This window comes from Lithobates pipiens, unplaced genomic scaffold (assembly GCF_037356315.1).
Source record: "Lithobates pipiens isolate NorthernLeopardFrog02 unplaced genomic scaffold, aLitPip1_a1.2 Scaffold_1, whole genome shotgun sequence".
In the NCBI taxonomy this organism is placed as follows: Eukaryota; Metazoa; Chordata; class Amphibia; order Anura; family Ranidae; genus Lithobates; species Lithobates pipiens.
In genome coordinates, this window is record NW_027507685.1 from 178213534 (window position 1) to 178285622 (window position 72089).

Genomic DNA, 72089 nt, shown 5'->3' on the forward strand with positions numbered 1-72089 from the left:
AGGCTTAATTCTGCCTAAATGGGCAGTTTGCTTTAGGACCATTAACAACTATGTATTGTGGTAATGCACACTTTACCACAATGCACTATACATGCATTAGTGTGTTGCAGTTCCATTCATTTTCAATGTTACTTAACGCTGTGTGCTATAGCACACTGTAGCACACAATATTGCTCTGCAATGTGTTGTGGCAAACTGCAGTACAGAAAATTATTCATGCCTGATGTTCATGCTGTGGATGGTTAGCCACTAAAAAGTAAGGCTGGGTTCACACTGTTGCAAATTGGATGTGGATTTCACTGCATCCAATTCGCATAGCAGGAGATTGTGACTGGCTTTCTATGGAGCCGATTCACACATCTCCTCAGCGGCAAATTGCACAGGAGTCTTGTGTGCGTTTTGGTCCATTTCAGCTCAGAATTCAGCCAAAAACTCGGGCTGTAATTGGACCTGAAACAGTGAATGTGGATGAGTGTGCTGCAGTGTAAACCCAGCCTAATGGGCTGACTTATAGAAACGGTTAACAATTAACGATTAACATGTGACATAATGAAAATTTATGTTATTGCACCCTTAAGACCCCTTTCACAATGGAGCATTTGCAGGCGATATAGCGTTAAAAATAGCGTCTGCAAAATGCCCTAAAACAGCTGCTCCATGCACTCCTTTCAACCTGGAGTAGTGCACTGGCAGGGCATCAGAAAAAGTCCTGCCAGCAGCTTCTTTGGTGCGATGAAGGAGCGTTGAAGGGGCAGTGAACTCACTGCTCCTCTACCTCTGCTCCCCATTGAAATCAATTGGGCAGCGTTGCGATACCGCTGGCAAAACTCAGTTTGCAGGTGGATTTAACCCCTTTTCGGGCCACTAGCAGGGGGGGTAAAAGTGTGAAAGGGGTCTAAAGAGCTGTGTTATAATGACAGCACCATATTAATAGGGGAAACAATGTTTTCCAGAATTAGATTTCAATTTATTTTACATATGTTTTTGCAGCCCATCTTTGACAAGATGTCTTCAGCAACAACATTTCTGCTGGTATGTGGAATTTTTCTCAGCCTCCCCCATTCAGACAGAGGTCAGAACTGGGAGAAGTTTAAGGAGAAGCATATTGCTAATCGTTCTGGCTTCAGCTGCAATAGGGCCATGTATAATCCAATATATATTAAAAATGGAGCCTGCAAGTTCTGCAATACCTTCATCTTTTCAAAGACCGAAAAAATCAAGAAGATCTGCAGCCGTATCAAACCTATGAAGAATGTCACTGGTACCGGTCCATTCAGCCTCATCACATGCACAGAAAGAGATAGACATTGTCATTATGCTGAACTGGAAAAGAACAGTTCCATATGTTTAACCTGCAAGACATCTAAGCCCATTCATTTTGTGAAAGTAGGAAGATGTTAGAAGATTTCCTGAAGTAGCTCCTCGCTTTACTACTTGGTTATAAATTGCCTATATGCCACAATAAGCTTGTACTGTATGTGGTCTTTTTCCCCTATTTCCTATGGTGTCACAGTCTCTGGGACAATAAGGCCGGGGAGGGTTTATCATGGAAGTTGATTTCCTTTTAATATCACATAATCTACAGAAATAAAAACAGCATTTTCGTTTTCCTCTATAACCCTTCTCTGTTTTGTATTCTTCAATATTAGGGTTCAGTGGTTGGAAGAATTCATCAGCAGAAGAAAAAAAATATACTGTATATTCCTTAGTGCTGGTGGAAAATTGAAATGAAAAAGTCCCAAAATCAGTGGTCACTAAGAGTAAAAAAGAGAGTCAACAAGGGGTTAATTTGGAAAAGGTCTGAAGGGGACGATTAAGAAGGAAAAGTGCTAGAGGGGGGAGGAGCTGAAGGCAGAAATCAGTGCAATCTAAGGAGCCCATTTGTGGACCCGCCGGTCCCACCAGCGAAGTACACCCAAGCTGCAGCCGGAGGTGGACACCGGGTGCAATCCCCATCACCGGCGGAGCTCGGTGGCGGGGCTACGGGCCATAATGGTGCCCGCTCCTCGCCACGTGGCAGGAGACCAAGGAGGGCACGATCCCCCAAACCCCACCTGTCCCATCAAAGGGGAATATATGGTGGGGGAGGAGCAGCGGTGCGGCTGACAGGCCGTCCTCAGATGTGGCTGGCAGCTGGGGGGCTTTGGAGGAGACCAAGGGTAGCTAGGTATGGAGGAGGACAGCAAGCGCAGCCTACCAGAGGATATGCGAGTGCAGGCGGGCGCAACAGGGTGGCCAGTGGCAGGGTCAAGCATTAGACGGTCCGCAGAGTGACAGGTATCCACGGCCTCCAGGCCTGCTTCACCTGGGGGGCTGCTGACACTGAGGCTGCCGGCTCCGGAGCTGTGGTCGGCAGGAGAAGTCTCAGTCCTGAGGAGGAAGAACGCCAGGATCGCACACCAGCGGCAGGGCCACTTGTTGTTCTGGTCCTATATCACAGGCAGCTGCAGCAGTTACAATTGATGTATTTTGCCACCTGCACAGTGTGCACCTGAAGCTACCCCAATTGCTGGTGTTATTACCACAGGCAGCTGCAGCAGCTACAGTCGGTGTATTGTGCCCCCTGCACAGTGTTTACGTGAAGCTACCCCAATTACTGGTGTTGTTCTGGTGCTATACCACAGGCAGCTGCAGCAGTTACAGTCTGTGTATTGTGCCCCCTGCACAGTGTACACCTGCAGCTACCCCAATTGCTCGTGTTCTTCAGACCCTATACCACAGGCAGGCAGCTGCAGTAATTACAGTTGGTGTCCTGTGTCATCTGCTCAGTGTGCACCTAAAGCTACCCCAATTGCTGGTGTTCTCATCTCCCTGGAAGGCCAGCAAGGATTAAATAGTCAATTTATAAGGCCAATGATAAAAAGTTTACACACCCCAGTTATTAATACCGTGTATTGCCCCCTTTAACATCAATGACAGCTTGAAGTCTTTTGTGGCATTTGTGGATGCGGCTTTTTATCTTCTCAGATATTAAAGCTGCTCATTCCTCTTAGCAAAAAGCCTCCAGTTCCTGTAAATTCTTGGGCTGTCTTGCAAGAACTGCCCGTTTGAGATCTCCCCAGAGTGACTCAATGATATTGAGGTCAGGAGACCAAGATGGTCACTCCAGAACCTTCAATTTATTCTGCTGTAGCCAATGACAGGTGAACTTAGCCTTGTGTTTTTGGATCATTGTCATGTTAGAATGTCCAAGTACGTCCCATGCGCATGCAAAAGAAATATGAAAGGCACGTGATCTGATGCATGAGTCCTTTTAAAGCGTTTATTTCAAACAGATAAATGTGTACAGAAAATATGACGTATTCCTAGGTGGTTAGGTTACAAGAAAATGAACCCTAAAACAAATAATATTGTATGTAAAACAATGCCCATATAAGGGATAAAAGGTGAATAATCGGCTTATTCGGGTAACGCGTTTTGGAGGATAATCATCTTCCTCAGAGCCTTAGAGAACCAGGTCTGGTCTGTATGTTATAGTAGTGGGGGCCGGATGGATGACGTATCACAATGTGAATATTTACCAACCGGGAAGTTGATTTTTCTTTGATGTGTTATTCTTTGTGCATCACCACTAGGGATGAGCTTGGTGTTCGACTTGAACACCGGCTGTTCGCCTGTCCGGCGAAACCAGAACTCGGTGGGCCATTCACTCCAAATTTGTGTGGCGCTCACGGCCCACAATCCACTACGCCATCGCAGTGCATTGCTGGCTCATAATTGACCAAGTATGCACTGTGACTCCAAATGCTTGGCCAATCACAGCACCGGCAGCGAGGAGAGCCGTGATTGGCCACAGGCAGGATACCTGTGGCCAATTATAGCTCAGGCTGTTTAGTACACGCCCCACACTATATAAGGTCGGCGGCCTTGTGTAGTGTTCCAACGTCTGCAGGAGTTAGTGGGTGTTGTGTGCCTCCAGCGCAGTATATACCTGTATCTACCTATATTGCTGTTCTCTAATTGAGCCATCTGCAGGAGTTAGTGGGTGTTGTGTGCTTCCAGCGCAGTAAACACCTGTATCTATCTATATTGCTGTTCTCTAATTGAGCCATATGCAGGAGGTAGTGGGTGTTGTGTGCCTCCAGCGCAGTATACACCTGTATCTACCTATATTGCTGTTCTCTAATTGAGCCATCTGCAGGAGTTAGTGGGTGTTGTGTGCCTCCAGCGCAGTATACACCTGTATCTACCTATATTGCTGTTCTCTAATTGAGCCATCTGCAGGAGTTAGTGGGTGTTGTGTGCCTCCAGCGCAGTAAACACCTGTATCTATCTATATTGCTGTTCTCTAATTGAGCCATATGCAGGAGGCAGTGGGTGTTGTGTGCCTCCAGCGCAGTATACACCTGTATCTACCTATATTGCTGTTCTCTAATTGAGCCATCTGCAGTAGTTAGTGGGTAGGGATGAGCTTCGTGTTTGAGTCGAACATACGTTCGACTCGAACATCGGCTGTTCGTCCGTTCGCGCCAAATTCGTGTGGCGCTCACGGCCCACAATGCACTGCGGTGGCGCAGTGCATTGCTGGCTCATGATTGGCCAAGCATGCACTGTGACCCCGCATGCTTGGCCAATCGCAGCGCCAGCAGCGAGGAGAGCCATGATTGGCCACAGGCAGGATGCCTGTGGCCAATCATAGCTCAGGCTGTGTAGTGCACGCCCCACACTATATAAGGCCACCAGCGCGGCGGCCTTGTGTAGTGTGTTGGCGTCTGAAGCAGTGGGTGTTCTGTGTACCTTCAACACAGTACACACCGATCGTTTTCGGCCGATTTTGCTGTTGTGTAGTGGTTGTTGTCTGCGTGCCCTGACCGCAGTATACACCGCTATATTCACCTCACCTATATAGCTAGTGATCTATCTTTTATAATAGAGCTTGCAGTCAGTAGTGTTAGGAGCTTGTGCGTGCTGTCTGCGTGCTCTGTACCCAGTACATACCGCTATATCCACCTACATAGCTCTTCTCTATTTGAGACCACTTGCCATCTGCAGGAGTTATTGGAAGTTGTGTGTGCCTCTAGCACAGCACAGTATACATCTGTATATACCCCTTTATCTCTGGTGTTCTATAATAAAGGCATCTGCAGGAGTTAGTGGGTGTTCTGTGTACCTTCAACACAGTACACACCGATCGTTTTCGGACGATTTTCAATCTTGCTGTTGTGTAGTGGTTGTTGTCTGCATGCCCTGACCGCAGTATACACCCAGTGGCGGAATTATCAGGGTCGCACCAGTCGCATCTGCGACTGGGCCCTTGAGTTCCGCCACTGTAGGGGGGCCCGCCGCCGCCGCCCGGGAGATAGACATGCCCGGGAGATAGATGGGCTGCTTCGCCTATCTTCTCCACCCATCCTCTGCTCTCGAACTCACGGGGACAGTCCCCGCCTACTCTGCCCATCCTCTCCGCCTGCACATCACTCACAGTCTTCTCTGTCACCGCCTGCACTCACGGCATCAGTCCCCGCCCGCTCCGCCCATCTTCTCCGGCTCCGCCTTCACTCAAGGCGTCGCCCATCCTCTGTCACCGCCTGCACTCACGGGATCAGTCCCCGCCTGCTCCGCCCATCTTCTCCGCCTTCATTCAAGGCCCCGCCCATCTTCTCTGTCACCGCCTGCACTTATGGGCACAGTCCCTGCCATCTTCTCTGGCTCCGCCTTCACTCACAAGCCCCGCCCATCCTCTCTGCTCGCCCAAGCAAGACAGCAAGGAAAAGGAACCACAAGTGATCTGCAAGTGAGTGGCACCCATCCCTCAATATCAACACTGCCACTGATCCCCCCACACCACCATTACTGCCACAGGTACCCCCCACACCACCACTACTGTCACTGATCCCCCCCACACCACCACTACTGTCACTGATCCCCCCCACACCACCACTACTGTCACTGGTACCCCCCACACCACCAATACCACCACTGATCCGCCCCACACCACCACTACTGTCACTGATCCCCCCCACACCACCACTACTGTCACTGATCCCCCCCACACCACCACTACTGTCACTGATCCCCCCCACACCACCACTACTGTCACTGATCCCCCCCACACCACCACTACTGTCACTGATCCCCCACACCACCACTACTGTCACTGATTCCCCCCCCAAACCAACACTATTGTCACTGATCCCCCCCACACCACCACTACTGTCACTGGTACCCCCCACACCACCACTACCGTCACTGATCCCCCCACACCACCACTACCACCACTGATCCGCCCCACACCACCACTACCGTCACTGATCCACCCACACCACCACTACTGTCACTGATCCCCCCCACACCACCACTATCGTCACTGATCCCCCCCACACCACCACTACTGTCACTGGTACCCCCCACACCACCACTACCGTCACTGATCCCCCCACACCACCACTACCACCACTGATCTGCCCCACACCACCACTACCGTCACAGGTACCCCCCACACCACCACTACTGCCACTGATCCCCCCACACCACCACTACCACCACTTATCCGCCCCACACCACCACTATTGTCACTGATCCCCCCCACACCACCACTAACTGCCACTGATCCGCCCCACACCACCACTACTGCCACAGGTACCCCACACACCACCACTACTGCCACTGATCCCCCCCCACACCACCACTACTGTCACAGGTACCCCCACACCACCACTACTGCCACTGATCCCCCCCACACCACCACTACTGCCACAGGTACCCCCCATGCCACCACTACTGCCACTGATCCCCCCCCCCACACCACCACTACTGTCACAGGTACCCCCCACACCACCACTACTGTCACTGATCCCCCCCACACCACTACTACCGTCACTGATCCCCCCCACACCACCACTACTGTCACTGATCCACCCACACCACCACTATTGTCACTGATCCCCCCCACACCACCACTATCGTCACTGATCCACCCACACCACCACTACTGTCACTGATCCCCCCCCACACCACCACTATTGTCACTGATCCCCCCACACCACCACTACTGTCACTGATCCCCCCCCCACACCACCACTATCGTCACTGATCCTCCCCACACCACCACTACTGTCACTGGTACCCCCACACCACCACTACCGTCACTGATCCCCCCACACCACCACTACCACCATCACTGATCCGCCCCACACCACCACTATTGTCACTGATCCCCCCCACACCACCACTACTGCCACTGATCCGCCCCACACCACCACTACTGTCACAGGTACCCCCCACACCGCCACTACCGTCACTGTTCCCCCCCACATCACCACTACTGCCACAGGTACCCCCCACACCACCACTACTGCCACTGATCCCCCCACACCACCACTACTGTCACAGGTACCCCCCACACCACCACTACTGCCACTGATTCCCCCCCACACCACCACTGATCCCCCCACACCACCACTACTGCCACAGGTACCCCATACACCACCACTACTGCCACTGAACCCCCCCCACACCACCACTACTGTCACAGGTACCCCCCACACCACCACTACTGTCTCAGGTACCCCCCCACACCACCACTACTGTCACAGGTACCCCCCCACACCATCACTACTGCCACAGGTACCCCCCACACCACCACAGGTACCCCCCACACCAGCACTACTGCCACAGGTACCCCCCTACACCACCACTACTGCCACCGATACCCCCCACACCACCACAACCACTGCTGCCACTGATCCACCCCACAATGAACACTACTGCCACTGATCCCATCCCGCAACCACCATCCTTGCCACTGATACCATTCCCCTCCCCACCTCTCATCCCATCCCACCCTCCCAACCACCACCCTCACCACGGATCCCATCCTCCCACCACAACTGCCACACATTTCATACAATGCCCCCCACTGATGCCACTTATCCCCAACCATCACCCTTGCCACTCATCCCATTCAACCCCTCTACCACTGAGCCTACCTCCCTAACCACAACCCTTGCCACTCATCCCATCCCCCCCACCGCTGCCACCCATCCCATCCCCCCCACCCAACCACCACTGCTGCCACTGATCCCACACTACCCACCGCTGCCACTCATCCCATCTCTCCCTCACCGCTGCCACTCATCCCATCTCTCCCTCACCACTGCCACTCATCCCATCCCCCACCACCGATGCCACTGATCCTATCCCTCCCCCACCACCACCACTGCCACTCATCCCAGGGGCGTAACTACAGGGATCACAATTGCATTAGCGCACATGTTGCCCCTGAACACCCGGATGGGGTGGGGGCATTTAGAGGAACAAATCCTCTCAATTTTTCTCCTGCAGCCACTAAAAGTCTGCATCTCCTCCTCTCGCTCTGATAGGCATTAAGTGGCTGCAGGAGGAAAATGGAGGGGATTTGTTTCCCCTTCTATCCAGGTCCTGTTGCCCCTGGGATCAGTGGGAAGGGCCCTGGCTGGAGGTCAGAGGGGCCCTCCATGGTTTCTTGCACCGGGGCCCTGAAGGTTCTAGTTACGCCACTGTATACACCGCTATATTCACCTCACCTATATAGCTAGTGATCTATTGGAAGTTGTGTGTGCCTCTAGCACAGCACAGTATACATCTGTATATACCCCTTTATCTCTGGTGTTCTAAAATAAAGGCATCTGCAGGAGTTAGTGGGTGTTGTGTGCCTCTAGCACAATATACACTACCCAACTGCTTTTTTACCCAACTCCCTTCAGGCCATTACCATGTCTGGAAGGCCAGCAAGGAGAGGCAGACAGGCGCGAGCCGATAAAAGCAGGCTCTGTGTCTAGAGACAACAGTGCTGGTCGTGGACGCGGTGCATTGTCATCAGCATGTGGCCATGGGACACGCTTGTCCTTCTTTTCGGCAGCTAGACATGTTGAACCGCAACATACCAACGACTTGGTAGAGTGGATGACCAAGCCCTCTTCATCCTCCTCATCTTCTCTCACCCAGTCTCAGGGTACTAGCAAAGCAGCTGCCAACGCATCGTCTTCTCTCCTCTCAATGTCATCATCAGTGACTCCTTCCCTAGACCCACCACGTCCTCCTGAGGAGTCTCCTGAACTCTTTGAGCACAGTGTTGGGTACATGCTCCAGGAGGATGCCCAGTGTTTTGTAGCCTCTGATGATGACACTCAGCTAGAGGAAGGCAGTAGCGTGAATGCAGAGAGAGGGGATGCTCAAGAAGGACAGCAATCTGGCAGTCATGTTCCACAAGCTGCAGCATACTGCCAGGTTTGCTACAGCGATGAAGAGAGAGGGGATGATGAGGGCACTGACTCCATGTGGGTGCCTGGTAGGAGAGAGGAGGAGGAGGAGGAGGCACAAGTCCAACGAGGCAAGATGCCCTCGGGGGGCCAGCTTAGGGGCAGCACACCGACTCAATCACACCGCAGAGCTCCGCCTGTGCAGGGCGCTGCCTCTGCACGTTATTCTAAAAGTTCTTTGGTGTGGGCCTTTTTTGAGACGAGTGCATCAGATCGCACCGCTGCTATTTGCAACATATGTCTCAAGCGTATCTCGCGTGGCCAAAACATCAGCAGCTTGGGCACCACATGCTTGACCAGACATATGTTGACCTGCCATGCAGCTCGTTGACAAGCGTACCTCAAAGACCCACACCAAAGAACAAAGCGGCCCTCTCCTTGCTCCTCATCAGCTGGCATCTCCAACCCCACTAGACCTTCAGTCCTCTGAAACCTTCTCTGAGAGGAATGAAGGTGTAGAATTAGGTGTGTCACAGCCAAGTGTTTCCGGGCACTCTGCTAGCAGTACACCCACGTCCGATTATAGCAGGCAAATGTCCCTGCCCCAGCTGCTGGACCGGCGAAAGAAGTTCACTCCCAGCCATCCACATGCCCAGCGGTTGAATGCTAGCTTGGCTAAATTGCTAGCACTTCAACTGCTGCCTTTTCAGTTGGTAGACTCGGCCCCCTTCCGTGAGTTTGTACAATGTGCGGTTCCTCAGTGGCAGGTCCCCAAACGCCACTTTTTCTCACAGAAGGCAATTCCGGCTCTCTACCAGCATGTGGAAGGCAATGTCCTTGCCTCGCTGGACAGGGTGGTCAGCGGTAAGGTGCATATTACCGCTGACTCATGGTCCAGCAGGCATGGACAGGGACGTTACCTGTCTTTCACGGCCCATTGGGTCACTCTTCTGGCAGCTAGGAAGGATGCAGGACAAGGTGCAGTAGTGTTGGAGGTTGTTCCGCCACCACGCCTCCAAAATGCTGCTATTGGTTGTGACACACCTCTCTCCTCCACCCCCTCCTGTTCTTCTTCCTCCATGGCCTCTTCCAGTGCTCTGTCCTCAGAACCAGCGGTGCTCCGTAGGCGTTCCAGGGGCTACGCAAGTACGCAGGCAAAACGATGCCATGCCGTGCTTGCGCTGGTTTGTTTGGGGGACAGGAGCCACACTGGGGCGGATGTTTTGTCAGCTCTGCAGGGGCAGGCCGAGAGGTGGTTGACGCCACGCCAGCTTAAGCCAGGAATGGTGGTTTGCGACAATGGCACCAACCTCCTCTCCGCCCTCCGACGGGGACAACTGACCCATGTGCCCTGTGTAGCTCACGTCCTTAACCTGGTGGTGCAGCGGTTCTTGGGCAGGTACCCCGGCTTACAGGATGTCCTGAAGCAGGCCAGGAAAGTCTGTGTGCATTTCCGCCGATCATTTAATGCCTGTGCTCGGCTGGCTGAGCTCCAAAAGGAGTTGAACCTGCCCAAGAACCGCCGTATATGTGACATGCCCACCAGGTGGAACTCAACGTTGGCCATGCTGCAGCGGCTGCACACGCAGCAGAGGGCCATCAATGAGTACCTGTGCGACTATGGCACCAGGACAGGGTCAGGGGAGCTCAGATTTTTCTCACCACGCCAGTGGGGCATGATCAGGGATGCATGCACTGTCCTGTCACCGTTTGAGGAGGCCACAAGGATGGTGAGCAGTGACAGTGCATGCATCAGTGACACTGTACCTCTTGTCCACCTCTTGGAGCATACACTGTGTGGAATAATGGACAGGGCACTTGAGGCAGAACAGAGGCAGGAAGAGGAGAACTTCCTTGCCTCTCAAGGCCCCCTTTATCCAGACAGTGTTCCTGCTGTGCCACCCATCACACAGGAAGAGGATGAGGAGGAGGAAGAGGAGGAGGAGGATGATTGTGTCAGCATGGAGGTGGAGGCTGGCACTCAGCATCAGCAGCAGCAGCAGCAGTCTTGTAGGGATGATTTACAGTCCCAAGAAACACGTGGACTTGACGTGGCTGGGAGGAGGTAGCTGCGGATCATGTTGTCCTTAGTGACCCAGAGGACTCCGGACTGAATGCCTCAGCTAACCTACGCTGCATGGCCTCCCTGATCCTGCAAAGCCTGCGGAAGGATCCTCGTATTCTTCGGATCAAGGAGAGGGACCATTACTGGCTGGCCACTCTCCTTGATCCACGGTACAAGGGTAAGGTTGCCGACCTTATCTTGCCATCGCAGAGGGAGCAGAGGATGAGACATCTCCGGGAGGCCTTGCAGAAAGGTCTGTGCAACGCGTTCCCAGAGACTGGGAGGTTACAAACTCCTGGTCCTGGACAACGTGTTGCTGAGGCATCGGTCAGAAGGAGCGGTGGAGAAGGTGGCCGTCTGACTGATGCTTTCAGACAATTTTTTAGTCCACAGCCCCAAGGTATGATCGGTTCCAGCAACCATCGCCAGCGTCTGATTTACATGGTGCAGGAATACCTAGGGGCAAGGTCAGACTTGGACACCTTTCCCACCGAAAATCCTCTGGCTTACTGGGTCTTGAGGATGGATCACTGGCCAGAGCTTGCACAGTATGCAATTGAGCTACTGGCCTGTCCTGCATCCAGCGTTCTTTCGGAACGCACCTTCAGTGCTGCTGGTGGCTTTGTTACCGATCACAGGGTGCGGCTGTCTACCGAATCAGTTGATCGACTGACCTTCATCAAGATGAATCAGTCTTGGATCACCCACAGCTACCAAGCACCTGAAGCTGATGTAACCGAATAATTTTTTTTTTTAAATATCACATCCCTTCAAGACTGCCTATGCTGATGCTGAGTGACTTTCCTGTTATGTTGATTGTCTATCCTCTTCCTCCTCCGATGATATGTTGGAAGAACATTTCTGTTTCTGGGTGATGCCATCAGCCCAATTTTTCTGCCCCTGTTTAACAGGGGCGTTTAAGTACAATTTTTGATGCAATGCTTTGCAGCAGGGCTAATTCCTGCAATAAAACAAGAGTATATGGGAGAGGTTGCAGTGTCGTGGGACCAGCACCAGTGCCTAAGGCCCAATTTTTCTGCCCCTGTTTAACAGGGGCGTTTAAGTACAATTTTTGATGCAATGCTTTGCAGCAGGGCTAATTCCTGCAATAAAACAAGAGTATATGGGAGAGGTTGCAGTGTTGTGGGACCAGCACCAGTGCCTAAGGCCCAATTTTTCTGCCCCTGTTTAACAGGGGCGTTTAAGTACAATTTTTGATGCAATGCTTTGCAGCAGGGCTAATTCCTGCAATAAAACTAGAGTATATGGGAGAGGTTGCAGTGTCGTGGCACCAGCACCAGTGCCATCAGCCCAATTTTTCTGCCCCTGTTTAACAGGGGTGTTTAATTACAATTTTTGATGCAATGCTTTGCAGCAGGGCTAATTCCTCCAATAAAACTAGAGTATATGGGAGAGGTTGCAGCGTGGTGGCACCAGCACCAGTGCCATCAGCCCAATTTTTCTGCCCCTGTTTAACAGGGGCGTTTAAGTACAATTTTTGATGCAATGCTTTGCAGCAGGGCTAATTCCTGCAATAAAACTAGATATAAACTATATGGGAGAGGTTGCAGTGTGGTGGCACCAGTGCCATCAGCCCAAATGTTCTGCCCCTGTTTAACAGGGGCGTTTAATTACAATTTTTGATGCAATGCTTTGCAGCAGGGCTAATTCCTGCAATAAAACTAGAGTATATGGGAGAGGTTGCAGTGTGGTGGCACCAGCACCAGTGCCTAAGGCCCAATTTTTCTGCCCCTGTTTAACAGGGACATGTAATTACAATTCTTGATATAATATTTCACAGGAGGGCCCGTTCCTGTGCCCACCCAGAGTAACTGTGAGGACTTATAGTGTTGTGGCACCAGCACCACAACCACCAAAGGTCAATTTTTCTACCACTGTTCAACAATGGCATGTAATTACAATTCTTCATATAATCGTTCACAGCAGGGCGCTCCAGCGCCCACCAAGAGTCACTTTGAGGGCTTACAATGTTGTGGCAAAACCAACACCTTGTTCCGCCATTTCTGCAGAGCATATAGGGCAGGCCCCTACTTTCAAACATCCAACTTACAAACATCTCCTACTTGCAAACGGAAGGAGACAACAGCAAGTGAGATGAAAAAAGATGGACGACAAAACAAATTATACAGGGGTGATAACCCTTCCCTATGTTTTCCAAAAAGCTTAAAAAATTTTTTTTTTAACTGGAGCTACACTTTAAAAATGTACCAGTTGAAAATTACAAACAGATTCAACTTAACACAACAAACCTACACAGTCCCTGTCTTGTTTGCACCGCCTGTATACTGCTGTTCTGAGTATATAGGGTACGGGGTTTCCCTTAATATGCGTACAAGACCCAAAGGGGCTGGTAATGGGCAGGGAGGGCTACCCATGCCATTTTTCTCAATGATTTTCAACCATATTGTAGGAACCAGATATAACATTAAAACCGCAAGCAGCTTTAAATGACGTTATTTACGTTAAATGTCATTTTGTGCAGGGACTGTTCTAAACACGGGAAACACGTGGCACTTCACAGGCATACTACAGACACCCCCACAGTATACACCTGTATCTACCTTTATTGCTGTTCTCTAATTGAGCCATCTGCAGGAGTTAGTGGGTGTTGTGTGACTCCAGCGCAGTATACACCTGTATCTACCTATATTTCTGTTCTCTAATTGAGCCTTCTGCAGGCATTAGTGGGTGTTGTGTGCCTCCAGTGCAGTATACACCTGTATCTACCTATATTGCTGTTCTCCAATTGAGCCATCTGCAGGAGTTAGTGGGTGTTGTGTGCCTCCAGCGCAGTATACACCTGTATCTACCTATGTTGCTGTTCTCTAATAGAGCCATCTGCAGGAGTTAGTGGGTGTTGTGTGCCTCCAGCACAGCACAATATACACCTGTATCTACCCTTTATTGATGGTGTTCTCTAATACAGCCATCTGCAGGAGTTAGTGGGTGTTGTGTGCCTCCAGCGCAGTATACACCTGTATCTACCCTTTATTGCTGGTGTTCTATCATACAGGCTTCTGCAGGAGTTAGTGGGTGTTGTGTGCCTCCAGCACAATATACACTACCCAATTGCTGGTTTTCCCATCTCCCTGCAGGCCATTACCATGTCTGGAAGGCCAACAAGGAGAGGCAGACAGGCACAAGCCAATAAAATAGGGCAAGCTGGCTCTGTGTCTAGAGACAACAGTGCTGGTCATGGACGCGGTGCATTGTCATCAGCACGTGGCCATGGGACACGCTTGTCCTTGTTTTTGTCAGCTGGACATGTTGAGCCGGATCATGCCGAAGACTTGGTAGAGTGGATGACCAAGCCCTCTTCATCCTCCTCATCCTCTCTCACCCAGGCTCAGGGTATTAGCAAAGCAGCTGCCACCACATCCTCTTCCCTCGCCTCAATGTCATCATCAGTCACTTCTTCCCTAGACCCACCATGTCCTCCTGAGGAGTCCCTCGAACTGTTTGAGCACAGTGTTGGGTACATGCTCCAGGAGGATGCCCAGTGTTTTGTAGGCTCCGATTATGATACTCAGCTAGAGGAAGGCAGTAGCGTGAGCACAGAGAGAGGGGATGCTCAAGAAGGACAGCAATCTGGCAGTCATGTTCCACAATCTGCAGCATACTGGCAGGTTTACTCCAGTGATGAAGAGGGAGGGGATGATGAGGTCACTGACTCCACGTGGGTGCCTGGTAGGAGAGAGGAGGAGGAGGAGGCACATCTCCAATGAAGCAGGATGCCCTCCGGGGGCCAGCTTAGGGGCAGCACACTGACTGCATCACAACGCAGAGCTCCGCCTGTGCAGGACGTTACCTCTGCGTGTTATTCTAAAAGTTCTTCTTGCTCCTCATCAGCTGGGATCTCCAACCCCACTAGACCTTCAGTCCTCTCTGAAACCTGCACTGAGAGGAATAAAGGCGTAGAATTAGGTGTGTCACAGCCAAGTGCTTGCGGGCACTCTGCTAGCAGTACACCTAAGTCCGATTGTAGCAGGCAAATTTCCCTGCCCCAGCTGCTGGACCATAGAAAGAAGTTCACTCCCAGCCATTCACATGCCCAGCGGTTACATGCTAGTTTGGCTAAATTGCTAGCACTTCAGCTGCTGCCTTTTCAGTTGGTAGACTTGGCCCCCTTCTGGGAGTTTGTGCAATGTCCGGTTCCTCAGTGGCAGGTCCCCAAATGCCACTTTTTCTCACGGAAGGTGATTCCGGCTCTATACCGGCATGTGGAAGGCAATGTCCTTGCCTCGCTGGACAGGGCGGTCAGCGGTAAGGTGCATATTACAGCTGACTCATGGTCCAGCAGGCATGGACAGGGACGGCCCATTGGGTCACTCTTCTGGCAGCTAGGAAGGATGCAGGACAAGATGCAGTAGTGTTGGAGGTAGGGATGAGCCGAACACCCCCCTGTTCGGTTCGCACCAGAACTTTTGAACGGACCACAAATTCGTGTGAACTTTAGAACCCCATTGAAATCTATGGGACTCGAACGTTCAAAATAAAAAGTGCTAATTTTAATGGCTAATATGCAAGATGTTGTCCTAAAAAGGGTTTTGGGACCTGGCTCCTGCCCCAGGGGACATGGGTCAATGCCTAAAATGTTTTTAAAAATTGCATTTTTTTCGGGAGCACTGATTTTAATGACGATTAAAGTGAAAAAAAGTGAAATATTCCTTTAAATATCGTGCCTGGGGGGTGTCTATAGTATGCCTGTGAAGTGCCGCATGTTTCCCGTGTTTGGAACAGTCCCTGCACAAAATGACATCTAACGGAAAAAAAGTCATTTAAAACTGCTTGTGGATTTAATGTAATATCTGGTTCCGGCAATATGGATGAAAATCATTGAGAAAAATGGCATGGGTAGCCCCCCCTGCCCATTACCAGCCCCTTTTGGGTCTTGTACGGATATTAAGGGAAACCCCTTACCCATATTAAAAAAAGGAAAGACGTGGTGCCCCCAGGCCCTATATACTCAGAACAGCAGTATACAGGCGGTGCAAACAAGACAGGGACTGTGTAGGTTTGTTGTGTTAAGTAGAATCTGTTTGTAATTTTGAACTGGTAAATTTTTAAAGTGTAGCTCCAGTCCAAAAATCTATTTTTAATCCTTTTGGAAAACATAGGGAAGGGTTATCACCCCTGTATAATTTGTTTTGTCGTCCGTCTTTTTTCATCTCACTTCCTGTTGTCTCCTTCCATTTGCAAGTAGGAGACGTTTGTAAGTTGGGTGTTTGAAAGCAGGGGCCTGCCCTATATGCTCTGCAGAAATGGAAGAACATTGTAAGCCCTCAAAGTGACTCTTGGTGGGTGCTGGAGCGCCCTGCTGTGAACGATTATATTAAGAATTGTAATTACTGTAGATGCCATTGTTGAACAGTGGTAGAAAAATTGGGCCTTTGGTGGTTGTGGTGCTGGTGCTGGTGCCACAAGAATATAAGTCCTCACAGTTACTCTCGGTGGGCACAGGAACAGGCCCTGCTGTGAAATATTATATCAAGAATTGTAATTACATGCCCCTGTTAAACAGGGGCTGAAAAATTTGGCCTTAGGCACTGGTGCCACGACACTGCAACCTCTCCCATATACTCTAGTTGTAGTGCAGGAATGAGCCCTGCTGCAAAGCATTGCAACAAAAATTGTAATTACATGCCCCTGTTAAACAGGGGCTGAAAAATTGGGCCTTAGGCACTGGTGCTGGTGCCACGACACTGCAACCTCTCCCATATACTCTAGTTGTAGTGCAGGAATGAGCCCTGCTGCAAAGCATTGCACCAAAAATTGTAATTACATGCCCCTGTTAAACAGGGGCTGAAAAATTGGGCCTTAGGCACTACAACCTCTCCCATATACTCTAGTTGTAGTGCAGGAATGAGCCCTGCTGCAAAGCATTGCATCAAAAATTGTAATTAAACGCCCCTGTTAAACGGGGGCTGAAAAATTGGGTCTTAGGCACTGGTGCTGGTGCCACGACACTGCAACCTCTCCCATATAATCTAGTTGTAGTGCAGGAATGAGCCCTGCTACAAAGCATTGCATCAAAAATTGTAATTAAACACCCTTGTTAAACAGGGGCAGAAAAATTGGGCTGTGGCATCGCCCAGAACCAAAAATGTTCTTCCAAGATATCAGCGGAGGAGGAAGAGGATAGACAGTCAACATAACAGGACAGTCACTCAGCATCAGCATAGGCAGTCTTGAAGGGATGTGATATTTCAAAAAAAATATTTAGTTACATCAGCTTCAGGTGCTTGGTAGCTGGTGGTGATCCAAGACTGATTCATCTTTATGAAGGTCGGTGGACAGGTGCAGAGATCTGTAACAAAGCCAACAGCAGCACTGAAGGTGCATTCCGAAAAAGAACGCTGGATGCAGGGCTGGCCAGTAGCTCAATTGCATACTGTGCAAGCTCTGGGCAGTGATCCATCCTCAAGACCCAGTAAGCCAGAGGATTTTCGGTGGGAAAGGTGTCCAAGTCTGACCTTGCCCCTAGGTATTCCTGCACCATGTAAATCAGACACTGGCGATGGTTGCTGGAACCGATCATACCTTGGGGCTGTGGACTAAAAAATTGTCTGAACGCATCGGTCAGAAGGCCACCTTCTCCACCGCTCCTTTCAACCGCTGCCTCAGCAACACGTTGTCCAGGACCAGGAATTTGTAACCTCCCAGTCTCTGGGAACGCATTGCACAGACCTTTCTGCAAGGCCTCCCGGAGATGTCTCATTCTCTGCTCCCTCTGCGATGGCAAGATAAGGTCGGCAACCTTACCCTTGTACCGTGGATCAAGGAGAGTGGCCAGCCAGTAATGGTCCCTCTCCTTGATCCGAAGAATATGGGGATCCTTCTGCAGGCTTTGCAGGATCAGGGAGGCCATGCAGCGTAGGTTAGCTGAGGCATTCAGTCCGGAGTCCTCTGGGTCACTAAGGACAACATGATCCGCAGCTACCTCCTCCCAGCCACGTACAAGTCCACGCGTTTCTTGGGACTGTAAATCATCCCTACAAGACTTCTGCTGCTGCTGTTGCTCAGTGCCAGGCTCTACCTCCATGCTGACACAATCATCTTCCTCCTCCTCCTCCTCCTCCTCTTCCTGTGTGATGGGTGGGACAGCAGGAACACTGTCTGGATAAAGGGGGCCTTGAGAGGCAAGGAAGTCCTCCTCTTCCTGCCTCAAGTGCCCTGTCCATTTTTCCACGCAGCGTATGCTCCAACAGGTGGACAAGAGGTACAGTGTCACTGATGCATGCACCGTCACTGCTCACCATCCTTGTGGCCTCCTCAAATGGTTACAGGACAGTGCATGCATCCATGATCATGCCCCACTGGCGGGGTGAGAAGAGGAGGACTTCCTTGCCTCTCAAGGCCCCCTTTATCCAGTGTTCCTGCTGCCCCACCCAGGATGATTGTGTCAGCATGGAAGTGGAGCCTGGCACTCAGCATCAGCAGCAGCAGTCTTGTAGGGATGATTTACAGTCCCAAGAAACCCGTGGAATTGTACGTGGCTGAGAGGAGGTGGCTGCGGATCATGTTGTCCTTAGTGACCCAGAGGACTCCGGACTGAATGCCTCAGCTAACCTACGCTGCATGGCCTCCCTGATCCTGCAAAGCCTGCGGAAGGATTCTCGTATTCTTCGGATCAAGGAGAGGGACCATTACTGGCTGGCCACTCTCCTTGATCCATGGTACAAGGGTAAGGTTGCCGACCTTATCTTGCCGACGCAGAGGGAGCAGGGGATGACATGTCCAGGAGGCCTTGCAGAAAGGTCTGTGCAACGCGTTTCCAGAGACTGGGAGGTTACAAACTCCTGGTGCTGAACAATGTGTTGCTGAGGCTTCGGTCAGAAGGAGCGGTGGAGAAGGTGGCCGTCTGACCGATGCGTTCAGACAATTTTTTAGTCCGCATCCCCAAGGTATGATCAGTTCCAGCAACCATTGCCAGCGTCTGATTTATATGGTGCAGGAATACCTAGGGACAAGGTCAGACTTGGACACCTTTCCCACCAAAAATCCTCTGGCTTACTGGGTCTTGAGGATGGATCACTGGCCAGAGCTTGCACAGTATGTAATTGAGCTACTGGCCTGTCCTGCATCCAGCGTTCTTTTGGAATGCACCTTTAGTGCTGCTGGTGGCTTTGTAACCGATCACAGGGTGTGCCTGTCCACTGACTCGGTTGATCGACTGACCTTCATAAAGATGAATCAGTCTTGGATCACCACCAGCTACCAAGCACCTGAAGCTGATGTAACCAAAATGTATTTTGCCTATTTTGCCTATGCTGATGCTGAGTGACTGTCCTGTTATGTTGACTGTCTATCCTCTTCCTCCTTCACTGATATCTTGGAAGAACATTTTTGCTTCTGGGTGATGCCACCAGCCTAATTTTTCAGCCCCTGTTTAACAGGGACATGTAATTACAATTTTTGATGCAATGCTTTGCAGCAGGGCTCATTCCTGCACTACAAATAGAGTATATGGGAAAGTTTGAAGTGTTGTTGCACCAGCACCAGTGCCTAAGGCACAATTTTTCAGCTCCTGTTTAACAGGGGCATGTAATTACAATTTTTGATGCAATGCTTTGCAGCAGGGCTCATTCCTGCACTCCAACTAGAGTATATGATAGCAGTTGCAGTGTATAGGCCCAATTTTTCTGCCCCTGTTTAACAGGGGCATGTAATACAATCTTTGATGCAATGCTTTGCAGCAGGGCTCATTCCTGCACTCCAACTAGAGTGTCTGGGAGAGGTTGCAGTGTTGCGCCACCAGCAAGCAGTGCCTAAGGCCCAATTTTTCAGCCCCTGTTTAACAGGGGCATGTAATTACAATTCTTGATATAATATTTCACAGCAGGGCCTGTTCCTGTGCCCACCAAGAGTAACTGTGAGGACTTATAGTGTTGTGGCACCAGCACCACAACCACCAAAGGCCCAATTTTTCTACCACTGTTCAACAATGACGTGTAATTACAATTCTTGATATAATCGTTCACAGCAGGGCGCTCCAACGCCCACCAAGAGTCACTTTGAGGGCTTCCACCATTTCTGCAGAGCATATAGGGCAGGCCCCTACTTTCAAACATCCAACTTACAAACGTCTCCTACTTGCAAACAGAAGGAGACAACAGGAAATGAGATGAAAAAAGACGGACGGCAAAACAAATTTTACAGGGGTGATAACCCTTCCCTATGTTTTCGAAAAAGCTTAAAAATTTATTTTTTGACTGGAGCTACATGTTAAAAATGTACCGGTTCAAAATTACAAACAGATTATACTTAACACAACAAACCTACACAGTCCCTGTCTTGTTTGCACCGACTGTATACTCCTGTTCTGAGTATATAGGGCCTGGGGGCCCCACGCCTTTCCATTTTTTAATATGGGTAAGGGGTTCCCCTTAATATCCGCACAAGACCCAAAGGTGCTGGTAATGGGCAGTGGGGGCTACCTATGCCATTTTTCTCAATGATTTTCATCCATATTGCCAGAACCAGATATTAAATTAAAACCGCAAGCAGTTTTAAATTACTTTTTTTCCTTTAGAAATGTCATTTTGCTGTCAGACTGTTCTAAACAAAGGAAACATGTGCCATTTTACAGGCATACTATAGACACCCCCAGGTACGAAATTTAAAGGAATATTTAACTTTTATTGTTTCACTGCAACAGCTGTTTTTAAAACTTTTTTTTTGCATTGATGCATGTCTCCTGGGGCAGGACCCGGGTCTCCAACCACTTTTTATGGCAAAGAACTTGCATATAAGCCTTCAGTGAGAACTTTGGATTTTGCAGGTTCGAGCCCCATTGACTTCCCCTATTCCAGCATATGTGATTGGACAGGCATTATTGCCGGCAATAGCGATGCGCCCATTTGCATTAGCGCTCAGTTTCTGAGAGTTGAAGTCTTTTTGGCCTTTTTTGAGTGCTATTTTTTGGCACTGGAGGATAACTTTTTGGCGCTATAGTAAATGACCCCCAGAGCGTTTCAGTGCAGTGCACTCTGCAGCCACCCTTGAGATATGTGTACAGGCTCCATAGAGAACCATTCACATTTTCCTGGATATTTCCTGGAAACCCCCGCATCCAACTCGCATAGGTGGGAACCCAGCCTCATTGAGCAGGAAGGGAGCACAGCAGAGCTCTGTCCTGAGCCTCGGAAGGGAATCTGAGAGAGGAGCTCTGTTTCGATTTAAAAAGGTTTGCTTTACCATATGTTTTGTGGGTGACGGGGACCAACCCACACAGTATAGAGAGGAGTCTACTGTTTAGTTTATTTTTGAAAATTTGATTCCAGCTTCCATCAACACCTAAAAAATATGGCACCTCATCCCAGTTATAAATATTCAAGAATTTTTGGGAAAACCCAAATGGAGAGGGGACAGGATTTTAGCAGTGCAATATTTTGAGTTTTCAAAAAAGAAATTCCAAAAGAATAAAATAAAAAGAGTAAATTTATTTTATTAACAATTTGATAAAACAGCAACGTTGCTAAAAATGTTACATATAATAACCGGTCTGAGTAACAGTTGGGTTAAGGTGCTTGTGATCGATTATCCTGGCATGTTTCGCAATAGCTTCCTCAGGGGATATACAAGCTAACAATGAAATGACATCAAAACAAAGTAGTTAATGATCAATAATACAAAACATATTGAGGTGAGTGAGAACAAAATTAAATAACAGTTACATATCAATATAACCAACAAGCCCAGAGTTTTAAAAGGGGTGCTTACCCTTGCTCCACAACCATTATTCCAAGCAGAAAAAACCGTCTCGCTGTCAAAAAAACTTGCAAAAAACACTGTATCTGATAGCTGGACATGCAGCAAAAAAGGACATAGACGAAGGCCAGTCTGGACAGTAATAAAAAGACAAAAAATAGATAAAAAAAATACACAAATTTTTAAGATCTGATAAACCAGCTCATTCTACAGTTTAGCATAGTAATTATAGAGTATAAAAGAGGGGCAGAAAGCCTCCAAAACAGACTAGACAATTTGAACCCTAATGATTGCCAGTTAGATCATAGATACCAAACTACAGCCAACTTGTAGAGAAAAAAAGAAATTAGAACATGGTTTAAGAATGAATTGGTCATTTTAGAAATACTTACTATTACAAAAAGTAACAATGCATCATGTCATCCACACGAGCCGATAAAAGGATACGGTGGAGAATGCAGGCAATTTCTAAAAATGGAGGAAATGTTAAAGGCCCTGCTACAGGCCAATGCAGATCAGCGGGAAACCAACCACCAAGTCACAGAGGCCACTGCAGCACAACAGTAGCCCCAGCAGGAGATGAACCTCCAGGTAGCAGAGGCCACTGCAGCACAACAGGCGGCCCAGTAGGAGATGAATCAGCAGTTTGCAGAGGCTCTGGTGAAATTGAAAAAGGGGTTCGCACCTACTGTGCCAGTGGAAACAAAATTGGTACGTGCCTTGTACCACCTACAGAAGATGACACCTGCCGATGTCGAGGCATACCTTGCGACTTTTTTAAAAGTTGCTGTCCGCGAAGGACAAAAGAACAGTGGGTGGGTCTGTTGGCCCCATTTCTGACAGGAGAACCTCAAAAGGCCTATTTTGATCTAGGATCGGATAAGGCCCAGGACTATGAGACTCTGAAGACAGAGATACTCGCACGCTTGTGTGTCACCATGGCAGTCCGGGCCCAGCGCGTACATCAGTGGACCTACTCCAGCAACAAGCCACACCGTTCTCAAATGTTCGACCTGGTCCACCTCACCAGGAAGTGGTTGCAGCCAGAGACCTTAACAGGCCCTCAGATTGTGCAGTGTGTGGTAATGGACCAGTACAAGTGTGCGCTCCCTGTGGCTCTGAGGAAGTGGGTCGGATAGGGGACCCCAAAACTGCAACCCAATTGGTGGACCTACCGGAGAGGTACATTGCTACTGAGAATTTGGTCTTTGCCCCACTTCAGTGTGTCTATGGGTGCAAGATCACCCATCGGTTCTGGTAAGACAGTTCTGGGGTTCTAGAGCATGAGGAAGTTAGATAAGAGGATGTTATTACAGCTAATGAGACTGTGGGTCCTAGACTTGGAGACCTGCCAAAGAAGCCAGTAAGGTCTTTGTAAGAAGCCTTATACAGCGTGGGGCGTGGACTTGGACCCCCGAGCCATGAATGGCCAAAAGCATCCTGCCTTTGGTCAATTATGGCTCTTTCAGCAGAGTGTGTTGTGATTGGCCAAAGCATGCAGGTTAGGTGCATGCTTTGGCTATTCATCATACAACAATGCACTACAATCACAGTCCATTATGGGGCATTCCGCAGCACTTGAATTTCTCGCGAATGCCCCATAATATTCGCTGTTTGGCGAACTGCGAATACCCGATGTTTGAGTCAAACTTACGTTTGATTTGAACATCAAGCTCATCCCTAGTGCTGACGTTTGTACATGTACACTATTCATACAATAATGAGTAAAAATTCTCCATTACGTTAGTTAAATCAGCCTGACTGTCTCATACTGTTTTACACATTATACAGAGATGTAAATGACCATATTCTGGTTCTGCTGCTAAATGAACTTTACTCAAAAGAGGGTTAGGACGCACTGACCTACCTCAAAAGGCTGACCCAAGTTAATAAACAATTTTGAAGCTCATTTTTATTTGATCAATACAGGTGAAAATATTGTGTAACACTAAAATCAAGTATAAATATCTCATCAAAACACACACTACACACCTCATTCTTAGGACAGCCAAAGCATTTAATCAGGTAAGTTTTTAAAGTTATATTTTTGGGGTAGAGAGATATTGAAGTAGAATTTCTAGGTACTGCACAAGGATCTGCTGTGTTCATTGAATGCTGCCACCTAGCATTGGGTTAGAGTGTATGTATAGGCAAAGCATTTTTTTTTATTTTGGATAGAGGAGGGAAGGATTAGAACTCCTGTCAAATTTGTATCACTGTCTGTGCAGATTCACCTTCATTGTTTGTCCTAATGACCAAATGATTGGAAATCTGAAATACAGTTGTCACCAAAACAAGAGCTGAAAAGTTTTAAAGGTAAATTCTGTGATGGTGATGACTGTTTCATAGAAGATTTCTCCTTACTTTATAAAGATTTCCTCTCACATCCTCCTGCATCAATGGGACAGGAAGTAAAGGGACATTTCCTCAAGCAGACAAAGTTAGCAAAAAAATAATATTGACAGGGGTGACAACTCACAGCCAATGAAAAAAGCACTTCCTTTCATGCAAAAGGGAGACTTTTTGAATTTTTAAACCAGCTTCCATGTCCCCAAATGGCCTCAAACATAATATAGTGTGATGTTGGTTTGTATAGTTTCTCATTTCTATGTTTTCTTTTTTTATCTTACCGTATTATTTATATTTTTGAAACATATTTCCTGTTCTGGTTTTCCAGACCGCTCATGATGTTTTTGATTATTATTTTTCAGTTGCTCATCGTTTGACCAAGTTGTTTTCCATCTGAAGCAATATTTATATATAATTTCTCTTATATATAAAGGCCTGGTGAGTGTGTTTTTTATTTTTATTTTTTTGTTTTTTTTTTTTCACTTGTTTTCATTTTGTAATCCTTTATGCATTCAAATGTGTTACATGTACTGATAATGGTTCTAGTATATCATTATTTGTTATTATCTTGTGTACATATATTCTCTCCAGCCATAAGTCATTTTGCAAGTTTCAATGGTGAATAGAATGTTATTTTTGGCTCAAAGTTTTTTTTATATTTTATGTAAGACAAAGGTGGAAAACCAACAGTAATTCTCATATTTTTTTCTCTTTCTTGTTTTTTTTTCTGTTTGTAGTTTACATTTTTTTGATGTAACTTTTTATTTTTTATATATATTTTTTTTAATTCCTTTTTCAGTTTTCATATAATATATAACTAAATGATTTTTAGAATATCCCCCCTGGATCTGAACATGAATGGGTTTTGGTTATCCAGTCCCGTTTTTAGTACCCAGTTCCAATAATCCATTTTTTTTTTTTATATTTTGGTTTTTACCTTTAGTTTACTATAAATAACCTGATTGTCTATGTCTTGACTTGATAAAGTGCATGCTCGTAAAAGGCGTTGTCACGGCAACCAGCACAAGCTTGCACTCTATCTCTGCTTCCCATGTCTCCATCCAGCCTGAAGCTGATGTCCTTTCCAACCCATGGCTGAGATTGTTACTGGGACCATCTATGACTATTATATGATGCCTCTGTATTAGATCTATATTGCCCTATAAACAAGGTCACACACCTGGCAGTTTTCTGTGACTACTTTATACTCCCTATAATATGCATTTTATATAGTTGTCTAATAAAAGGCTAAGTTTTAGGCCATGGTATGTATGGTGCATGGTTTCAGCAGATCCCTACTGTTGGTGTTTTTTTTTTTTGTTTCTCCCCTGGAAGGTTCTTTGTTTTTTCCCCCCTTGCTTTCTTTTCCCTTTTGCTCCATTTTAATAAAATTTTATAAGAAACAGGGAAAAAAAGTACAGAACCAAAAGAAGTAAAAGATATAAAATATAAAAGGGGGAAATACAAATATCCATATTTCCTCTTCTTTAAACATGTATAAAGTCTAGTCATATGCATTTCTATACATGCCTATATATCCGTCTTGTAGAAATATTAATATCATCATTATTTTTCATAAAACTCTAATGGACACCCATAAAGCAAAACAAAACAAGAAAAAAAAGCATAAGGACAATAAGAGAGGCATATCCAAATAGTGGGCATAATTTACTTTAGCCACCTTAACTCCCTCACGCCACAAATATGCAGCCCCACTGGATTGGGCTTTTTTCATTAAAAATAACAAACATGTTATACTTAAAGTGGTTGTAAACCCTTACAAGCCACTTTGGCCTACAGGTAAGCCTAGATTAAGCCCTTGTACACACGGTCGGAGAATCCGTCGGAATGTGTCCTATCGGACCGTGTTGTCGGATAATCCGACTGTGTGTGGTATGCGGAATATCCGTCGGACCCAATTTTCCAACATGTTGGAAATATTTTCCGACCAACTGGTTCGTTCGGACATACTCCGATCATGTGTAGAGAATTTTGATCGGACCAAGTGCCACGCATGCTCAGATCAAATTCCTACATCAAAGCTATTGGCTACTAGTCCCATCGTAACGAAATTACGTCATCACGTTCTGAATGATCGGATTTTTCGACAACTTAGTCCGACCGTGTGTCATGAAATGGTACACCCGTTGGTGGCGCTGTTGATCTCTTGGATTGCAGTACCAGTGTCCACCAGCGGGTGTCTTCTAACACCCAGGGCCTGTAATAAGAGGACATACCTCCTGGTGGCACTATTGGATCCCTGGACTGTAGTACCAGCGCTCACCAACGGGTGTACTCCGGCAGTGTGGAGCAGACAGCACCTGCAGCGATCAGCTGTTACGTGAGGGTAATCAGTAGTCTTATAAAGACCCAGCAAGCCCTAACATGCTTGTCTCAGTATCACACTCTCTCCATGTAACCTGAACCTTTGGACCTGAACCTTTGGACCTGAACCTTTGGACCTGAACCTTTGGACCTGAACCTTTGGACCTGAACCTTTGGACCTGAACCTTTGGACCTGAACCTTTGGACCTGAACCTTTGGACCTGAACCTTTGGACTTTGTATTTACCTGACCTGTCCCTTCCTGATTCTTAGCCCATCCTGGACCCGTCCCTCTTGTCTCCTGCTACCTTGATCCCTGCTCTGCAGCCCATCCATCCGTCCTTACACTTCTACTGTTTCCCTGGTGTTTGCCCTCGGCCTGGCTTCCGTTGACGTCACTGGTAGTTCCCATTTATTATATATATATATATATATATATATATATATATATATATATATATATATATATATTACTTGTTCTGGTTGGTAGTGCACTGTTTGTTTTCATTTTCCTTTTTATTTATAATAAACACGTTGTTACTTCATTCACATGCGTTTGGGTTCCCTCTGTGCAGTCCACACAGTCTGGTCTAATCACTCCCTGACACCGTGTGTATGCAACAGTTTCGGACAAGATCCGACGGACAAAATCCGACGGATTTGGTTGGCAGAATGTCCGACCGTGTGTACAGGGGCTAAGGCTTACCTGTAGGTCCAAGAAATATCTCCTAAACCTACACGGTTTAGGAGATATTTGCCAAAAGACAGGCACACTGAGTATTATTGCAATATTGCTTTAAAGTGGTTGTAAACCCTTATGCTGCGTACCCACGATCAAACTATCCGGCGGACCAGAGTCCACTGGACAATTTGATAGTGTGTGGGCTCCAGCAGACTTTTTCTTCCCAAAAGTGCAGCGGACTTATGCCGCGTACACACACGACTGGATTTTTCGAGGGACTAGGTCCAACGGTCTTTCCGACGGACTTTCCGTGGAGTTCCGACGGACTTTCCGAATGAACGGGCTTGGCCACACACAATCACACCAAAGTCTGACAGATTCAACCGTGATGACGTACGACCGGACTAGAATAAGGAAGTACATAGCCAGTAGCCAATAGCTGTCCTAGTGTTGGTTTTTGTCTGTCGGACTAGCATACACACAAACGGATTTCTCGGTCCGACGGAGTTCCAGTGGGAAAATTTAAAACATGTTCTATTTCTAAAGTCCACCAGATTTTTGGCAAGAAAACATCCGATGGAGCCCACACATGATTGAATTGTCCGACGGACTCGTTCTGTCGGACCTTTGCTGTCAAAAAGTGCGGTCGTGTGTACTTGGCATTAGAAATAAGACTTGTTTCAAAATTTTCCGCCGGACTGGGCTTTTAGCGGACCGTCTGTTCATCTGTGTGCTAGTCTGGCAGACTAAAACTGACGCTAGGGCAGCTATTGACTACTGGCTATGAACTTCCTTATTCTACGTCATCGCGTTTGAACCCGCCAGACTTTTGGAGTGATCGTGTGTGGCCAAGTCCGTTCGCTTGAAAGTCCAACGGACTATGTCCGCCAGATAGTCTGATCGTGTGTAGGCGGCATTACAGACTATTTTGACCTACAGGTAAGCCTAGATTAAGGTTTACCTGTAGATCCAAGAAATATCTCCTAAACCTACATGGTTTAGGAGATATTTGCCAAAAGACAGGCACACTGAGCGCGCCGCTGTTAACGGCGAGTGGCGGCTCCCATGCGCATGCGCGGGAGTGACGTCATTGCAGCTCTGTCGAATGACAGCGCCGGAGCAGTGAGACCCACCAAGAAGATGGAGGCTCCGTACACAAGGGGACAGGGATGACTTAGCTGGCTCCTGTGTCAGGTAAGTGACACATAATGGACTACTATGTGATGCATAGTAGTCCATTATGCCTTACCTTTGCAGGGAATCAAAGAGGAAGTAAACCCATCAGGGTTTACTTCTTCTTTAAGGGCTCTGTGCAGTGGTGTTGTACAGAGCAGCCCCAATCCTCTTCTCGGGTCCCTCGCCGGTGCTCCTGGCCTATCCCTCCTGTGGAGTGCCCGCACAGCAAGCAGTTTGCTATGGGGATACCCGAGGTTAGCCGCAGCTCCCTGTGTTAATTCAGACATGGAGCCATGGTTCAGCCCCACCCCCTCTCTCTCCAAATTGGCTAACTGACTTTGACAGCAGTAGGCGCCAATGGCGATGCAGCTGTGTCTCAACCAATCAGGAAGGAGAGTCCCGGAGGGTTGAGGCACTCGTGCACATCGCTGGTTAGAGATGGGGCTCAGGTAAGTGTTAGGGTTACTTTAAATAGTAATAAAAAAAATACAAAAAATACCTAGATCAAGGTTTGATCCAGGACAGTGCCAGGGTTAGTGTTTGGATCAAGGTCTGAGTTTTTTTAAGTACTATTATTGTCAGTTAATGCCAGTGTGTTTTACAGTAGGTGGGATAAAAAAAGCAAAACGTGCACCATTGATTTTGGGCTGTACTACCGGTACGTACAACAACTAACATACACACATGTGGTATCACTGCGATCGCCAGGAGCAGGAAAATTTAGGGGTTGTTCTTTTGTGGTAGGTTATGGTAGCACCAAGAAATATACAGCTAAATTTAAAAAAATGTATATTTGTTTACTATTTTGGGCGAGAGTTCCTTTTATAACAAAAATAAATAAATCAGGAGATATGCTTTAGCATTTATCACCAGTTGAAAGCCCAATTAGTCCTGAAAAAAAACAAGGTATAATCCACCTGGATGCACAAAGTAAAAGCTGTAAAATTGTGGCATTTAGATTTGTTTTACCCTTAGGAGCAAAGGGGTTCATCAATTTCATAGATACAAAGCTTCACCATAAGGTCCTAAAATCATCTATTTCCATATAGATAATCCAGGGTGGCCACTTTAAATAAAAAAACCTTGCATCTATCATGTTGTTGTGCAACTTCTTCCCCATCTTTATTACACAGCACTATCTCTATTGCCCATTCCCCAATCATTGGGGATTTGACAGACTAGCGCAAATCTATAATTCCACAATCTGGTGATAGTGAATTTACTGCTATTAACCTAATCCCTTACTGTACACGTGTGAAATACATTCAATCCATTGCATAACATAATTCATCTATCATAAAAAAAATATTTGTTTCTATGAAAGCAATTAAAGTGCAAATGCTGTTAAAAAAAGTGCAAAAGAAAAAATGTTGACATTTAAAAAATGAAAATATTCTTTAGTACAGTGCATGCATCAAAAATTCATATGTGTTAAATATATTTGCAGTCCATTTTGCAATCCCAGGAAAAATCCAAGATTATTATCACTTTCTTCTTTTTTTTTTTTTAACAGCATTTGCACTTGGTTTGTTTCATAGAAACAATTTTTGTATGAGTGAATTATTTTATGAAATGACACAAAGTTTATCATTATACATGATTGTTGGATTAAATGCATTTCACATCTGGGATTTTGTAAAGGATTAGGTAATGGCAGTGGGTTCACCGTTATAGATTTGCGCTGCTTGCTTCTTTTTTTTTTTTTTTGCCAACCAACTGGTTATAATAATAGGCATGTGCAGACCCTGGGCACACCCTAAGTGCATTAGCGCTCTTTATGCAGGCAGGGAGATGACATATCTCCCTCTGACCAGTTCTGCCATTCATGAAGTGCTACCGTTCTTTCACTGTACTTCTTTGACTTGTTTGTCTGTATGTATATGTAATGTATATCACACATACACACGTGTGTATATATATATATATATATATATATATATATATATATATATATATATATATATCTATCACGCATGTGTGTTTGATCTTTGAGGTGCACACCCTAATGCAATAGGCTACACACACCTATGCTGGTGATTCACTGGTACTTAGGGGGCAGCAATCTTATTTAATCCCTCAATCTTCCATTAACCACTTAACAACCGCCCATAGCCGAGTAACGGCTTCAGGGCGGTTGTTTAACTCTGAGAGGCCGTTAATTAATGGCCTCCCAGAATTCTGCTCTTGTGCGCCCCCTGGGGCGCACACACAAGAGCATCCAGTGGACCCGGCGCATCACGGATCATGGTAAACGCTCACGGATCACGGTAAACGCTCATCGTGGCCGTTTACCACATGATCACTCTGTCAAATGACGGAGTGATCACTTGTAAATAAACCAGCGTCATGTTATGACGCCAGTTCCTCCCTCCCCTCTCTGTACCAATCAGTACAGTCGAGGGGGAAGAGATCGGGGTCAGCAGTGCTGTGGGCTGCATCTGCAGTGCCCACATTGCTGCTCACCGAATTTAACCCCTCAATACCCTGGCAACACTCTGCAATACCAGCCAATACTCTGCAATACCCTGCCAATACTCTGCAATACCCTGCCAATACTCTGCAATACCCTGCCAATACTCTGCAATACCCCGCCAATACTCTGCAATACCCGTGTCAGAGAACTCACCATGCGAAGATCCGTCCCCGTGTAGCAGCAGCTCACTTCCGACCCAAGGATCATGCGCGGTGTCCCCCTCGGAGGCGTGCGAGTTCCGGTATGAACGGACGCACGCCAATACGAACACGTGGACGCACTCGCGCCAACCGAACGTGTGTACGTAATTACGCACGCACGGCCACGTCCACCAATCCGGGCACATCTCACCCTATATAAACAGGATCCTGACGTGATACCAGTGCTGGATCGTCTTCAGCTACTCCTGAGACACCCTGACCATTGTTCCTGTGCTCTTGTTCCTGTGACCTTGTTCCTGATACCCATTCCTTTGGATACTCCTTGTTTTGATCTCCTGGACTACCTCTGACCTCGGCTTGGACTTTTGACTTTGGCTTGCTTCCTGATTTTGTACCTCATTGCTATCACGTTACCAGACCCTTGCTCGTCCTTGACTACGCACCTGCCTCTTGTTCCTGTACCGCATTGCCTGCCAGTTGCCGACCTTGCTTGTTCCAGACGCGCAGTGTTTCCTGTATACCTGCTGAACCTCCGCTGTCTACCTCCGTGATCAACCAACACCTCTTCCTCCGTGAGGTCCCAGCGTCTCCAGGTCTTCAACTTCCACCTTCAGGCACCTGCACCCTTTCGCTGTCTTCACGCTCCCTGTTACCACCTCCAGGGGTGTGGAGACCGGAACCGTGCAAGAGGCCACCCTCAACAGTCTGACTCCGCTGTAAGGTACGTGACAGTACGATCCAGCCAGAATGGAGTCCGACAGGGGGGCCTCACCCTTGGAAGCCTTGTGCCAACAAATTTCCACCCTCACCCAAGCAGTCCAGGGCCTGCAAGATGGTTATCACCAACTCGAGCAGAGGGTGGAGTCATTTACACCAAGCACCGCTGCTCTCCAAGGGGCCACAGCATCCCGATCCTCCGTTCCGACAACATCCGCATCTGCACATACAGTAGTGATGCCACCCCCAGAACCTCGAGTTCCTACCCCAGAGAGGTTTTCCGGAGATCGCAGCAAATTTCGCGCCTTCAAGAACGCCTGCCAGTTATATTTTTTGCTGCAGCCTCGTACTTTTTCCCTGGAAAGCACAAAGGTGGGATTCATGGTTTCCTTACTTCAGGGCGAACCCCAAACCTGGGCCCACCGCTTATTGGAACAGGCCAGCCCTCTGCTTGATACCATGGACTCTTTTTTAAATGAGATGGCTAAGTTATATGATGACCCTCAGCGTGCCACAACTGCAGAGGCCAGTCTCCATGCCCTTCAGCAGGGTCGCAGACCTGTAGAGGACTACGTAACGGACTTCAGGAGGTGGAGTTCTGATACTCAATGGAACGACGCCGCCCTCCGTTATCAGTTCCGCATTGGACTATCCGAGGCTCTAAAAGACGAGTTGGCCCGTATCAGAGTTCCCAGTTCTTTAGAGGACCTAATACAAGTGTCAATTCAAATTGATCGTCGTCTCAGGGAAAGGAGATCTGAGAGAATCAGCCAAATTCCTCCCACATGGATGTTGCCTAAAATCCCGAATCATCCTCCCATTCCTTCATCTCATACACCTGCTACCACTTCTAAAACTCCAGAACCAATGCAAATAGGCTTGCTTCGTTCGCCGTTATCTGGGGAAGAAAAACAGCGCCGTCGTCAGAACAATCTCTGTCTCTATTGTGGAGAAGCTGGTCATTATGCAAATACGTGTCCAAACAAGACTCGTAAGTTCCACCCTTCATTTCTTGAACCCAATGCTTTGCCTTTAACAAAATCCATTCACATCGCTGTTCCCATTTCCCTACAGCTTCCAGAAGGAACACTCCAGGTTCAAGCTATAGTTGACTCTGGCGCCTGCAGCTGCTTCATTGATCACGCTCTGGTCCTTCAACATAATATACCTCTGATATCCAAGCAACGTCAACTCTCCATACGGTTGGCGGATGGGTCAAACATTAAATCTGGCCCCATCACCCATGAGACTCAACCACTATCCGCCAACATACTACCCAACCATCAGGAACTACTCTGCCTGGACGTTATTTCTTCACCTCTATTTCCGATCATTCTGGGGATGCCCTGGCTACAAGCCCATAATCCTCAAATAAACTGGGTGACTGGTGAAGTGGTTTTTCAATCCGCCTACTGCCTTCAGAACTGCCTCAAGATCTCCCATCACTTGGTCCCAGTTCTTGCCTGCTCAGAGCCCGCATCCGAGGCTCAAAGACTGGTCCCGGTTACTTATCACAGTTTTCTAGATGTTTTTGACAAACAAAAAGCTGACACTCTTCCCCCACATCGGGTTTACGATTGCCCAATTGAATTATTACCAGGAGCTGAAATTCCCTTCGGAAGGATATTTCCCTTATCGGAACCTGAACTTCTGGTCCTCAAAGAATATATTGATGAGAACCTCAAGAAGGGGTTCATCCGGCATTCCTCCTCTCCAGCTGGTGCTGGAATATTCTTTGTGGAGAAAAAAGATCATTCCCTCCGCCCATGCGTGGACTACAGGGACTTGAACAAAGTAACTATTAAAAATCGATATCCCCTTCCATTGATCCCGGAATTATTCCAGAGACTTCGGTCGGCAAGAATATTTACAAAACTAGATTTGCGAGGGGCCTATAATTTGATCAGAATCCGTGAAGGGGATGAGTGGAAAACGGCTTTCCGGACACGCTTTGGCCACTTCGAGTATTTGGTCATGCCATTCGGACTCTGCAACGCACCAGCTACGTTCCAGCATTTTGTTAACGACATTTTTAGAGACTTTTTGGATTTGTTTGTGATCGTTTATTTGGACAATATTTTGATATTTTCAGACTCCTTAGAAACACATCGTAACCACGTAAAACAGGTTCTTCTCAGACTGAGGCAAAACGGACTCTATGCCAAAGCCGAGAAATGTGAGTTTGAGCGCCAGACCATTCACTTTCTCGGCTTGGTGATATCGATTGAGGGTGTGGAAATGGATCCTCAGAAGGTTTCAGCCATCTTATCCTGGCCACCTCCAACCGATAAGAAAGGGGTACAACGTTTTATTGGGTTTTCTAATTTCTATAGAAAATTTATCAAGAACTTCTCCAGCATTATTGCACCTATCACACAACTCACAAGAAAACAAAGTCGGTTTCAATGGACTGCTGCAGCTCAAGCTGCGTTTGATAAATTAAAAGGACTGTTCACATCTGCCCCAATATTAAAACATCCTGACCCTGCTCTGCCTTATACCCTGGAAGTGGATGCATCAGAAAATGCTGTAGGAGCCATTTTGTCTCAACGCCAAGGGCCTCAGTCCTTAATGCATCCTGTAGCTTTCTTTTCCAAAAAACTAGGTGCATCGGAAAAGAACTATGATGTGGGGGATCGGGAACTTTTGGCAATAAAATCAGCTTTAGAGGAATGGCGGTACCTCCTGGAAGGGGCAACACACCCAATATTGATCTTCACAGATCATAAAAATTTGGAGTACCTCAGAACGGCCAAACGTCTCAGGCCTCGGCAGGCAAGATGGGCTCTTTTCTTTTCTCATTTTAATTTTCACATCACTTACAGACCAGGATCCAAGAACAGTAAACCTGATGCGTTATCCCGTATGTTCACAGAAACTGAAGTCTCATCTCCTCCAGACACTATCCTGCAAGCTGGAAATTTCTTATTAACACAACCTAGTTTCTTATCACAGGTTCGTCAGTCCTCCCAAGGAACATTAATCCCTCCAGATACAAACCTCCAAGAGAAGGATGGTCTCTTCTGGCTGAAAGACAAACTTTTCATCCCTCAGGATCTTCGCACTTCTGTTCTACAGGTTTGCCATGACTATCCTCTGGCTGGTCACTTTGGGGGTCACAAGACTACGAATCTAGTTCAAAGACACTTCTGGTGGCCAAATCTTGCAAAAGACTGTAGGGACTATGTCAACTCTTGCCCAACTTGTCTCAGGAATAAAAATAGCAAGAATAAAGCATGGGGACTGTTGAGACCACTACCCATTCCCGAAAGACCATGGGATAAGATCGCAATGGATTTCATTGTTGAACTTCCTCCATCTGAAGGGTTTTCTTCCATTTTTGTGGTAGTGGATCGTTTTTCTAAAATGTCACACTTCATTCCCATGAGAGGAACTCCATCTGCGACTGAAACAGCCAAAATATTCATTAAAGAAATTGTTAGGCTCCACAGAATTCCCAGTGATATTGTCTCTGACCGTGGAGTTCAGTTCACGTCAAAATTCTGGAAATCCTTGTGTGAGGCACTAGGCATCAAATTGAATTTTTCTTCAGCCTATCATCCCCAAACCAACGGACAAACGGAACGTACTAATCAGACGTTGGAGCAGTATTTACGTTGTTTCACTTCCTTTTCCCAAGAGGATTGGGCTTCATGATTACCCTTGGCAGAATTTGCATTCAATAATTCTACTCACTCTGCCACAAACCAGTCACCATTCTTTTCTAACTATGGTTTTCATCCTTCTTTTCTGCCAACATTTGTAGTGGATTCTCCTGTACCAGCTGTCCAGGACAGGCTAAATTTCTTTGTTGCCAACAATCAGGTACTTAAGGAAACCATTGCCAAAGCACAAGAAGACAATAAAAGATTCTTCGATAGAAAGAAAAGGGGAGAATTGGATTTAAAGGTTGGTGATTGTGCATGGCTTTCAACCGCAAACCTAAAACTGGCATGTCCCTCTAGAAAATTGGGACCCAGATATTTGGGACCTTTTCCAATTAAAAAGAAAATCAATCCAGTGGCATATGAACTTGAACTTCCTGACTCATTTAGGATCCATCCTGTGTTCCATGCTTCTTTACTTAAACCTGATGTACCCAATTCCTTTCCAGGTCGTGAAATAGGCCCTCCAGAAGCTGTGTTGGTAGAGGGCAGGAGGAGTTCGAAATCGAAGCCATTTTGGATTACAGGAAACGCCAAGGACAAAACCAATATTTAATTAAATGGAAAGGCTTTGGTCCTGAGGAGAATTCCTGGGAACCCGAAACAAACCTCCATGCCCAGAGGCTCATACGGGCCTTTCATCATTCTCAAAGTGTGGTTCGAAGAGGCATCCGGAGGCTGCCCTTAAGGGGGGGGGCACTGTCAGAGAACTCACCATGCGAAGATCCGTCCCCGTGTAGCAGCAGCTCACTTCCGACCCAAGGATCATGCGCGGTGTCCCCGTCGGAGGCGTGCGAGTTCCGGTACGAACGGACGCACGCCAATACGAACACGTGGACGCACTCGCGCCAACCGAATGTGTGTACGTAATTACGCACGCACGGCCACGTCCACCAATCTGGGCACATCTCACCCTATATAAACAGGATCCTGACGTGATACCAGTGCTGGATCGTCCTCAGCTACTCCTGAGACACCCTGACCATTGTTCCTGTGCTCTTGTTCCTGTGACCTTGTTCCTGATACCCATTCCTTTGGATACTCCTTGTTTTGATCTCCTGGACTACCTCTGACCTCGGCTTGGACTTTTGACTTTGGCTTGCTTCCTGATTTTGTACCTCATTGCTATCACGTTACCAGACCCTTGCTCGTCCTTGACTACGCACCTGCCTCTTGTTCCTGTACCGCATTGCCTGCCAGTTGCCGACCTTGCTTGTTCCAGACGCGCAGTGTTTCCTGTATACCTGCTGAACCTCCGCTGTCTACCTCCGTGATCAACCAACACCTCTTCCTCCGTGAGGTCCCAGCGTCTCCAGGTCTTCAACTTCCACCTTCAGGCACCTGCACCCTTTCGCTGTCTTCACGCTCCCTGTTACCACCTCCAGGGGTGTGGAGACCGGAACCGTGCAAGAGGCCACCCTCAACAGTCTGACTCCGCTGTAAGGTACGTGACAACCCGCCAATAGTCTGCAATACACGCCAATACTCTGCAATACCCTGCTAATACCCGCCAATACTCTGCAATACCCTGCCAATACCCGCCAATACTCTGCAATACCCTGCCAATACCCGCCAATACTCTGCAATACCCTGCCAATACCCTGCCAATACTCTGCAATACCCTGCCAATACTCTGCAATACCCTGCTAATACCCGCCAATACTCTGCAATACCCTGCCAATACTCTGCAATACCCTGCCAATACTCTGCAATACCCTGCCAATACTCTGCAATACCCTGCTAATACCCGCCAATACTCTGCAATACCCTGCCAATACCCGCCAATACTCTGCAATACCCTGCCAATACTCTGCAATACCCTGCTAATACCCGCCAATACTCTGCAATACCCTGCCAATACTCTGCAATACCCTGCCAATACTCTGCAATACCCTGCCAATACTCTGCAATACCCTGCCAATACTCTGCAATACCCTGCCAATACTCTGCAATACCCTGCTAATACCCGCCAATACCCTGCCAATACCCTGCCAATACTCTGCCAATACTCTGCAATACCCTGCCAATACTCTGCAATACCCCGCCAATACCCTGCCATAAATTGCCATACTCAGCCATACTTGGAGGTACCCTGCAATACCCAGCCATACTCTGAGATACCCATCTATACTCCGTAATACCCTGCAATACCCAGCCATAGACACCCCCCCCCCCCCCCCCCCCCCGGCCGTCCTCTGGTGCTTCTACCAACTCGCCAATATGATCAAAGCCAGAGTCTTTATTTTTTAATTTTTTTTATTTCAGGCTTCCCAGCCTAGAGGTGAGATGCGGGGTCTTATTGACCCCATATCTCACTGTAAAGAGGACCTGTCATCTCATATTCCTATTACAAGGGATGTTTACATTCCTTGTAATAGGAATAAAAGTGATCAAAAATTTATTTTTGGGGAAAAAAATGGCAAACTAAATAAAAGTAAAATAAACAATGTCCCCATGTGCTCGCATGCAGAAGAAAACGCATACGTAAGTCCCCCCCACATATGAAAGCGGTGTTCAAACCACACATATGAGGTATCACCGTGAACGTTAGAGCAAGAGCAATAATTCTAGCCCTAGACCTCCTCTGTAACTCAAAACATCTAACCAGTAAAAAAATGTAAAGCATCATCTATGGGGATTTTTAAGTAGCGACGTTTGGCGCCATTCCACGGGCATGTGCAATTTTGAAGAATGACATGTTAGGTATCTATTTACTCAGCATAACTTCATCTTTCACATTATGCAAAAATTTGGCTAACTATACTGTTTTTTTGTTTTTTTTTTAGCACAAAACTATTTTTTTCCCAAAAAAAGCATTTGAAAAATTGCTGCGCATATACCGTGCGAGATAAAAATTTTGCAATGACCACCATTATATTCTCTAGGGTCTTTTCCAAAAATAATATATAATGTTTTGGGGTTCTATGTAATTTTCTAGCAAATAAATGATGATTTTTACATGTAGGAGAGAAATGTCAGAATTGTCCTGGGTGCTCCAGAACGCCTGGTGGTGCTCCCTGCATGTTGGGCCTCTGTATGTGGCCATGCTGTGTAAAAGTCTCACACATGTGGTATCGCCATACTCGGGAGTAATAGCAGAATGTGTTTTGGGGTGTAATTTGTGGTATGCATATGCTGTGTGTGAGAAATAAACTGATAATATGACAATTTTGTGAAAAAAAAATCTTGATTTTGCAAAGAATTGTGGGAAAAAATGACAACTTCAAAAAACTCATCATGCCTCTTCCTAAATACCTTGGAATGTCTTCTTTCCAAAAAGGGGTCATTTGGGGGGTATTTGTACTTTTTCGGCATGTTAGGGTCTCAAGAATTGAAATAAGCCGTCAGTAGACATGTGCAGAGTAAAATATTTTGTTTCGGAATTTCGTTTTCGTCCGAAAACTTAATTTATTTAGTTACTCCCGAAATTCGTTTTTATTTATGTAGTTTTTCGTTCAAAAATTACATTCGTCCGAAAATCCACATGAATTACGGTCGAATCTGTCTTTGAAGGCTTATGGTGTCTGTCGAATGTATAAAGAAGATTCGACAGAGCTAGTATATAGCATACTTTAGAACCCTATTAAAGTCTATGGGACTCCAACGTTCAAAATCTAAAGTGCTAATTTTAAAGGCTAATTTGCAAGTTACTGTCCTAAAAAGTGTTTGGGGACCCGGGTCCTGCCCCAGGGGACATGTATCAATGCAAAAATTTTTTTTAAAAACGGACGTTTTTTCGGGAGCAGTTATTTTAATAATGATTAAAGTGAAACAATAAAAGTGTAATATTCCTTTAAATTTCGTAGGGGGGGGGGGGGGTGTCTATAGTATGCCTGTGAAGGGGCGCATGTTTCCTGTGCTTAGAACTGTCCCTGCACAAAGTGTCATTTATGCAGGAAAAAAAGTCCTTTAAAATCACTCGCAGCTATTATGAATTGTCGGCTCCCGTAATACAGAGAACACTCATTGAAAGTCATTGATAAAAAAATAAAAAAAAATAAAAAAAAAGCGTGGGGGTCCCCCAAATTCAATTACCAGGCCCTTCAGGTCTGGTATGGATATTAAGGGGAACCCTGCCTCAAATTTAAAAAAAAATTGACGTGGGGTTCCCCCTAAAAATCCATACCAGACCCTTTATCCGAGCACGCAACCTGGCAGGCCGCAGGAAAAGAGGGGGGGACGAGAGAGTGGCCCCCCCTCCCTCCTGAACCGTACCAGGCCACATGCCCTCAACATTGGGAGGATGCTTTGGGGGTCTGTGACCCCTCAAAGCACCTTGTCCCCATGTTGATGAGGACAAGGGCCTCATCCCCACAACCGTGGCCGGTGGTTGTGGAGGTCTGCGGGCAGGGGGCTTATCAGAATCTGGAAGCCCCCTTTAACAGGTGGGGGGCCGGGATCTGGGGGTCCCCTTGTTAAAGGGGGCTTCCAGATTCTGATAATCCCCCCACCCGCAGACCTCCACAACCACCGGCCACGGTTGTGGGGATGAGGCCCTTGTCCTCATCAACATGGGGACAAGGTGCTTTGAGGGGTCACAGACCCCCAAAGCATCCTCCCAATGTTGAGGGCATGTGGCCTGGTACGGTTCAGGAGGGAGGGGGGGCCGCTCTCGTCCCCCCCTCTTTTCCTGCGGCCTGCCAGGTTGCCAGGTTCTTAAATTTGAGGCAGGGTTCCCCTTAATATCCATACCAGACCTGAAGGGCCTGGTAATTGAATTTGGGGGACCCCCACGCTTTTTTTTTTATTTTTTTTTATTTTTTTATCAATGACTTTCAATGAGTGTTCTCTGTATTACGGAGCCGACAATTCATAATAGCTGCGAGTGATTTTAAAGGACTTTTTTTCCTGCACAAATGACACTTTGTGCAGGGACAGTTCTAACACCAGAAACATGAGCCCCTTCACAGGCATACTATAGACAACCCCCCCCCCCTACGAAATTTAAAGGAATATTACACTTTTATAGTTTCACTTTAATCATTATTAAAATCACTGCTCCCGAAAAAACGGCCGTTTTTAAAACTTTTTTTTGCATTGATACATGTCCCCTGGGGCAGGACCCGGGTCCCCAAACACTTTTTAGGACAGTAACTTGCAGAATCTTTTCTCTCTGTCAAATCTTTTTTCTCTGTCGAATATTTTCTCTATATAATCTTGAACTAATAGAGGTAAGGTTAGGCACATTCGACCACAGGTTCTATAGACAGATTGTTATTGTCAGAGTCATGTCGAATCTCCTATTCTATATCGAACTGTTGTAACAATGAAAACGAAAATAAAGCATTTATTTATGTCGGATCTTTCGTTTTTCGTGTTTTGTGCTTTCGTCATCGTTTGTCAAAACGAAAACGAAAATAGCTGAAATTCGGACGAAAATGCATTCGGACGAAAACTAATGCACATGTCTAGCCGTCAGTACATCAGGTGTGATCAATTTTCAGATATTGGCACCATAGATTGTGGACTCTATAACTTTCACAAAGACTTAATAATATACACCAATTTGTACTTATTTTTATCAAAGATATGTATTGTATAAATTTTGGCCAAAATTTATGAAGAAAAATTACTAATCTGCTAAATTTTATAACAGACACAAAAAAAATTATTATTTTTTACAGAATTTTTCGGTCTTTTTTATTTTATAGCACAAAAAATAAAAAACGAGAGGTGATTAAATACCACCAAAAGAAAGCTCCATTTGTGTGAAAAAAAGGATAAACATTTCATATGAGTACAGTGTTGCATGACTGAGTAATTGTCATTCAAAATGTGAGAGCACCAAAAGCTGAAAATTGGTCTGGCTATTAAGGGTGTTTAAGTGCCCAGTGGTCAAGTGGTTAATATCTTTGGTTTCCATTTTTATTGGGTCTAGTCACTAATACATGAAGAGGGGTGAATTGTCAGAAAAATTGCAAAATCTAAGCCAAAGTGGCTGAAGTACAGAAAAAAATAACTCTCATTGAAAAAAATGTTTGCCCTATATTTTACCATTTCCCTAAAAAATTTTACCTCCATTCACTGACTAGTGTATTAAGACATAATGGATCTTTATAAAAACATTTATTGAAATATTAGAATAAAATCAATACATAACATTGGATTGCATCTTATTTTTTCTCTTTTTCTTAAGAGCATTGGGCGGAAGTGATGCCCTGCCCTGTGGTGATATGGAGACGGGTGGGGACCATCTTCCCCTCGCTTGTCTCCATGTCAGGCTAAGAAGAGGATCTGATCTCCTCCGCCGCTACCGACATAGCGACGTAAAACAATGGCGGGCAATCCGGATGTGGTTAAAAACAAAATAAAATACAATAATATGTGAAACAGTGATAAAAGTGCTTGAATCAAAAGCAGGTATTCATCTGATTTTACATAAAATACCAAAGTAAGTCCCAAATAATAAAGTGCATGTGCATCAAAACGTGATGAGATGTGAAGATCACATGCTCAAAAAAAAACAGTTCTTGAAAGTTGTGAACAGAATTGTTCCCACATCCAGGCATCCACCATCAGTGTGCCCTAGCAGCTCACTTAAACCAGTTCCCAACCTGCGCACGCCGATGTACGTCGGCAGAATGGCACGGGCAGGCATATTGGCATACAGGTAAGTCCATTTTTTAAATGCCGCCCTGCCATCACGCTCGCGTGCCGGTCAGGACCCCCGCGAGTCCGGTCGCGGGTCCCGCGGACTCGATCGCCACGGGGATACCAGCGAACGTCTCAAGGGGCTCTGAACGGGGAGATGCCGTTGTAAACAGCATCTCCCCGTTCTGCCTAGCAACAAGTGACGCTGATCTCTGCTCCATGTGATTGGAGCAGAGATCAGTGTTCACTAACACAAAGCCCAGTCTCCCACAGTTAGTAACACGCCCCTAGGAACACTTAACCCCTACACTGCCACCCCCTGGTTAACCCCTTCACTGCCAGTGTCATTTACACAGGAATCAATGCATTTGTATAGCATTGATTGCTGTATAAAATGACAATGGTCCCAAAAATGGGTCAAAAATGTCCGATGTGTCTGCCACAATGTCGCAGTCACAATAAAAATCGCTGATCGCAGCCATTACTGGTAAAAAAAAAATTATTAATAAAAATGCCATAAAACTATCCCCTATTTTGTAAACGCTATAACTTTTGCGCAAACCAATCAATAATCGCTTATTGAGATTTTTTTTTTTACCAAAAATATGTAGAAGAAAACGTATCGGCCTAAACTGAGGGAAATTTTTTTATTTTATATATTTTTGTGGGATATTTATTATAACAAAAAGTAAAAAAATTATGTGTTTTTTTTTCAAAATTGTCGCACTATTTTTGTTTATAGCGCAAAAAATAAAAACCGCAGGTGTGATCAAATACCACCAAAATAAAGATTTGTGGGAAAAAAAGGACATCTATTTTGTTTGGGAGACACGTCGCATGACCGCGCAATTGTCAGTTAAAGCGACGCAGTGCCGAATTGCAAAAAGTGGTCTGGTCTTAAGCCAGCAAAATGGTCCGGTCTGAAAGCAGTTAACCGGTTCCTGACCAGCGCACGACGATGTACGTCGACAGAATGGCACGGGCAGGCATATTGGCGTACATGTACGTCCAATATTCAATGCCGTCCTGCCATCGGGAGCGCGCCGGCGGCGGCGCGCTCCCGCTTGTCGGGACCCCCGTGAGTCCGGTCGTGGGACCCGCGGACTCGATCGCCGCGGGCATCCCCGCGATCGTCTCACGGGACGGCTGAATGGAGGAAATGCCGTGTAAACAGCATTTCTCCATTCTGCCTAGCAACTAGTGATGCTGATCTCTGCTCCATGTTATTGGAGCAGAGATCAGTGTTCACTAAATGAAAGTCCAACCCCCCCACAGTTAGTAACACACCCCTAGGAACACTTAACCCCTACACTGCCACCCACTGGTTAACCCCTTCACTGGCAGTGTCATTTACACAGGAATCACTGCATTTATATAGCAGTGATTACTGTATAAATGACAATGGTCCCAAAAATGTGTCAAAAATGTCCGATGGGTCCCCCACAATTTCGCAGTCACAATAAAAATCGCTGATCGCCGCCATTACTAGTAAAAAAAAAAAATTATTAATAAAAATGCTATAAAACTATCCCTATTTTGTAAACGCTATAACTTTTGCACAAACCAATCAATAATCGCATATTGCAATTTTTTTTACCAAAAATATGTAGAAGAATACGTATCGGATTAAACTGAGGGAAAAAAAAATTTTTATATATATTTTTGGGAGATATTTATTATAACAAAAAGTAAAAAATAATGCGTTTTTTTTCAAAAATGTCACTCTATTTTTGTTTATAGCGCAAAAAATAAAAAACGCAGGGGTGATCAAATACCACCAAAAGAAAGCTCTATTTGTGGGAAAAAAAAAAGACGTCAATTTTGTTTGGGGGCCACGTCGCACGACCGCGCAATTGTCAGTTAAAGCGACGCAGTGCCGAATCGCAAAAAGTGGTCTGGTCTTTGACCAGCAAAATGGTCCGGTCTGAAAGTGGTTTAACAAAGACCACAACAGGTCTAGTGGCACTTTGGTATACAAATCCTTAATGGCAGTTCATGTTCCACTCTTCTCTCCTGTATCGAAATCCACAGTTGGTCCAACAAGGCTTTAATATATGGATCCTTTATGGAAAATAACATTCCACCCCACTCCTAAAAGTACAACTAGACCTGGTGTGGTCTTTAGGTGAACGACTAGCATATAAACAAGGAAAAATAAAACATTTCAAATTGTGCTCCACCAATGGGATATTAGGATTAGTCACTCCTTGATTTCTAAGGCCGCGTACACACGCGGGGACTGTTCGCTCAACTTTGTCCGTCAAACAGTTTCAGCGAACAGTCCGCTCAAAATTAGCATGGACGGACTTGCCCACACACGACGAACGAACAGTTTGCTGAAACCGTGCGCGATGACGTGAACGGCACGTACGACGGGACGGAAAATACGACGTCCTATACACTGCATTACAACTTTCGGCGTGTAAATCCTTTCTGAGCATGCGCGGAACTTAGTTTGACGAACAAGCCTACACACGAGGGGACTGTTCGCTGAAACCAAGTTTCAGCGGACAGTTTTTCGGAATTTCCGAAAAACTTTGTTCAGCAGACTGTTCGCTGAAACTGTCCGCTGAAAGCCCACACACGGGCGGACTGTCCGCCGAAACACTGTTCAGCGGACAAAGTTGGGCGAACAGTCCCCGCGTGTGTACGCGGCCTTACTCTCTGAACTCCATATCAGAGCGGATACCACTCCCCTCTCTGCACACCATGCCCCAGCACCAGTTCAAGAAAAACCTGAAGCCTTGTAAACACGGCAGGGGTGGATCCAGAGTCTAGTCTCGGGAGGGGCACTGCTAGAAAATCTCTTTTTTTGGGGGCAATTTATTGGGGAAATGGCTGGTATTGGCGCTTCATCATCATGGCACCATGGTTGTTATGGTGTCAGGATGATTGAAGTGCATAATTTCTATTATTACATTACAATATAAAATTAAATGGTTCAACTCAGCATAATGCAGAATCAGCGGGAGCCCTGAGGGTGTCACTTGCCATGTCACCTGCCACACACTGCGGATTGTCACTTGCCACGTCACCTGCCACACACTGCGGCTTGTCACTTGCCACGTCACTTGTCACCAAATGCGGATTGTCACCTGCCACACATTGCGGATGGTCACTTGCCACGTAGCTTGCCACACATTACGGATTGTCACTTGCCACACATTACGGATTGTCACTTGCCACGTCACCTGCCACACATTACGGATTGTCACTTGCCATGTCGCCTGCCACCAAATGCGGATTGTCACTTGCCACGTCGCCTGCCACCAAATGCGGATTGTCACTTGCCACGTCGCCTGCCACCAAATGCGGATTGTCACTTGCCACATCACTTGTCACCAAATGCGGATGGTCACTTGCCACGTCACCTGCCACGCATTGCAGATTGTCACTTACCACGTCTCCTGCCACGCATTGCAGATTGTCACTTACCACGTCTCCTGCCACGCATGCGGATTGTCACTTGCCACACGTTGCAGATTGTCACCTACTTGTCACTTTCCTGCTAAGGAGGTCTTTTTGACCCCAGATCTCATATTTAAGAGGTCCTGACATGCTTTTTTTCTATTACAAGGGATGTTTACTTTTCTTGCAAGAGGAATAAAAGTGACACAATTTATTTTTATTTTTTTAAAGAACAGTGTAAAAATAAAAAATAAAATGGTAAAAAAAAATAAGAAAAGGGAATTAGCACCCGTATATGAAAACGGTGTTCAAACCACGCATGTGAGGTATCGCCGCGATTGGTAGAGTGAGAACAATAATTCTAACCCTAGACCTCCTCTGTAAGGATGTATAATGTTTGGGGGTTCTAAGTAATTTTCTAGCAAAAAAACTGAAAATTTATATCAAATACTTACCGTAATTTTCCTTTCCTGATGGGCTCCATGGCAGCCTACATATGGGTTAATCCCGCCCCCTCATACCTCATAGGACCCCACTCCCATAAATCTTTGCTCTGGCCCAGAGGCCGTGTTCCATAATTTAGCCTACTCCAGCCACTGGGAGGGAACTCCTGCTGCCATGGAGCCCATCAGGAAAGGAAAATTACGGTAAGTATTCGATATAAATTTTCCGTTTTCCTGACAGACTCCATGGCAGCCTACGTATGGGAAATAACTAGCCATACACACCCGGGTGGGCAGAGTGCTGGACAAAAGAAAAAGGTTTAATAGGCACCATCAGACAAGATGCGTAAACCAAACTTAAGAGAAGATAACAAGGCTGGCTCTATGCAATAGTGTGCTATGAACGTGTTAATTGAAGACCACAAGGCCGCCTTGCAAATAACTTCTGGAGCCACGTGATGTGATGCCGCCCACGAAGAAGACACACTTCTAGTTGAGTGAGCAGTCACCGCTTCTGGAGGCGCTAAGCCCTTGGCTTTGTAAGCCCACTGAATGGCCTGAACAATCCATGCTGCGATAGATCTGGAAGAGGCACACATTCCCTTATTCTTCCCATAAAAAGAACAAACAGGTGGTCAGTCTGACAGAAAGAAGCTGTAGGCTCAAGATACTGACTCAGAGCTCTTCCAACAACTAAGGGATGAACACTGGAATCCTTGGTAGATCTGAATGATGGAAGAGCAATCTCTTAATTGTCATGAAACACAGATGCCACTTTAGGGTTTGAACCCAACATAGGAATTAAAACTACCCGATCAGGAAAAAAGAAAATAAATCCCAGAGAGCTGATTTCAGAGATCCTCTTGGCCGATGTTATAGCCACCAAGAAAGCAACTGTTAGAGAGATTCATTTGATAGAGGATTGATCTACATGTTCCAACTCTCTATCTGAGAAAAGAAAACCAGGACAAGACCCCAATTAGAGAATCTTGGCTTTTTCTGAGGTCTGAGCCTTATTGCTCCCCTTAAAAACTACTGAGTAAGAGGGTGTCTAACCCAGGAAACACCTATAAAAAAAGGCAGAAATTGCAGACACTTGGACTTGCAGCGAGCTGACTGACAATGAGAGATCCAAGCCCGATTGTAGAAAGCCCAGGATATCATGTATCTTTGGGTTATTGCAAGAACCTGCAGTAGAAGAGGTGTAATGTACATACTTTTTCCAAATCCTCTGGTAGACCCTGTTGGTGCCTGCTCTTCTGGCATTTAATAATGTGGAGATGGCCCTACTTGGACAGCCTAGGGCCTCCAACCTTCCCCTCTCAAGAACTAGATCAGATGTAGATGGTCCGGGCATAGATGTAGAATTGCCTCTTGTGATAGGAGATATGTTTTGGAGGGTAGAGGACCTTGGTTGGAGTTGCATCAGCAGTGGAAACCATGGCCTGTCTGCAAAGTACAGGACTATCTCCACTTCTTCCATCCTGAGCCTCGACAGAAACCAGAGAATGACAGGAACCGGGGGAAAGGCATAGGCCCTGTGGAACCGCCAATGGTCTGTCAGAGCATCTATCTGAAAGCCTGGGGACACCAAGACCTCATGTAGTATCTCTTTAATCTGAAGTTGCACGGGGAGACAAACAAGTCTACTACCAGAATGACTCCCAACGAGAGAAGTCCCGGACCCACCTGAAGACTTCGGAGGGGATAGTCCACTCGTTGTCCAGAGAAAAAAACTCTTGACAGAAAATCTGCCTAAACGTTCTGGACTCCAGGGAGATAGATAGCTGTCAGGTCAGCCAGGTTTTTCTGGGCCCAAATCATGATGGGCTCTGCTCCCTTTGACAGGCAAAGACTTTGACTACCCCCGTCTCTTGATGTATGCGACTGCCGTCGTGTTGTCTAGTCTTAGGAGGACTGAGGCTCTGGCTGTTAAGTGGTAAAAGGACTTCAGAGTGCAGAACGCTGCCCGGAGATCCAGAACATTGGAGACTATGCTGTGAGAGGGAAAATTCCATAAGTCTTGGGCTACTTCTGTCAGGCAGAACGCTGCCCGGAGTTCCAGAACATTGGAGACTATGCTGTGAGAGGGAAAGTTCCATATGTCTTGGGCTACTTCTGTCAGGCAGAGAGTGCCCAGCCCCTGTTGCTGGCATCTATAGTGATGGTGACCCAAGACAAAGGTGCGATGGAGTGACAATTGAGGAAGGTTCCTCTGTTGTAGCCACCAAGGAAGGCTCTCCCGCATGGATGAGGTTATTCGGATAGCGTGATCCCGAAGCCCTGGGTCCCACTGCTGGAGAAAGCCCTTCTTAAAAGGGCCACATTTTCCACCGAGCCCACTTTACCATGGGTGTTGTTGCCACCATGGTGCCGACGATCTATAGGCATTGAGAGGCTTGGAGATGAGAGGATGACATTGCAAGCCAAACTCTGTCCTAGGTTACTGGAATTTTTCCAGGGGTAACGAGATGGTGCTCTTGATAGTGTTTAAGGGTTCCCCCGAGGAACACCAGGGACTGCGTAGGATCCAGATGGCTCTTTTCCAAATTCAGAAGCCAACTGAACTCGAGTAGAGTGGAGATGACCTGGGATCAGCAACTGCTCCCTGTCCCGAGATAACAGGTCGTCTAGATAGTGATACTGACAGATACCTCTGGAGCTGATCAGAGCCACGACAGCCAACAATAGTTTTGAAAACACACAAGGCGATGTCATAGGCCCGAAGGGGACACAGGTGAACTGCAGATGGATTTTATTGATAGTAAAGCAAAGGTATTTCTGGAATTCTGATGCTATCAGAACATGGAAGTAGGCATCCTTCAGGTCTATAGACACAAGCCAATTGCTTGGCTGGATTGCTTGACTGATCGTGAGTAGTGTCTCCATCTTGAACTTCTCCTTCTTGATAAAAGAATTCAAGTGGATTCCGTCTATAACTGGCCTCCAGGAGCTGTTTTTTTTTTAAATTTATTTTTTATTCTACAGCATGAAGAGGGGCGAGTAGACCCCTTAAAACCTTTACTCGGCTGGAACTGGAATTGCAGTGCCTTGAGCCACAAGGGAGTCTGCATGGGACAGGAGAATGAGCTTTAGAGGCAAGCATGCCGACTCGCTCTGTCTGGGCAGGCACAATATCATAAAGACTTAGGGGCTACTTGTCCACCGGAAGATGCACCTTTAAAAACGTTTGGCCTGAAGGCTGTGGTTTTGTTTTTTTTCAGGTCTTCCTGAACTCCTGGCCAGGCCTATAGCGGCGAGCGTCCCTTGCTCCAACTGAACCTTGCCTGAGCTGTGTTTTCTTCTGGCCACAAGGCACGTATAGCCGTGACAGATGGCAGCATGATCCAAGCCACCAGACAAATTATGTCTAGGGAAGCCTCACCCAGAAAAGCCGCCGCCAACCTTAGCTCATGAATAGGTGAGCTCCTGGCCACTTCTTCCGAGATGCTCTTCAGAGAAGCATCTACATTGTCCGTCCAGACTTCCAACGCTTTAGAAAGAGCTGCACGAGCTAGAGCTGGTTTGCAGGTCATACCTGCTGTAATGTAGATCCGTATCAATTTTTCTCTCCAGGCCAACCCTAAAGGAAATAGTATCCTCCAATGGAAGTGTGACGTGCCTCACCAAGCTCAATAGGGCTGCATCAATGAGAGGAGCCGACTCCAGGTGTTTTAAATCCTTGCTTTTAAATGGATACATTTTTGATACCTTCGTTAATAGGCAATTCTTCCTTTCAACACCACCCCATTCATCAGTAATTATTGTGCCATGTACACCCAAATAGGGGAAATTGGGGCGTCTTTTTTTGAGGTGTTTAAAATATTTCCTCTGTTTGGAGGGTGCCTCCACTGGCTCTTCCCATCTCAAAGTTTCTTTGGCAGCTTTGACCAGCTGTTGTACTAGGGCAAATTCAAAACCTGCACCAGGGTCATCTACCTCCACCTCACGGTCTGAGGCTTCAATTGAGGGATGGCTCGGCTATGAGGGGCCTGAAGCCTCTAAATCATCCCTAATAGGGATTGACATAGTGTCACCAGCAGGGTTATGGGTATGACCAGAATCCGCTTTACTCAGTGTCTCACGGACCACCTTTCTGACCAGTGTTTCCACTTGATGGTCTCCACCCACTCTCTTTCTCTTGCGGCTTTAGAAAAGCATCGCTCGCAGAGGAATTTGCATTCAGGAACCTGGGCCCCGCATACCCAGCAGGCTTTCCTCACAGGAGCGGCTGGAGTGATGGTGAGAGTGTCACCCAGAGGTGGTTTTAGATTCCTCTCTGTGGTACCTAGATCTAAAAGGAGATCTATGACATCTGGAGCTTGAAGAGGAGTAACGACTGAGACCTAGAATGGTCTTTGCCATGGTTTGGTGTTCAGACCTAGAAGGGCTGAGTGAAAAAGAAAGGGTTAAGAGCTCCTGAATGAGTGAACCCAAGCCTCACAGGCAGAAAATAACTAAATTCTACCTGCAGTGCTGAGTTGGCCACAGGAGGGCAGCGACAGAGCCATGGCAAGGCAGTTTGAAACTAAAATGAACCATTAAAGCCTTATGAGAAACAGGAGTAACAACAGACATGAGAGAGCACATAACAAATGTAGCCAGTACCTAGGGAGCATGCAGCAAACAATTTACCTTATAAACCAGAGACCAGTGTCTGGGGAAACCGCCATATAAGCCTGCAAGTCATCCCAAGGAATAGCTGCTTTGACAACTATTTAAATCTGCCGCCATTAACGATGTCACCGCCCCACAGCGCGCCTGCGCCGGAAAAACTTTGCCACCTGCTGCCGACCAATTGCTTACACGACCGCCGCTGCCATTTTGGTGAAACCATGCCTGCATAAACCAAGCACAGAATCTTTGTTTGCGGCTTGCGGATGCGCAGACAGGTCCTGTGACTTCCTGAAACGGCGAGCTGGAACGCAGCTGCGCTCCAGTTGCCACGGCCACTCACTGGAGCTTGATAGAAAAATAAGGAGACACACAAAACACAGAGATACGGCTGCCATAAAACAAATATCTTTGTACATTACCACCACCACGGCATGATCCGGACCAGAACCTGGGACTGGGGAGCTGTTTGCTCGACCCACTGCACGATCGGGCGTTTACAAGGCTAGTAGCTGGGACGTTTGGCCATATTACCGCTTGCCTGCCAATGGCCAGGTAAGTAAGCTCTTCATGGTATTGCATCATATCGCCCATGTCCACCTGCTAATAGCTAGGATTGCTGGACTCCAGAGAGGATCACCGCTAACCACCAACGTATCGCCGTGCACACCGCCAGGCCTGGATTACAGAAAACTTCATGAAAAGGTAAGACTTCATCTTGGTCCTAGGAGGAGGACAAAAAAGGAACACGGCCTCTGGGCCAGAGCAAAGATTTATGGGAGTGCGGTCCTATGAGGTATGAGGGGGCGGGATTAACCCATACGTAGGCTGCCATGGAGTCTGTCAGGAAAAATGTTTTTAACTTGTAAACAACTAATCTCAGAAAGAGGCTCAGTCCATTAAACTGGGATCGTTGGCAAGTATGAGGCAGCTGCCCCTTTTTGCCCTGCCTTAAAAACGGTCCTGTGCATATCATTTGCCTCTCTGTATGGTTATATGTCGCACTTCCAACAGGTCATCCTATACTCGTATAGAACCACACAGATAATCAAACCTATAAGTATAAACAAACTTCTTTCTTTTTAGTTTATTTCTACTTTATAGGTTTTTATATTCCATAATTTATTTAAGTTTTTTCTGTCTAATTACATTCAACTTCAAATTCTACTTATTAATTCATGTAAAATGTAACTTTTATAATTTTTCTAAATTGTCTATGTATCTTGTGGAGTTTAACACTTTATGACAATACCATGCATATAAGCCTTTAAAATTAGCACTTTTGATTTCTCCTATAGACATTTAAAGGGTGTTCCACTGCTTTCAAATTTGCCACGGACTCCCCAAATAGTTCGCCATTCAGTGAACAACCTATGTTCGAGTCAAACTTACATTCGACTCAAACATTGGGCTCATCCCTAGTGCCCATAAGTGCGGCATATTAATTCCTCCTCATCAGTGCCGGTGTTTCGTCACATTGGGCAACCCATAACATTTTGCTACGGAAGTGGCCGTTTCGCTGAGAAATTTCGCACTGCGAATGCGTAACTTGCCCATATGATTCATCAGATTAAGCGACCCGTCAGAATGTGTAATGGAAGTGACCTTTAGTCGCCACCATCTTGCTACACCACGCAATGATCTACAGTAAGGATACACTGAGAAGGGGGAAAGAGGACATCTTCTTACACCCACTGGAGTTTTCCATTTTACACTTGTTTTTACGAGTAAAGTGAGTTTATAAAGTGAAATACAATACTTAGAACTCCGTCTGACTGGTTAGATGTTCAATTTTAAAAGCAGCGAACTTGTGTCAGATCAGCAAACCGATGAGGTGAGCAGGCTTGCCGCTGCTTTTAGAATTCAACATCTAACCAGTCAGACGGAGTTCTAAGTACTGTATTTCACTATATAAACTCACTTTACTGTTAAAAAAGTATAAAATGCACAACTCCGGTGGGTGTATCCCGGACCGTTTTTAAGGCAGGGCAAAAGGGGAAGCTGCCCTGGGCACCATAATTGTTGTGGGGCCCAAAGCAGCTGCCTCTATACTTGCCAACTATCCCAGTTTAAATTCCTTTATCCCTTGAAGTTTTAGTCCTGTGTCCCAATATCTCAGTGTAAAGTTCTGTTGCTCCTGCCCAACTCTGCCGTTTTTCCGTGTACATGTGGCTCACCTGCAGACCCTATCTTTACATGTAAATAGCCTGCATTAATATGTAAATAGTTGTGGACCACGCATTGATATGTAAATAGAGGCAACATTCATGTGTATACAATGTCCCCCTGAGGTCATATCTGCCATCACTTCTGCTGAATGCTGCCCACTCGGGAAGTAAAGGAGCATGCTTGAAAGCCCTTCCCACAACTATAGTCATTAAGCCAAACATCAGCCTGTTCTGCAAAGCTAACTAAATCGGAGGTGGAACCCTTCTTCAAAATAACATGGTGCCACAGCACCCTAAATTTGGATGCATGTGCCAACAGTCATTGCGCAGTAAGGATATGCAGTAACCTCTAGGAACTGATCAGTGAGCAGTAATAATGTGCAATAACCTCTAGCAACCAATTAGTGAGTAGTATAGATGTCCAGTAACCTCTAGCAACCAATTATTGAGCAGTATTGATGTACAGTAATCTCTAGCAACCAATCAACAAGCAGAAGTCATGTGCTGCAACCTCTTTAAAATAGACAGTGAGCCATAATGTTGCTGTAACCTCTAGCAGCCAGTCGGTGAGCGGTAATGATGCACTGTAACCTCTGGCAACCAATCACAATCGCTGCCTGATCTGATTCAGTAAACTGATTTTGAGTCTAGCTGCTATTTCTTGTATGTCTCAGAGCAGGTGGAGAGCAAAATTGCATGGAAGAGGGGGCCCAAGAAAATGTTTGCCCAGGGTCCAATCAATAATAAAGACGGCCCTGGGTGTAACAAGATGTTCGCTTTCCCCTTCTCAGTTCAGTGTATGCTTATGGCAGAGAAGTGCAAGTGTAGCAAGATGATGGCGGCGATGGAACGTCACCTCCGTTACACATTCTGACGGGTTGTGGAATCCGGCATCGCGCATGCGCACTCCAGCAGGTAGCCAAATGTGATGGGTCGCCATATGTGACAAAACGCCACCTAATCAGTGACCATAAGTGCCACCTCATCAATTCCCACCAGTTCAGCCTATCAGTAGCCATCAGTGCCGCCTCATCAGCGCACATCAGTGAAGGAGAAAAATTACTTAATTACAAGTAAAATAATTTTTTTCACATTTTTGGGTCTTAATTTTATTCTTTTAGTAAAAAAATAAAAAAATGAGCAGTGATTAAATACCACCAAAAGAAAGCTCTATTTGTGTGAAGAAAATGATAAAAATTTCATCTGGGTGCAGTGTAGCATGGCCGCGCAATTGTCATTCAAAGTGCAACAGTTCTGAAAGCTGAAAAATGGCCTGGGCAGGAAGGGGATGCAAGTGCCCTGTATGCAAGTGGTTAAATAGTTTATTAGTTTGGTCATTGCTTGTACCTTCAGGCCATTTGGATTTCCTGATCAATGCCATCCCCTATATTCTATAGACCATTGAAAAGTTATAATCAGGGAATTAAAGAAAATGGTAAAAAAAAGATATGTATAGAAATCAATTGCAATAGGGAAAATGCCACTTTGGTTGGAGGTGGTGGAATATATCCAGTATGGTTCAAATATTATATTGATCAGAGTATAAGAACAAGAAGAGTGCCAAAGAGGCCCTGTAAAAAAAAAATTGCTACAACTCACTATCATATAAGAGCTTTGATTCAGGTTTCAAAGTAAATCAGAGTGATCCTCTAGTTGCGGACTCACCGATCAGGGTGTAATTCAGGTAATTTGATCAGACAAGGAACAAAAAGAAACCTCAGCTAAAAGTAATTACCACGGACTAAGCAGCTAGAAAGGGGATCTTTATGACAAAGTAGATAATGATACAAAAAAAAAAAACTGGATATATAAATTTCACCACCGATCCCTAAGCAGAAAAGATTAAAACAGACAACTGTGTTCACAGGATCGATGCCTTCCATACTGACAGAACAGCGATCTGCTTTATTTACATAGGCAGACCGCCCTTCTGCCTGTGTACAGAACGATCGGTGTGCACCGGCAGACAAAGTCTGCCCGAACCGCTGATTGGCTCCGATACCCAGAAATGAGCCAGAGCCATGCTAGAGTGCCTGCTGCCTGTGAGTTATGATACCATCCATTATACCAGAGAGGAAAACACAGTGCAATGTAGTCTATCCACAGACAGCCCCAAAGCACACCTGTGTTGAAGACTTGAAGGCACTGGCAGCCCCACAATCGGATCCACTTTCCCTCTGTTCCTGCTGCTGGACATTGTCATCAGAGATCCTAATCTAGTAGGAGTGGCGGAGCAGGGGTTTGTAATTCGGAATTTTTTTTTTTTTTTTATTCTGCACCAACTGTCTTTTGAAATTGCTTGGGCCCCTGTTTAAATCCAATCCTGGGACAAAACTGGGGACAGACTTGATCCGGGAACATTGTCTTCTGACCAGGGACTGTCCCCGGAAACCGGGGAAGTCTGCTCACCCTACTGTAGTGACAGTGTGTATTACAGACATTTAAATAAAGTCATAATTGCTCATTAATATTGTGATATTTGATATTTTACAATAAAAATAAACTGGTGGCAATGATTGATTTTGCATTAAGTCATAATTATTAATGTGAACATTTGATATTTATGAAAAAATATCTAGTGACTGTTTTGGGGCTTATAGGGTTAATTGCTTTGTTAACCAAACCCAGTGACAATCACTCTGTCAGGTGGCACAAGTTGGTCCCCCCAAGCTGGAAAATCTCTGTACAGGCTGAGCATGTCATTGTCATGTTATCGCTATCAGTGACAGACAGTGTAAGTATGACTAGTCATTTGTCATAGTCAGTGAAGGGGCCCAGGGTCTGACACCAGGTGTATCACACCCTGCAACTGCTTTTGCTGGATTATTTTGCCTGTTACAGAAAGTGAAAAAATAATATATCTACTGGCAGGATCAACATCTAATAAAACGATGTAACACATAGATAAAAATTGCTATGTTAATGTTACTGACAGACTGCATTGGCACAATGACACAGCTGTGCAAACGGGCGTACAGGTACGTCCCCTTTAAATTGCAGCATTGTGGGCGCGCACCTACCCACTGTGCGCTCCGTGACCACGCCCGGGGACCCGTGACCGTGTCAACTGCCTAGTGACAGGACAGATCTACTGCTGTCTGTCATCAGGAGCAGCAATCGCTGTCATGTCAGGGATAGCCCATCCCCCCACAGTTAGAATCACTACCTAGGACACACTTAACCCCTTGATCGCCCCCTAGTGTTTAACCCCTTCCCTGCCAGTGTCATTTACACAGTAATCGCATTTTTATAGACCTGATCGCTGCATAAATGACAATGGTCCCAAAATAGTGTCAAAAGTGTCCGATGTGTCCGCTATAATGTCGCAGTCATGATCAAAATCGCAGATCCCGCCATTAAAAATATAATAATAAAAATATCATAAATCTATCCCCTATTTTGTAGACGCTATAAATTTTGTGAAAACCATTCATTATATGATTTTTTTTCCCCTAAAGATATGTAGAAGAATACATATCAGCCTAAGCTGAGAAAGAAATGTGTTTTTAATATTTTTTTGGGGAATATTTATTATAGCAAAAAGTAAATATTGCTTTTTTTTTACGCTCTTTTTTTGTTTATAGCGCAAAAAATAAAAACCGCAGAGGGCCAATAAAAGAAAGCACTATTTGTGGAAAAAAAAAGGACGTCAATTTTTGTTTGGGTGTAATATCGCACGACCGTGCAATTGCCAGTTAACCCCCCTAGCGGTAATCCCGAGTCTGGCTCGGGTTAGGAATTTACTAGTAGGATCGGTAACCCCGAGCCAGACTCGGGATCGCTTCGCTGGATGCAGGGGAGGACACAGGAAGACTTACTTACCTTGTCCCCTGGATCCAGCGATGTCCCCCGCGCTGTGTGATCGAGCTGTCCTCCGCTCGATTCACAGTGCCGAATGCCGCCGAGCTCCGTTCCCTGCGACGTTACGGCGCGCGGGAGCGGAGAACGGCGGCAAATTCAAAAAAGTAAAAATACACAAAACACACACAGCACTGTAATCTTACAGATTACAGTGCTGTATTAAAAAATACACACCCCCTTTGTCCCTAGTGGTCTGGGCAGTGCCCTGCATGCACTTTTATATTATAAATACTGTTTTTTCTGCCTGGAATTTGGAGATTGCCCATAGCAACCAAAAAGTGTCCCTTTTTCAGTGTTTTTGGATTTGATTACATTATTGAATAATTTTTAGTATTCTTTATTATATTATAAACTTTATCATATCCGGGATGTCTGCTAGACTCTGGTTTGAACAGATTTAAGAGAGTTATTCCTAAGAATTACAGGACTACAAAATAAAACGCCAAATTCCCATGCAAAATAATTGTACCGCTTTCAGCACCTAAAACCGGACGGAATCATACCGCCAGGGAGGTTAAAGTGATTCAGTGCCGTATCGCAAAAGTGCTCTGGTCACGAAGGGGGTAAATCCTTCCGGGGCTGAAGTGGTTAAAATGCTTGTGATGCATGCTACAATATGATTCACTATTTTGTGAGCTCTTGTGTTCTGCTCCAGAACAGTGCTAACATGTGAGGTGTGTTAACATCCATTGCAATAACACAATTAAAACACATAACTGCAATGCACTGGAACAGAGAAGTGTAAATAGGCTCTCGGGGCCCACTTAGGTAACTCTGTTTGCATGTTAGTACTATGTATATTAAGACAGGTTGCACATGACCCTGACACAAGTGTGTTGCAGCGCACAACAATTTACACAATGTTACAGGTCTATCTGTTATGTGAATTTTTGGTGTTACATGTCAAGGTAAAAAGGATATAATCATTTTCTTTGCTCTTCTTTTTCAGATCACGACTTCCAGAATGTTTCCAAAATTCTCATTTCTCCTGATATTTGCAGTTGTTTTGAGTCTCACTCATAAGTCCTTATGTCAAGACTGGCTTACGTTTCAGAAGAAGCACATAACAAACACCCGGGATGTTGACTGTGATAATATCATGTCAACAAACTTGTTCCACTGCAAGGACAAGAACACTTTTATCTATTCACGTCCTGAGCCAGTGAAGGCCATCTGTAAAGGAATTATAGCCTCCAAAAATGTGTTAACTACCTCTGAGTTTTATCTCTCTGATTGCAATGTAACAAGCAGGCCTTGCAAGTATAAATTAAAGAAATCAACTAATAAATTTTGTGTAACTTGTGAGAATCAAGCTCCAGTACATTTCGTGGGTGTCGGAAGTTGCTAGAAATATGTTTGACAACAGGGATGTGATAAGCAGCTGCAAGAAATTATTTTGAGGTGAATTTACTAAAGACACTAATTTTGCATACATTTTCCCCAGAGCTTACCGGTAGTAAGAAAATTCCAACAGGGAGCCAAGCACTGAAAGTAAACTAAGGAGCCAAAGTAATTATAAAAGTCACACTGGACCGCTGCTACTGCACTCAGATGACCAAATGAGAAACAGACAAAAACAGCAGAATTGGGAAGCGCAGATCCAGGAGGTGGCAAGGAATCAATTGAAGATGGAATCCATGTGAAATTTAAAACCGTTTATTGCTGATAAAACATATAACCAATACACATGGGGAAAAATAGTCAGATTGGCCAAACTCGCTGTGATAGTGCCAGCAGTTGAGCCAAAGGTGGTGGAGAAATGGCTGTCCCCCCTTCTGTGAGGGCTGTGGACAGAGGGAGCTGCAGACCAAAAATGGGAAGCCTGAAATTTTTTTTCAAACAGCTGACCATAACCAAAGCTGGGCAACATCAGGGAGGGGAAAGGCTGGGCTCAGATCCAGGAAGCATGGTCACTGTATGACCAGAGTGGAAGATGGCAGAGCCGCTGCAGTGGCCGGGGAGACCAGAGGGATCTGTGCCCAGCCTTTCCCCTCCCTGATGTAGCCCGTTTTTGGTTATGGTAACTGCTCCCAGCTGTTTGAAAGTGTTTTCAGGCTTCGCATTTTTGGTCTGCAGCTCCCTCTGTCCACAGCCCTCATGGAAGGGGGGCAGGCATTTCTCCACCACCTTTGGCTCTATTGCTGGCACTATCACAGCAAGTTTGGCCAATCTGACTCATTTTCCCATTTGTCATGTGTATTGGTTACATGTTTTATCAGCAATAAACTGTTTTAAATTTCACATGGATTCCATCTTCAATTGATTCCTTACCACCTCCTGGATCTGTGCTTTCCAATTCTGTTTTTTCCCCAGCGCTTAGTGGATGCAGTGAAACTCTGGTGATTACCATCATCCAATCATGTGCAAGAAAAAATATTTTCATATTTCTTCCACCCAATTGGGTATTCATTAGGAAGTTTGAGCACATTCACGTTCTAGGGAAAATGAGTGCAACTGCACTTCCAAAGTTCACAGTCTATTTGCCTTTAGTAAATCCACCCCATTATTTCTGAGCAGAGGACAAATCTATGGCAACAAAAAAAACTTTACCTACTGAATTATTTTATATTAATTGAAGATAATCCTTTCTTTCATTTCCTGAAATATTGTAATCAAAATTAATACATAACAGCTATGTATTATACACAGCAGCAAATGTTAAAATAGTTTTAAACGTAAAATATGTTTTACCTTAAAGTGGAAGTAAACTTCTATCACTAAATTTTACCTATAGGTAAGACCCATGCACTCTTCAGGAATGGCCACTAATGCTGTTCCTTCAGAGCCCTATGCTGCGAACAGCGGCTCCCGTGTGCATGTACAGGAGTGACGTCATCACAGCTCCGGCCAGTCACAGAGTTAGAGTTCAAGTGTGAGTGGCTTGAGCCACGATGATGTCACTCCCAAACATGTGTGCGGGAGTCTCCATTTACGGCACAGGACACTGAAGGAATAGCATGGAGTATGCCGTTCCTTCAGAGCATATGCGTGGGTGACGTCACTAGCTGCATCTAAAGTAATATCTCCTAAACAATGCACATTTAGGAGATAGTTAAAGTACCTATAGGTAAGCCTTACCTATAGGTAAAAATCATGCATGGGAGTTTACTTCCACTTTAACACCGGCATAGCTACGTGTTTATAAACCAACCAGCAGTAGCAAATGTAGGGATGAGGAGAGCAGGCTGACATATTAAAGTAAAAATCTTACCTATAGTGGTTGAAAGTACTTGAAAATAAGATGGCCTGCAGGGTCTTAAAAAGGCTAGGATAGCACAGTATCCACATGAGGCACCAGATCTCGCTCCCCCACACATGAGTAGCAAGGAGCAATGGTAATGTGAGTTTCTTAGGCTCGACCGTTAAATAGCGTTGGCCCTCCAAGTGACACATGGGAGATAAGCAGATGTCCGCGTATGCACGCAGACATATGTGGGCGGATGTTGGGATAGGACGATCAGAGAGATGCTCAGATCTGCCCGAAGGAGAAAGGTGGAAACATCCATTCAATGTCATATGCCTAAAGAAGCCACCCACCATAAAAAGTTAATAGATCATCAGGTGGCAGCCAACCACACCAGGCCCAAATGAGGGTGGCCCCAGTGGACCGTATAGGAACAGCACTCAGCTATCACATAATTACACAAGAGTATAGAGACCTATTGTGGGTATTAACAACCAAATGGCTAAAAAAAAAAAAAAAGGGTACATAAACTGGACAACTCAAAATAGCAAGACATACATAGAAAATGAACATTAAATATGCAAATGTCATATTACACAAGGAGAGGTCAGGGTTGCACGTCTTCATGCTCAGTACATTCTTCTTCAAAATTCCTGTTTCATTTTTACAACATAAAAACACCCGCATTCACATGTCAATATGTATACAATGCCTATGGTTTTATAACTGGCACAGTGATGTTGAAGAAATGTACTGCCATTGGGTAATCTGATGTTTTTGTTGGTATTTATGAATTGGCAGTAGGAGCAACCTCCACAGTTGAAAGTACCCAAATGTTTGCATGGGTCTTTTCTTTCTGTTCCTTTGAATTCACTTTGGAATTATTTGTTGCCGAAAGATCTAGTATGTTGATACGCAAGTCTAGGTCTGTTAGAGATAAATTAACTCACTAAGGCCGCGTACACACGGGCGGACTGTTCGCCCAACTTTGTCCGCTGAACAGTGTTTGGGCGGACAGTCCGCTCGTGTGTGGGCTTTCAGCGGACAGTTTGACGGACAAGGTTTTTTGGAATTTCCGAAAAACTGTCCGCTGAAACCTTGTTTCAGCGAACAGTCCGCTCGTGTGTAGGCTTGTTCGTCAAACAAAGTTGCGCGCATGCTCAGAAAGGATTTTCACGCCGAAAGCTATAATGCAGTGTATAGGACGTCGTATTTTTCGTCCCGTCGTACGTGCCGTTCACGTCATCGCGCACGGTTTCAGCAAACTGTTCGTTCGTCGTGTGTGGGCATGTCCGTCCATGCAAATTTTGAGCGGACTGTTTGCCGAAACTGTTGGACGGACAAAGTTGGGCGAACAGTCCGCACGTGTGTACGCGGCCTAAGGTATCTGAATTCAGTAAGTGCCAATATTGTTTAATGTTTTGAAGTTGTGTGTGCTCATTAGAGAATCAAGTAATGATTTTGATATATATATATATATATATATATATATACACACACATACTATGGTCTAATGCGCTACTACTTTCAACAAGTTGTTAGATAATCATCAAATAATGGTAATTAAAAGCAGCTACTCTGTTCAATGTGTCCCCATATATACAAACAAAGATGTAATTATTAGGATGTAGCGCCTTTGCTTTAATGTGACTAGTGCTTAATGGTAATAAATAAACGTATAATTGTATCCATTTATGTTACATTAAATCAACAATCCTTAAATAATATTGCTTGTATGTTATACTATATTCAATAAACATACGTAAAAGGTGATTGTGTCCTAATGTGTTAATAATCCATCAATTAGATTAATTAAATACAACAATTACTTGTGTTGAGTACCTTTGGGTAAATGTGCAAAAAAATGTATAGAAAAATATTAATAAAAATCTCCAGATTCAATGAATACATTTTCCAAATTACCCTGTTGGGTGAAAAAACTCCAAATTACCAGTGCTACAGAGGGTAAAATAATATGCATATAACAAATGTATAAATCATCAATTTTCTAAAATAAAATTTTAAGATAACTCCTCTGGGTGATGAATCCAAATAACCAGTGCTACAAAGAAGTCTGCAAATAAGCAATTAAATAAATGGAGTAATTTCATACTGCAATAAAATAAAAATAAAAAATTTCTAAGGTGACTCTACTGAGTGGTAGCAGTATACAATACATTTCAGTGCTTAAATTCATGAAATCGAGTTTCCATAAATAAGTACTAAAGTCCAGCGATGATAAAGTGCATATAAGATATGCTTCTTGTGTGATGTGGTCACACTCCCATACATCATATGAAATCCACACATGTTAACTAGCAGCTCATCTCACATTTAGACCATACAGGTCTAACAGCACTTGGTGGGAATTGATGACTCACTGTGGCTCACTGTATATTCTCCCTTCCTTTAGTCAGCAGTGCCAATATGTAATGGAAACAATCCTCATAGTGTAGTATTTAAAAAAAAAAAGATTTAATTAAAAGCAGTAACTCACATAACAAACAATATTCCGTATGGATAAATCTCCAGAGCGCATCAATACACAAATCTTCTGGTCCCGGTTGTGACCAAAAGTGATGTCACTCGGCTCCTCCCAATGTGTTGCGTCACAACACAGTTCATCACGGGTGGAGTCGGGTGGGCGGCAGTCCTCTATTTGTAGCCATACATTGTTCCCATGGTTACTAATTTTGTTATTCGACATCACTACACATTAGTGGTTGCCTTGTTCTCACTATCTCAATTTGGTTTGCTTAATCTGAGGAATTATGGGGTGTCGCAGGTTTTATCCCACATATGGGACAACTTAAGAAAAAAACGAAAGTAACGATCTTATTTGTGTCCATACTACTGCATGCTTTATATACTCAATACATAGGGGTTGATTTACTAAAGGCAAATCCACTTTGCACTACAAGTGCACTTGGAAGTGCAGTCACTTTAGATCTGAGGGGAAGCTCTGCTGATTTTATCATACAATCATGTACAAGCAAAAATGCTGTTTTTTATTTTCCTTGGATTTGCCCTAATGTCCGCAAACTATATACTTCTAGTGTTGTGGGGTATCACAAAATACTATTAAATCAGATCACTGAATATGAATAAATTTGATTTAAAGGGATTGTAAAGTAATTTTTTTTTTTTAAATAACAAACATGTTATACTTACCGCCACTGTGCAGCTCGTTTTGCGCAGAGTGGCCCCGAACCTGCTCTTCTGGGGTCCCTCGGCAGCTGTCTCGGCTTCCTCCCGCAGGTACTTCCCACGTTCATGCGAGCTCCCTCACAGGGTGAGAAGCACCTGCGGGCGCACTCCCGTAATACAGCCGGCGGCTATAGCCGCTCGCTGTATCACACGGCCCGCCCCCTGGCGCTCCGCGTCAGTGGATGTGATTGACAGCAGCACGAGCCAATGGCTGCGCTGCTTTCCATCCATCCACTCCAGCCAATCAGCGGCCAGGCTGAGTGGTGAAGAGGACATCGGGGGCGAGCGCGGGATTTTCGAGGGGTCAGGTAAGTAAAACGGGGGGGGGGGACTGGGGGCGCAGGCAGTGTGAGATGTTTTTTCACCTTAATGCATAATAGAATGCATTAAGGTGAAAACCGGAGTTAGACTTACCGGTAACTCTTTTTCTAGGAGTCTTCCAGGACAGCCTTTGAGATATAGGGCTCCTCCCTCCGGGACAGGAAACACGTCAAGCCAATTAAATAAAAGGTGTGGTCCTCCAGGCCCTCCTCAGTTTTACTCCAAGAACCGCCGGGAGGCTCTGAAAGACATAACACACTAACAATCATGTTAATACACATCCTCACCACTTAGTCCAATTTAAACAACTTTGGGTGGGAAGCCAGGCTGTCCTGGAAGACTCCTAGAAAAAGAGTTACCGGTAAGTCTAACTCCGGTTTTCTCATATCGTCTTCCAGGACAGCCTTTGAGATGATAAGCAAGGAGCTCACCTTGTCAGGGCGGGACCACTGCCTGGAGGACCTTACGTCCAAAAGTCTGCTCTTTATCAGACCATAAATCCAGACGGTAATGTCTTGCGAACGTTGAGTAGCTGGACCACGTTGCTGCTTTGCAGATCTCCTCCGGAGAGGCTCCAGCCCTCTCTGCCCATGATGCGGAAACCGCCCTTGTAGAGTGAGCCTTAACTAAGGGTGCCTGCTTCCCCTCTAACTCATAGGCTTTAACTATCGCCATTCGTATCCACCTGGCGATAGACGCTTTGGACGCCTTGCAGCCCTTGCGGGCGCCCGAAAAATTAACAAAAAGTGAGTCTGACTTCCTGAAGACCTTAGTGGCTTCTAAAAAAATCAATAGACTTCTCCTGACGTCTAACAAACTTAAAGATCTCGCCTCATCCTTGTCTGAGGTTGAGAAAAAAGTTGGCAAAATAATATCCTGTGTCCTATGAAAAGTGGACACCACTTTAGGAAGAAAACTAGGATCAGTCTTAAGTACTACCCTGTCCTCTAAGATTAACAGAAATGGCTCTCTGACCGAGAGCGCTTGTAGATCACTGACCCTTCTAGCTGACGTGATCGCTATCAAAAATACAGTCTTTAGTACAATCCACTTAAGTGAAGCCCCCTCTAATGGTTCAAATGGATCTTGGGTCAGAGCTCTAAGAACCAAGGCCAAATCCCAAGTAGGACAGGACTTCATTCTCACAGGCCTGGATCTAGATAGAGCCTTGAAGAAGTTCCTGACAAATGGATTCTGCTGAAGGGAGGACTGAAGGAAAACACTTAAGGCCGCCACCTGTACCTTTAGAGTGCTGATAGATAGGCCCAGTTCTACCCCTGCCTGTAGAAAATCTAGGACTGCCGGGACCCCGGGACTTGCAATCCCCTGTTCTTGCAACCAGGAATTAAACCTCTTTCCTACCTTGGCGTAAATTGCCCTAGTAACAGGTTTACGGCATTCTAACAAGGTCCTAATCACTCTCTCTGAGAAACCCTGTGACCTTAAGATTTGTTCCTCAGATACCAGGCCGCAAGCTTGAGCCTCTCTATCTGAGGGCACAGGATCGGCCCCTGGGAAAGTAAGTCCTCCCTGACTGGTAGAAACAGCGGAGGATGTACGGCCAATCTCTTTATGCTGGCAAACCAGGGTCTCCTTGGCCAAAAAGGAGCTACTAAAATGAGGTCCGTAGTTTCCGAACGGAACTTCTGCAGAACCTCCGCCACCATCCTTACGGGAGGAAAGGCGTAACACAGGCCAAACATCCATGGATTGGCAAGGGCGTCTATCCCCCTGGCCCGATCCTGTGGGTGAACCGAAAAAAATTGTGTCACCTTCCTGTTGCCTTCTGTTGCAAATAGGTCTATTTCTGGCCTTCCCCAGCATGACACGATCTCCTCGAACACTTCCTTGTTGAGGGCCCACTCGTCCTGACCTATCTTCTGGCGACTGAGAAAGTCGGCCAGGAAATTCTGGGTTCCCTTTAGGTGAATGGCTGATATTGAGGACAAATTCTTCTCTGCCCAGCAGAAGATTTTGTCCGCAATTACCTGCAGTGCAGGGCTTCTGGTTCCCCCTTGCTTGTTCAGGTAGGCTACTGCTGTCACATTGTCTGAGCGAACTTGCAGATCCCTGCCATGTAACCGGGACTGGAATGTTTCTATAGCTTTCCAGACTGCCAGAAGTTCCTTCTGGTTTGAGGAACGACCTGTCTCTAGGTTCGACCAGGAACCCTGGGCTAAGGTTCCCTCTAGGTGGGCACCCCAACCCAGCGCACTGGCATCGGTCGTGACCACCACCGTAGCTTGTGGGGACCAGGGAAGACCCCTGTCTAGGTTGACCTGGGCCCGCCACCACCAAAGAGACCTCCTGACTGCCGAGGATAGGGGCATAACCTGATCCAGGCTCTCCTGTCTGCCATCCCAATAACGGAGCATGAGTCTTTGTAAAGGACGCTGATGATGTCTTGCCCAGGCCACCGCTGGAAAGCATGATGTCATCAACCCTAGGACTCTCATCACCTCCCTGATCTGGGCTTCCCGACCAGATTGAAGCTGGGCTACCGCCTGCTCTAGCTTGCCGATCTTCTCCTCCGGAAGAAATACTCTCATTTCCACTGAAGAAATCCTGTATCCTAAATACAGGACCTCCTGTGAGGGGGTCAGCTGGGATTTTTCCTGGTTTATCAGCCACCCCAGTGAGCGCAGGAAAACCAAGGCCTCCTGTATGTCCCTCTGCAGCTGTTGGGCCGACTGGGCTATGAACAGTAGATCGTCCAGATATGGGATCACTGTTATAGCCTTGAGCCTTAATGGGGCCAGTGCCTCTGCCAGAACTTTTGTAAAGACTCTTGGTGAGGCTGAAAGCCCGAAGGGGAGAGCTCGAAACTGGAGGTGTAACACCCCCGTGTTCAACCTCACCGCCAACCTGAGAAATCTCTGAGATTCCGGATGAATCGGGATATGCAAATATGCATCCCTGAGATCCACTGTGGCCATGTGACAGCCCTGAAACAGGAATTTGGTTACCGAGAAGATTGACTCCATCCGGAACCGCTTGTATTTTATAAATCTGTTCAGGGGACGGAGATTCAGTATTAACCTGAACTTCCCCGAAGGTTTCTTTACCACGAATACGTGGGAGTAAACCCCCAAGCCTCGCTCCTCCTGAGGTACCTGCACCATTACTTCTTGGTCCACCAGATCCCCCAGAAGAAGAGCCAAAGCCTCTGCTTTCTCTTGGTCCCTTGGTAACCTTGTTACTTGAAAGTTCGGGAGGGGAACTGAACCAAACTCCAACCTGTAGCCGTTCCTTACAAGATCTCGAATGAACGGACTTTCGGTTGAAGCTTCCCACTGTGGGAGGAACTTCCCCAGTCTTCCTCCCACCGGGACGCAGGAGTCACTGGGTTTTAGGGGAGGGTTGAGGAGGATTGAATAAGATACCTCCTCTGCCTCTTCCCTTGTGACCCGTCCAATGCTTTTTGGGGCGAACCTCCCTTTCCTGCAGGTTTTGCTGCCTGGGGCTTCGAAAAAGGCGTTTCCCTTCAGGTCTCTTTTTCCTTTCTGGGAAAGCTTTCTTCCTATCCTGCGTGCGCTCTAACGCCTCTTGCAGGCCGGGCCCAAACAAATGGTCCCCTGAAAAGGGTAATCCACACAACTTTAGTTTTGAAGCTGTGTCTCCTGACCAGGTCTTAAGCCAAACGGCCCTTCTGGCAGCGTTCACTAGTGCTGCTGATCTAGCAGCCAGTTTGACTGATTCTGCCGAGGCATCCGCTAAAAAGCCCACCGCTTTAAACAGTATCGGAAAGGACTTCAACAGCTGTTGCCTAGAAGTACCTGCAGAAATATGTGATTGTAACTGTGTAAGCCAACACTCCAAGTTTCTGGCCACACAGGTAGCTGCTAGGGCCGGTTTAAGCCCGATGGAAGAGGCATCCCAGGCTCTCTTGAGCAGCAGATCTCCCCTCTTATCCATAGGGTCCCTGAGTGAACCCATATCATCAAAGGCCAAATCTGTCTTCTTAGAGACCTTAGCCAAGGGAGCGTCTAATTTGGGAACCTTGTTCCAGGGATGCACCGCATCCGATTCAAAAGGGAACCTCCTTCTAAGGCTACCTGAAAAAAATGGCCTTTTTTCCGGTTGTTCCCACTCCAGCAGAATCGCCTCCACTAGCGACTTATGGACGGGGAATACCCTGTCTTTCATTACACTCGACCCTTGATACATCATGTCGTGTTTTGAAAGCTGGACCTGTTCTTCTCTGATCTCTAAGGTGTCATATATAGCCTTGAGGAGGTCACCCACATCATCCAAAGACAGCTTGTATCTGGCTGATCTAATGGCCTCTTCCTCCCCCTCAGATTCTGAAGTAGACTCTGTCCTAGAGGAGGCTAATGACCTGGATAACCTCTCCCTATCCACCTCCTCCTCCTGACTTGGTTCGGATAAGGAAGGCATACTCACGGCTCTGGGTAAAGAGACAGAAGGACCCTGCATCCTATCCATCATGTTTTTAAAAGATTGGAAGGTGGATGCAATCTCATCCTTTACGGATGTTAAAACATTGTGACAAGCTGCCACCGAGTCCTCTTTTACCAGGCTACTGACACAATCTGGGCAAAGCGGCTTCTCCCAACCGGTGCCTAACTTAGCCCCACACACGGCACATTTCCTTCTGGGTAAAGGTATCTGGGCTCTGTCCTGTTTAACCTAAAAACAAAGAAAAACAGGGTCCCATTAAAATACCACCCCTGACCACACCACTGTGCTTCTAGGGTCTGTTTAGGAAGTGCCCCCCTTCACCAGCAGGTTCTCCACCCCGGGAAGGTGCTACGGGTCAGAGTGACCCCCCACCCCCCAGTGTAAGTCCTGGTCTGCCCTCACCAAGCTTACCTGAGAGGTACTGGAGCCTGTTGAACCGGAGTCCACCTGCACAACCGCACTCTCCATGGTTCCTGTGTATCACTCAGTCTCTCTGAGCCTTCACACTGCTCCAGGCAACCCTGTAGTCACACCGCCGCGCCCAAAGGACTGGAACGGGTCCTGCGGCGCCCCCTGATGACGCGAATCCGGCGGAAGTGCGTCTCTCCCACTTCCGTACGCCAGAGTGCAAAAACTCCGCCCCGACGCCGTGCGTTCTTACGAACGTACCGCTCACAGTACCCGAACGCCGGTCGGTAGAGCGAACGTCTCCCGCCGCCTCCGACCGACAGGTACGAGCGGTTAGCGCTCCGAGGGGGAGATTGCCGCGTATCGGGGTCCCGTTCTCTCCGAACGTTTAAATGGCAGCGGGGACTGAAAGCTACCCTCTCCTCCCTTCGTTCGGACCGAGGGGTGCTAAGGGCCAGGTCCATCAAGGCGCTCTCCCCAGGTAAAACCCCTGAGAAGGAGCTCCCCTTACCAGTTCCAAGACGTGCTCCTTCCCGTCCGGCAGGAAACACAAAAACTGAGGAGGGCCTGGAGGACCACACCTTTTATTTAATTGGCTTGACGTGTTTCCTGTCCCGGAGGGAGGAGCCCTATATCTCAAAGGCTGTCCTGGAAGACGATATGAGAAAAAACATTTACCTTTACAGCCCCTTTAAGCTAATTACAAAATGTAATCCACAGGAGGTTATATATAAACCCGTCCATATTGGCACTATCTAGTGGTTGATTCATTAGCAGGTATAGCCATTAGTGATGGACGAACTTCCGAAGGGACTTTTCGTGAACGCGAACCACGAACGCAAACCGCGACCGCGGCCGATAGTTCGCGAACCGTAAAGTTTGCGGCGGGCCCCATTGACTTCAATGGGAGGTGAACTTTACAAACATACAGGTCATATTTGCAGCCACAAAATAATTACTAGCTGTGCACACATAGTCCTACCACATGGCCAATGACATAACACATGTATGAGGTGAATCTGGGATCGACAACTACAAGCATTCTTTTTTTATATGTGAAATTCTGACAATTCAGGACTCTGGAGCGCATGAAGGCAATGGAGGAGAGGGAAGGTCAGGGTGGGCAAAGAATAGGGTGCAGGAGATGACCACCAGCACCGTGATATAGAGCACTGACACCTGCACCGTGATAGAGAGCACTGACATCAGCACCGTGACATAAAAACACTGACATCAGCACCTTGATATAGAGCATTGACACCTGCACCGTGATAGAGTGATCTGACACCAGCACCGTGATAGAGAGCACTGACATCAGCAGCGTGACATAAAGCACTGACACCAGCACCGTGATATAGAGCACTGACACCTGCACGGTAAGCAGCCCCAGGAGGAAGTCAGCATAGCACAGGGATGGTGGGAGCCCCTCATAATGAACATAGCACAGGGATGGTGGGAGCCCCTCATAATAAGCAGTCCCAGGAGGAAGTCAGCACAGCACAGGGATGGTGGGAGCCCCTCATAATAAGCAGCCCCAGGAGGATGTCAGCATAACACAGGGATGGTTGGGATCCCCTCATAATGAACATAGCACAGGGATGGTGGGAGCCCCTCATAATATGCACAGCAGAGGTACAGCCCCAGAAGGAACTCAGCACAGCACAGGGATGGTGGGAGCCCCTCAAAATAAGCAGCCCCAGGAGGATGTCAGCATAGCACAGGGATGGTGGGAGCCCCTCATAATATGCACAGCAGAGGTACAGCCCCAGGAGAAAGTCAGCAACAGCACAGAGATAGAGAGCACTAACAGCAGCACTGATACCAGCAACTTTCTGCTGGGCCCCAAAAATATGACACCGCTCAACCTCTTCAAACAGGAGGGTACGGGCATATAGTATGGCGTGCTTTTTTTTGTACAAGGAAGTGAGCCAAATGAAGAAAGAAGGTCTGTGTGCTCAATTAAAAAAATCGTTTATAGACATATACATGGTCTACTGGTCACATGTGTCGAATTCCTCCGAGATCCATGCCTCATTCATTTTTAGAAATATGAGGTAGTTAACACTGTCGTGAGCTAGGCGAATACGCTTATCGGTCACGATCACCCCTGCTGCGCTGAACGTCCTTTCGGACAGGACACTGGACGAGGGGCAAGCCAACAGTTCGGTTGCAAATTGGGCAAGCTCTGGCCAGAGGTCAAGCCTGCCCACCCAGTAGTCCAGGGGTTTATTACTCCTCAGAGCGTCCGCATTGGCCGTTAACCCGATGTAGTCGGAGTCCTGTCGGTCTAGGCGTTCTCTGATGCTGGATCCGGATGACACCTGTCGATGGGTCAGCTGAAAGAATTACCTCATATCAGAAGTCACCAACACATCTTCAAACCGGCCTCTTCTTGCAGGCGCTGTTGGATTGGTACCCGCAACTCCTTCTCTGGGAGTGGGAATTGCTCCTCTGCCAGCGCACGCAAAAGCAGAATGCAGCATTTCTCGAAGCAAGGCCTGGAAGTGCTCCATTCTGACAGCCGTCTGTGACGGCGGTAACATTTCCGCCATTTTGTGTTTGTACCGGGGGTCTAAGTACGTTGCCACCCAGTACTGGTCCTTGACTCTTATGCTTTTTATACGGGGGTCCCTATTAAAACACTGGAGCATGAAGGCCCACATTTGCACTAAAGTGGAAGCGGTGTGGTGGCCTGGCGCCTGCTCATCATCCAGGATAATGTCGTCCTCTTCATTCTCCTCTCCCCATCCACGCACAACAGGGATCCCAGAAAGGTTTAAAGCATGCTCTTCTTGCTCCTCCTCATCCGCCCCGGCACCATCCTCCTCTGACAGCTCTTCAGACTCCTGTTGTTCACTTGTCTCAGATAGAGTAGCCCCCCCCCTGGGAATTCATCCAGCATTGCGACTTCCTCATCTTCCCGCTCCTTCTCCTCCACAGCTTGATCAATGGCACGACGCAATGCACGCTCCATAAAGAAGGCATAAGGTACCATGTCACTGATGGTGCCATGGCTGCGACTGACCAGTTTGGTGATCCCCTCAAATGGCCGCAGAAGTCTGCATGCGTCGCGCATGAGCAGACATCGGCGCGGTAAAAAAAAAAACAGCTCCCCAGAACCTGTTCTGCCGCAGAGTTCATACAGGTAGACGTTAACTGCACGTTTCTGCTGCAGCAGCCTATCAAGCATATAGAAGGTTGAGCTCCATCGCATCGGGCAATCGCAAATAAGACGTCTGACCAGCAGATTGTGTCGCCGCTGAATGTCAGTGTAAGGGCTTACCTAGATTGGAGTCCATGTTGCAGAGATGTAGGCTCACCCTTGCAAATAAATACAGCCCACAGTAACAAACAGATAAGCTACCTGGGCTGTGAATCTGTGCACGGGGGCTTGACAGGAATTTGCCAAAGGATTGTCCAGGTAAAGCCGTAGTCAGGGATTCCAGAAGACAGAATAAACGATATACAAGCCAGGGTCGGTAGCCGGGGTCAGTCTTGGAACACAGGAACACGAGAAAATGAACTGACAAAGCCCTCAGAGTGAGGCAGTGTTTTATACCCTAGCTGATTAGGTAACCTGCCACAGCTGATCCAAGAGTGACAGGTACAAACAGAATTGCCCACAGTACTTATGCAAAACTAGACATGGCTGGAAAGCAGGCAGAATAGAACTGAGGTGTGGCTCAGAGGTAAGGTAACGGGAACAACTACTGGCAGTCATGAGTTCAATACCACCCAGAGCCACTTGAGGCGTGACTACACCTGGCTGTCCAAAATACACGGTAGGGACCGTGACAGTTCCCTCCCCTTAGGAATGCCCTCAGAGCATGGAACATCCTAATTCCTTTGTGCTTTCTTAGTTTTAGAAGTTCCAGTTGGGTAGACTTTCGTCGCTCGCAAGGCTCTTTCGAAAGTCTTCAGGTCCTGCTTACGGACTATG

The 72089-nt window shown here is 46.4% G+C and overlaps 1 long non-coding RNA gene across 1 annotated transcript; it reads left to right on the top strand.

The window, feature by feature from the left end:
- Nucleotides 1-23868: 23868 nt before the first annotated feature.
- Nucleotides 23869-57566, top strand: LOC143979765 (uncharacterized). Its single transcript, XR_013274081.1, has 3 exons — nucleotides 23869-24000; nucleotides 24687-24762; nucleotides 57557-57566. It is a non-coding gene; the product is annotated as an uncharacterized LOC143979765 (long non-coding RNA).
- Nucleotides 57567-72089: the final 14523 nt, after the last annotated feature.